Source organism: Lissotriton vulgaris, chromosome 2_1, assembly GCF_964263255.1.
Source record: "Lissotriton vulgaris chromosome 2_1, aLisVul1.2, whole genome shotgun sequence".
NCBI classification, from domain to species: domain Eukaryota; kingdom Metazoa; phylum Chordata; class Amphibia; order Caudata; family Salamandridae; genus Lissotriton; species Lissotriton vulgaris.
Genome location: NC_141687.1, coordinates 1,342,404,028 through 1,342,476,116, shown reverse-complemented (window position 1 = coordinate 1,342,476,116; position 72,089 = coordinate 1,342,404,028).

Below are 72,089 nucleotides of genomic sequence, written 5' to 3'. Positions count from 1 at the left end.
AGTGCTGTCCTTGCCGAGCTGTAAAATCACAAAAGCCATTTATCACTCCAGGCACAATATTACGGCTTTGAATTGTTAAAATACCAACTCAAGCCAACCTGAAATGAGTAAAAGCAACCCCTGACACAGTGTTTCGCTCTAATTAGAGCTCTTCAGAGAGGTATAGCTTTGTCCAGACACAAGGGAGCACCCAGTATTAAGTCAAAACAAAACCCTTTCAGGCATAGAGTGACGCGTAAATTATGCAAAAAAGAAGGCGAGAACTCTGGGTAGTTCTCCAGTTTAGGTGGAAAGCAGCTCCTGTTAGAGCACTCTTGAGAGTGCTCTAACAGGAGCTGCTTTCCACCTAAACTGGAGAACTACCCAGAGTTCTCTCCTTCTTTTTTGCATATATATTTATATATATATATATATATATATATATATATATATGCACGCTCCTTCGTTCAATGAACGCACCACACTCACGGGGATGACAAGGTAAGCGCTTTATTTAGGCAGCACGCCAGATGGCTTCAGGGCTGGGGAGAAAAGTCTCTGAATGTTCAGAAAGGTTCGTCTGGGTTAAATCCGACGCGTTTCGAAGGCAAAATCCTTCTTCTTCAGGGAAAGACGAATACTGCGGAGACATGCTCCCAAGTCCATATATACATGACACGCCCCGTCGGGAGCTAGGCATATGCCGTGGTGTCTTCTGGTACTTGATGTACAGCAGTGAATCTGCATGCCGTTTTCTCCCTCTGGTGCCCCAAGCTGCCGACTCCAAGCGCTCACAGGGTCACCCTCTTTCGCCAGCCATGTTGGATCCTGACAGTCGGAGTGAGCGGCGGAGTATTCTCGCTGTCCCAACAGCCTGGATGGCCGCCGTTTCACGGCTCCGTTGCAGGACTCCTCAATGGCGGTGCTAGGCGTATGCAGCACGACTGCCACGCTCCAAGGTCCACCAAACGCCCATGCACTCTTCCAGGCGGGTGCGGTGTAAACGGCGGTGGGTCCGTTGTAATGTGCACGCTCCTTCGTTCAATGAACGCACCACACTCACGGGGATGACAAGGTAAGCGCTTTATTTAGGCAGCACGCCAGATGGCTTCAGGGCTGGGGAGAAAAGTCTCTGAATGATCAGAAAGGTTCGTCTGGGTTAAATCCGACGCGTTTTGAAGGCAAAATCCTTCTTCTTCAGGGAAAGACGAATACTGCGGAGACATGCTCCCAAGTCCATATATACATGACACGCCCCGTCGGGAGCTAGGCATATGCCGTGGTGTCTTCTGGTACTTGATGTACAGCAGTGAATCTGCATGCCGTTTTCTCCCTCTGGTGCCCCAAGCTGCCGACTCCAAGCGCTCACAGGGTCACCCTCTTTCGCCAGCCATGTTGGATCCTGACAGTCGGAGTGAGCGGCGGAGTATTCTCGCTGTCCCAACAGCCTGGATGGCCGCCGTTTCACGGCTCCGTTGCAGGACTCCTCAATGGCGGTGCTAGGCGTATGCAGCACGACTGCCACGCTCCAAGGTCCACCAAACGCCCATGCACTCTTCCAGGCGGGTGCGGTGTAAACGGCGGTGGGTCTGTTGTAATGTGCACGCTCCTTCGTTCAATGAACGCACCACACTCACGGGGATGACAAGGCAAGCGCTTTATTTAGGCAGCACGCCAGATGGCTTCAGGGCTGGGGAGAAAAGTCTCTGAATGTTCAGAAAGGTTCGTCTGGGTTAAATCCAACGCGTTTCGAAGGCAAAATCCTTCTTCTTCAGGGAAAGACGAATACTGCGGAGACATGCTCCCAAGTCCATATATACATGACACGCCCCGTCGGGAGCTAGGCATATGCCGTGGTGTCTTCTGGTACTTGATGTACAGCAGTGAATCTGAATGCCGTTTTCTCCCTCTGGTGCCCCAAGCTGCCGACTCCAAGCGCTCACAGGGTCACCCTCTTTCGCCAGCCATGTTGGATCCTGACAGTCGGAGTGAGCGGCGGAGTATTCTCGCTGTCCCAACAGCCTGGATGGCCGCCGTTTCACGGCTCCGTTGCAGGACTCCTCAATGGCGGTGCTAGGCGTATGCAGCACGACTGCCACGCTCCAAGGTCCACCAAACGCCCATGCACTCTTCCAGGCGGGTGCGGTGTAAACGGCAGTGGGTCCGTTGTAATGTGCACGCTCCTTCGTTCAATGAACGCACCACACTCACGGGGATGACAAGGTAAGCGCTTTATTTAGGCAGCACGCCAGATGGCTTCAGGCCTGGGGAGAAAAGTCTCTGAATGTTCAGAAAGGTTCGTCTGGGTTAAATCCGACGCGTTTCGAAGGCAAAATCCTTCTTCTTCAGGGAAAGACGAATACTGCGGAGACATGCTCCCAAGTCCATATATACATGACACGCCCCGTCGGGAGCTAGGCATATGCCGTGGTGTCTTCTGGTACTTGATGTACAGCAGTGAATCTGCATGCCGTTTTCTCCCTCTGGTGCCCCAAGCTGCCGACTCCAAGCGCTCACAGGGTCACCCTCTTTCGCCAGCCATGTTGGATCCTGACAGTCGGAGTGAGCGGCGGAGTATTCTCGCTGTCCCAACAGCCTGGATGGCCGCCGTTTCACGGCTCCGTTGCAGGACTCCTCAATGGCGGTGCTAGGCGTATGCAGCACGACTGCCACGCTCCAAGGTCCACCAAACGCCCATGCACTCTTCCAGGCGGGTGCGGTGTAAACGGCGGTGGGTTCGTTGTAATGTGCACGCTCCTTCGTTCAATGAACGCACCACACTCACGGGGATGACAAGGTAAGCGCTTTATTTAGGCAGCACGCCAGATGGCTTCAGGGCTGGGGAGAAAAGTCTCTGAATGTTCAGAAAGGTTCGTCTGGGTTAAATCCGACGCGTTTCGAAGGCAAAATCCTTCTTCTTCAGGGAAAGACGAATACTGCGGAGACATGCTCCCAAGTCCATATATACATGACACGCCCCGTCGTGAGCTAGGCATATGCCGTGGTGTCTTCTGGTACTTGATGTACAGCAGTGAATCTGCATGCCGTTTTCTCCCTCTGGTGCCCCAAGCTGCCGACTCCAAGCGCTCACAGGGTCACCCTCTTTCGCCAGCCATGTTGGATCCTGACAGTCGGAGTGAGCGGCGGAGTATTCTCGCTGTCCCAACAGCCTGGATGGCCGCCGTTTCACGGCTCCGTTGCAGGACTCCTCAATGGCGGTGCTAGGCGTATGCAGCACGACTGCCACGCTCCAAGGTCCACCAAACGCCCATGCACTCTTCCAGGCGGGTGCGGTGTAAACGGCGGTGGGTCCGTTGTAATGTGCACGCTCCTTCGTTCAATGAACGCACCACACTCACGGGGATGACAAGGTAAGCGCTTTATTTAGGCAGCACGCCAGATGGCTTCAGGCCTGGGGAGAAAAGTCTCTGAATGTTCAGAAAGGTTCGTCTGGGTTAAATCCGACGCGTTTCGAAGGCAAAATCCTTCTTCTTCAGGGAAAGACGAATACTGCGGAGACATGCTCCCAAGTCCATATATACATGACACGCCCCGTCGGGAGCTAGGCATATGCCGTGGTGTCTTCTGGTACTTGATGTACAGCAGTGAATCTGCATGCCGTTTTCTCCCTCTGGTGCCCCAAGCTGCCGACTCCAAGCGCTCACAGGGTCACCCTCTTTCGCCAGCCATGTTGGATCCTGACAGTCGGAGTGAGCGGTGGAGTATTCTCGCTGTCCCAACAGCCTGGATGGCCGCCGTTTCACGGCTCCGTTGCAGGACTCCTCAATGGCGGTGCTAGGCGTATGCAGCACGACTGCCACGCTCCAAGGTCCACCAAACGCCCATGCACTCTTCCAGGCGGGTGCGGTGTAAACGGCGGTGGGTTCGTTGTAATGTGCACGCTCCTTCGTTCAATGAACGCACCACACTCACGGGGATGACAAGGTAAGCGCTTTATTTAGGCAGCACGCCAGATGGCTTCAGGGCTGGGGAGAAAAGTCTCTGAATATTCAGAAAGGTTCGTCTGGGTTAAATCCGACGCGTTTCGAAGGCAAAATCCTTCTTCTTCAGGGAAAGACGAATACTGCGGAGACATGCTCCCAAGTCCATATATACATGACACGCCCCGTCGTGAGCTAGGCATATGCCGTGGTGTCTTCTGGTACTTGATGTACAGCAGTGAATCTGCATGCCGTTTTCTCCCTCTGGTGCCCCAAGCTGCCGACTCCAAGCGCTCACAGGGTCACCCTCTTTCGCCAGCCATGTTGGATCCTGACAGTCGGAGTGAGCGGCGGAGTATTCTCGCTGTCCCAACAGCCTGGATGGCCGCCGTTTCACGGCTCCGTTGCAGGACTCCTCAATGGCGGTGCTAGGCGTATGCAGCACGACTGCCACGCTCCAAGGTCCACCAAACGCCCATGCACTCTTCCAGGCGGGTGCGGTGTAAACGGCGGTGGGTCCGTTGTAATGTGCACGCTCCTTCGTTCAATGAACGCACCACACTCACGGGGATGACAAGGTAAGCGCTTTATTTAGGCAGCACGCCAGATGGCTTCAGGGCTGGGGAGAAAAGTCTCTGAATGTTCAGAAAGGTTCGTCTGGGTTAAATCCGACGCGTTTCGAAGGCAAAATCCTTCTTCTTCAGGGAAAGACGAATACTGCGGAGACATGCTCCCAAGTCCATATATACATGACACGCCCCGTCGGGAGCTAGGCATATGCCGTGGTGTCTTCTGGTACTTGATGTACAGCAGTGAATCTGCATGCCGTTTTCTCCCTCTGGTGCCCCAAGCTGCCGACTCCAAGCGCTCACAGGGTCACCCTCTTTCGCCAGCCATGTTGGATCCTGACAGTCGGAGTGAGCGGCGGAGTATTCTCACTGTCCCAACAGCCTGGATGGCCGCCGTTTCACGGCTCCGTTGCAGGACTCCTCAATGGCGGTGCTAGGCGTATGCAGCACGACTGCCACGCTCCAAGGTCCACCAAACGCCCATGCACTCTTCCAGGCGGGTGCGGTGTAAACGGCGGTGGGTCCGTTGTAATGTGCACGCTCCTTCGTTCAATGAACGCACCACACTCACGGGGATGACAAGGTAAGCGCTTTATTTAGGCAGCACGCCAGATGGCTTCAGGGCTGGGGGTTGTTGTAACTGGTATGGGTATCTCTATTTTTTTGAAAATTTTAGTTTCTATTGTTGAATATGTGTTTCAAGGGTTACATTACACTGAAAGGAGGTCTGTCACTCTGTCACAAGGATGGTGTCATCAGTGATGTCATGAGTGATGTCACTGACCATGTCATGAGTGATGTAATATGTGACGTCATCAGCAGTGCATTGCAGGCGCGCAAGTTATAGTGAGTCCAACTTACTATAACGTGGGAATTTCAATGGTTTTATGTCAGTAAAATTTCAAGCTAACTATAACTGGTGTGAAACCTATGGTTTTTTCAGTGAATTTAATAGGTTTTTTAAATGCTAATTCCTAACTATAACTGGTGTGAAACCTATGGTTTTTTCAGTGAATTTCATAGGTTTTTTAAATGCTAATTCCTTTCTATATCGAGTTTGCAACCTACGATTTTTTTTTAGTTTGCTGTTTTGTGTGAGTATTAATTAGTATTATTTTTTTTTATATTAATATTTTTTAATTTTTTTTAAATCATTTTTTCCTGGGGCGCTCTGGGTGCGCGCACCGGTAAGCTCTCCGGAAAGCGTACCCAGAGCGCTACTTGCGTTTGTGTAAAAAAATATGAATAAAAAGTAAATAATAACGCAAGACATTTAGTACCATACATATAAAAGCAGTTTTTTTGAATAAGGAAATGAAAATAATTTTGCATTTCCGTGAAACTATCAAAACGTCACTTAGGCGCGCCGCGTAAGTGCCCCCGGAAGCGCCTACGTTCGCGCCGCGTATGCGCCCCCGGAAGCGCCTACGTTCGTGCCGCGTAAGCGCCCCCGGAAGCGCTCCGGTGCGCGCAGCATCAGCGCGTCAAGTCATGTGACCTTAAAGTAACACTTTTTATTGGTTGCTAACAGTTTTTTTACAAAGAATGAAATCCCCACCCATTTCCTTCACTTCTTCTTTCACTTTTGTGACTGAAAGACCTGCCTTAGGATATCTTGGATAATCATGGCTGCCAGACCATCCAGCAGTGAAGATGACTCCAATGATTTCATTGATGAAGAGCCTCCTCAGCCGAAGGTCAAAGAGCATTTCATCTGGAATTTTTTTTCCATACCTGATGACCAAAAGAAGGTCAATGCTCCAAAAGTGGAGTGCAGGATCTGTCATACAGTCCTGTCACGGGGCGACCCCACTAAGAAATATTCTTTTGGGAACTCCACAATGCTTCGCCATGTGGAGAGGAGGCACCCCCAGAATTTTGCCCAGGAAAGTGTCAGGGCTCTGGCACAAGAGGTTCCCAGTGATGGGGCCTCTACATCAACCGGAGGACCAACAACATCGGTGAGGGGGAGATCACAAGAGCTGGTTCCGAACATTCAGCCTGCATTTAATAAAGGCGTCCTGAAATGCAGATACTGTGATCAGCTACTTACCTTTGGGGAGCAAAGTGTTCTGCTCATGGTTAGAGCATTGGAGAACCATCGCTGCCGTTCCCAGCCCTAATTTTTTTTGTTTTTTTTGCTCCTGTTAAGCAGTTTCCATTCCCTGTTTTTGTTTTTGTTCTGAAAAAAGAAAAAAGAAGAAAAAAAAGTTCTTTTCAGAACTACCTCCAATTCTCATCAAAGAGCTATATTCTTAAAAAAATGAAAAAGAGTAAGTGAAGTGGAGTGCATTGATAATGGAAAGGAAAATGAGTAAGAAAGAACAGAAAGGTATGAGAGGAGAAAGGAAGTGAAGTAGGGGGACTGAAAGAAGGTGAGTGTTGGGAAGGAAAGTAAGGAGAAGGAGAGAAAACATGGGGAATGTGGATATTCAAAGAAAATGTTGAAAAGGAACAGGGGTGTGGAAGGGTAAGAAAAGATGCATTGGTGGAGTTGCATCATTTTTGTGACACACTCCAGCAATGCATCACTTTTGCGCTTACAGATACGTCTGAAATACTGACGTATCTGTAAGTACTTCCGACATAATACGTCATATATTTAATATGACGCAAGCCTAGAAGACTGAAGGCCTCATTTATTTGGCCATGCGTCACTTTAACGCCACCGGTGCGTCACTTTTTGTGACGCACCAGTGCTGTAAAAAATGTACCTTATTCAGTCATATATACAAAGTGATGCATCTAGGTAGATGCGTCACTTTGTAAACCCCTGCGCCACATTATACCTACGTCAGGTGTAATGTATGCAAAAGGGACGTATTTACGCAAGAAAGGGTCGTAGAGGTGACGCAGTGAAATATATGAGATATCACTGCGTCACTTTTATGACGCTGTTGCGTCCAAATCTTACGCCTGTTTCACAGCAGGCGTAAGACTGAGGCAGGCCCTTTCACATGGGGCCTGGCCCCATGTGAAAGGATGCATTGCTGGAGTTGCATCATTTTTGTGACACACTCCAGCAATGCATCACTTTTGCGCTTACAGATACGTCTGAAATACTGACGTATCTGTAAGTACTTGCGACATAATACGTCATATATTTAATATGACGCATGACTAGAAGACTGAAGGCCTCATTTATGAGTCCATGTGTCACTTTTACGCCACCGGTACGTCACTTTTTGTGACGCATCGGCAACGTAAAACATGCACCTTATTCAGTCATATTTACAAAGTGACGCATCTAGGTAGATGTGTCACTTTGTAAGCCCCTGCGCCACATTATACCTACGTCAGGTGTAATGTATGCAAAAGGGACGTATTGACGCAAGAAAGGGTCGTAGAGGTGACACAGTGAAATCTATGAGATATCACTGCGTCACTTTTATGACGCTGTTGCGTCCAAATCTTACGCCTGTTTCACAGCAGTCGTTAGAATGATGCAGGCCCTTTCACATGGGGCCTGGCCCCATGTAAAAGGATGCATTGCTGGAGTTGCATAATTTTTGTGACACACTCCAGCAATGCATCACTTCTGCGCTTACAGATACGTCTGAAATACTGACGTATCTGTAAGTACTTGCAACATAATACGTCATATATTTAATATGACGCATGACTAGAAGACGTCAGGTGTAATGTATGCAAAAGGGACGTATTGAAGCAAGAAAGGGCCGTAGAGGTGACACAGTGAAATCTATGAGATATCACTGCGTCACTTTTATGACGCTGTTGCGTCCAAATCTTACGCCTGTTTCACAGCAGTCGTTAGACTGATGCAGGCCCTTTCACATGGGGCCTGGCCCCATGTAAAAGGATGCATTGCTGGAGTTGCATCATTTTTGTGACACACACCAGCAATGCATCACTTCTGCGCTTACAGATACGTCTGAAATACTGACGTATCTGTAAGTACTTGCGACATAATACGTGTTGGACTTGGCCCTTAAGGCAGGTTCACCCCTAATCTTTCTGCTTTAGATCTGTGATCTGTATGGATGATTTTCTGGTCTGTGCGCACTTTTTTCCTGTGTCCCAGAGTAAAGTGCGTGCATGTAGTTAGGCTGGCCTGCCCTCCCATAGGGATGCATGGGGAATGTCTGTGTCCCTAGTAGTTCCTGATGCGTGGGGAGTGCATGCTCGAATTTGGTATGTGCGAGCTCGTGGGAATGAATGCTTCGCAACGGTGTATGTGTCATGTGTGTGTCATGTGTAGAAATGCCACTTCTAGGACTTGGCATATTAATGTAAAATATGCCTGCCGTGTGATTGGCTGGAGCTGGCTGGTGAGCCTGGCTCCAGGAAGGCTGGATGGGTCTGCCTGGTGGTGAGTGTGAGATTAGCAGGTTGATGGCTTGGGAGGAGTGCACCTGGTCCCTGATGGGCCTGGACTTTCCCCACACAATGCTGGCTCCACCCCCTGTAGTGCGACTGATGTCCCTAGCCCTGCCAGTGAATGAAATGGGTGGTTGAGCTATCAAGGGTACTTCAAAACCAGCTGCGACTGGTTTTCCCCCACCCTGCACCTACAGACAAAGGGTTTTACAGTATAAGAAGGGGGCGTGTCCCCATACAATTTGGTTTTTCTTTTGGATCCTTGCCAGAGGGGGCTGCTGCTGCTGCTGGGGCCAAGAGGACCGCCACTTGGCTGTCTCCCTGCCTGGAGACCCAGTGAGCTGGCTCTGGCCCTGCCTTGCCCCCCCCCTGCCTGCCTCCAGTCCCTGCTGGAGCTTGACTTTTGCCAGAGCGCCTGGAAGCGCTTTCATTTGACTTCTAGCGCTAGGGGCGCTTTATTTTCCTTATAGCGCTGGGGAGCGCTTTACTTTTGCTCTTGGCGCTTGAGAGCGCTTTACTTTGTCCCTGAGCGCTTGGGAGGGCTTTCTGTGCAGCCGGTGCCCACCCGGCATCTGCCCGTCTGGTTTTGCCGATTTTCGGCATAGCGAGTGCCTACCTCGCTTTATATTTATTTAAGGCCCATGTCTACCCGGCATTGCCCCATTTTTATTTACTACTTGGAGGCAGGTGCCCACCCGGCATTGCCCCGTGATCACCGCCACAGCCCGGGACCGAGAGAGTGCAGCCGCTGACGTCACCCGGAGAGCCGCGTGGTGATTGGTTACAGCTGCCGGAGGCTCGCCGGGCGACTCGCGCTGCGATTGGCTGCGAGGACCGGAGAAGCAGGAAACAGCCTGCCGCGTCCTCGGAGGCTCCCGTGTGAGGAGAGGAGCCCCGCGCTGCTGCTGCCAGGAGGATCCGGTGAGTGGGGCTCAGTGAAGGATCGGGGAGGAGGGCTTCGGGGCACATTGCCAGTGCCCGTCCCTCCCCGTCAAAGTCAAGAGCCCCGTGAGGCTCGTGGGGCATTTTCTTTTGTCTTGAGTCCCCCGTGTGGGACTCCACCGATCCCGGGGGCAGTTTGAGTCCTTCCAGAGCCCCGAGAGGCTCCACCCGCCATATTTGATTTGAGCCAGTAGAGGCTCGAGGGGGCAGTTGTTCTTAGAGCCTGAGAGAAGGCTCCCGCCCCAGCCCACATTGTCTTTGAGCCCACGGGGCTCCAACGTTTGCCCAGCTGTGATTCACAACTGTCCAGCACTTAGTGGACAGTTGCTACGTTTAGGCTTGTGGTTTATGCTGCCTGCGCAGACCCCCTGACATTGAGACTCAGGGCATTCAGCCACTTGCGAGGCCAGTTGGCCTGAGGGACAATTCTAGTGTTGTGCTATGTGCACCCTGCGCATTGTAATTTACTGATGATGTGATTCTTGCGCAAATGTTCTAACCTGCACCTCTGAATGTGTTTAATGCCTCATGTGCAATTGTTTATGTCCCATTACCTTTGCTAAAAGTAACCTGCTAAGGTATTTTATGTTTATCTCCTTTGCTAAATGTGACCTGCTTAGGTGATTGTTTAGGTTTCCTTCCCTTTGCTAAAAGTGACCTGCTTAGGTGATGGTATTCCTTCCTTAGGTCCTGATGATAAGGTCCTAGTTCCCTGCGTGATTGTCCTACAGTGTTTAGGGTTGCGTAGGTGATATTTACTCTTTACCAGTGATTACTGGTTGTGTGCTACATTTACTATTTTGGTGCTAATCATTATATGTTTATGTGCTAAGTGTATACCTACAAGTATTATTTCTAACAAGTGCCTACCCCTGACAGTGGTCCATGTGACCCTGTCCTGTACATAATCCCTTGTAAATTCTGCCCATGCCTGTTGGCACATTGTAAAGTTTGTGTGTTATCTAATGTGTTTTTTATTATATTACAAAGGCTATTTTTTATATATCCTTGTGTGGAGTCTTTCTTTGTGGTGGGCCTTGGGTGTTGTTGCTGGGGTGCGTGCGCAAATACTTAACTCATACCGCCTCCAAGTTTAGCCTAGACTGCTCGCGCCACGCTACCTAGAGGGCGAGTGGGGGTTGCCTTGGTGTGTGACTCCCCTGCCCTGACTTTAGAAATGGCGATCCCTGACTGACCTCGACGCGAGCCTTGGCCGGCCGGGGATCCCATTTCTAACATTGGCGGCAAGCGGTGAGGATAAGGATTTGTGTTTGCGCTGTACCACAGTGGCGACAGGCCACACTTCAAAGCTCTACATTTTTAGATAACCACATTTTGGGGATTATTGTTTTTTAGGTGAAGATCAGTATTGCTTCTCCTGAAAGGTGTCATTTTGTATTTTGTCCAGTACCTTGTTCCCCGCCCTGCTCCTAGAGTTTGGTACCTGTGTCGCTAGTGGTCAGGTTGAGAAAATCAGGGGTGGTAGACACTGCCTTACCAGTCCGAGGGGAGGGTTGTGTGTGAATGAGTGTGTGTTACGCTGGACAGAGGAGTGCAAGTTCTCTGAGATAGGAATCTTGCTGAATTTTGTTAATTGTATTCTCCTGTTTAGCTCAGACCCCCAGGTTCCCTGTGTCAAAATTTTCTTGAGAACGTCCGCCAAAATGGAGCCAGTTTTTGATCTCTGTGGTCTTTTTAGGTACAGTAGATTAGAGCTGGTCAGATTCTGTGAAAAGGAAGGCATAGAGGTGAGTGAGTTGGATACTCAGTCCCAGCTTAGGGACAGCCTGATCCTGTGGCAAAAGGATCAGTGGGATCTTGAGCACAGTGAGAGAGATAGGGCCCGGGCCGCACGCCATGAGGGTGGTGAGTCTTTGGGGAGCCCTGAAGATTCTGATGAAGAATGTGAGTTCTATGAGGATGACAGTGGATGGATGTCAGCAGATAGTGAGGACCCCATAGATAGGGAGTCCCTTGCTGGGTCCAGTGTCAGTACCAGCGCCCCATCCCTTTCCCTGTCCCCAGAGGAGTGGTTGGATAGGAAGGAAGAGAGGGAGCATCAGCTAGCGATGGAACAGCTCAGGTTGGAGCATGCCAAGCTAGAGGCTGAAAGGGCCTTGTTCAGGGAAAAGGTAGCCCTAGAGAGTAGGTTATCCCCTGAGCACCGTTGTAATTGTCTGGATTCCCCAGGGAGGGTGGAGTCCAGTGGTGGCAGCTTTTTAAATGTCAGTGTAGACAGTCCCACTCCCAGTTCCCCGAGTATGGTTCCTGTTTCCCCAGAGGAGGAGAATAGGTTGAGGTTTAGGAACCTTAGGAAACCGTCTCACCAGTCTTGGGAAGATTTTGAAGATGACTGTTGTGAGGCACTGTCTGATTGGGTACTGGGTCCCCTGAAATGTGATTGGGACGAATTGTTCAGCATGTTTGTCAAAGAGCACCTGCTCAATTGTTGTTCAGCAGAGTTGCGCCAACACCTGTTGGGGTGTGGATTGTTTTTACCATGTGAACTTGCAGAGGAAGCAGACTGATGGGAAGGTGCAAGAGGTTCTTTAGCGTCACTAGTGAGTGATTCCAACAATAGTGGGTTAGGTTTTCTCCAACCCAGCGTGGTGGAGGAGGGTGAAAGTAGCCCAGCTAGGTCCCAGTATAGTGAGGAGGGTGTAGGGGCTTACTGCCTGTCTCAGTGGAGCGGGAGTGAGTGTGAGACCGAGAGTCCCCAGATGCCCGAAGCCCTGCCTCAGAGCCTGGATGGTTTATTTAGGGAACACCAGGGTGGGGACCTAAGCTTACCTGTTAGTTCACTTGAGGGAGATCTCCTGGTATGTGGAGGACCTGGAGCATCTGTAAGCGGAGCTTCTATGGTTGTAGGGTCTGGCAGTACTGCTCCAGTAGGGAGAGTACAGAAGTCCGGTGAAAGGAGTGATTGGGGGATAGGATGTGAGTCCCCAGAAGTCCTGGAGTGCCAGGCAGTGATTCCACCAAAGGTTCTAGACCGGAGGTTGGAGGTCCAGGTTCAGGGTTTGCCTGACCTGAAGGGTGGGAATACTGTAATCAGTGTCCTGACCAGTTCTTTCTCCAGAGGTACCGTCCCGGTTGGGAGGGAGCAGGACTCTGGAAGGGGGTGCAGAGGGTGGGAGAGCCCACCTCTGACCCCGGTACCACCTGAGGGGTTAAACCCTAGGTTGGGAGAATGGTGTTTAGAGGGTACCCCTCGCAGGAGGAGGAGGAACCCTAGGAGAAGAGGTAAGGGGAGGAGAGCCTTCCCTGAGACTCCTGGTCCACCTAAGGTTGTAGACCCTAGGCTGGAGAACCAGTGGCAGTCTAGCCCTGTCTTGCAGACAGGAAGAGTGGAAAATGGCTGTTATGTGCCAGGGGTTACTACCCCCCACTTTGTAAGTAGGCAGGAACCAGTGGCACCGGGGTGGCCTAGGGCCTGGTCCTGGCCAAGGGCAGCAGGAGAGTACCAGTGGGGTAGCCCAGTTAGTACCTACCATAGTTTTAGAAAGAACCCCAGGGGTTCACCGTGGCGTAAAACAGGAGGGTGTCCCTGCAGTTGCGGGCCCGCGTCCGTGTTTTATCGCCCCAAGCAGGGAAGCCCATCACGGTGGTGATTAGGCTGCCCTGCGTTTTTGCTGGAAGGGGGTTGTGTTGGACTTGGCCCTTAAGGCAGGTTCACCCCTAATCTTTTTGCTTTAGATCGGTGATCTGTATGGATGATTTTCTGGTCTGTGCGCACTTTTTTCCTGTGTCCCAGAGTAAAGAGCGTGCATGTAGTTAGGCTGGCCTGCCCTCCCATAGGGATGCATGGGGAATGTCTGTGTCCCTAGTAGTTCCTGATGCGTGGGGAGTGCATGCTCGAATTTGGTATGTGCGAGCTCGTGGGAATGAATGCTTCACAACGGTGTATGTGTCATGTGTGTGTCATGTGTAGAAATGCCACTTCTAGGACTTGGCATATTAATGTAAAATATGCCTGCCGTGTGATTGGCTGGAGCTGGCTGGTGAGCCTGGCTCCAGGAAGGCTGGATGGGTCTGCCTGGTGGTGAGTGTGAGATTAGCAGGTTGATGGCTTGGGAGGAGTGTACCTGGTCCCTGATGGGCCTGGACTTTCCCCACACAATGCTGGCTCCACCCCCTGTAGTGCGACTGATGTCCCTAGCCCTGCCAGTGAATGAAATGGGTGGTTGAGCTATCAAGGGTACTTCAAAACCAGCTGCGACTGGTTTTCCCCCACCCTGCACCTACAGACAAAGGGTTTTACAGTATAAGAAGGGGCCGTGTCCCCATACAATTTGGTTTTTCTTTTGGATCCTTGCCAGAGGGGGCTGCTGCTGCTGCTGGGGCCAAGAGGACCGCCACTTGGCTGTCTCCCTGCCTGGAGACCCAGTGAGCTGGCTCTGGCCCTGCCTTGCCCCCCCCCTGCCTGCCTCCAGTCCCTGCTGGAGCTTGACTTTTGCCAGAGCGCCTGGAAGCGCTTTCATTTGACTTCTAGCGCTAGGGGCGCTTTATTTTCCTTATAGCGCTGGGGAGCGCTTTACTTTTGCTCTTGGCGCTTGAGAGCGCTTTACTTTGTCCCTGAGCGCTTGGGAGCGCTTTCTCTGCAGCCGGTGCCCACCCGGCATCTGCCCGTCTGGTTTTGCCGATTTTCGGCATAGCGAGTGCCTACCTCGCTTTATATTTATTTAAGGCCCGTGCCTACCCGGCATTGCCCCGTTTTTATTTACTACTTGGAGGCAGGTGCCCACCCGGCATTGCCCCGTGATCACCGCCACAGCCCGGGACTGAGAGAGTGCAGCCGCTGACGTCACCCGGAGAGCCGCGCGGTGATTGGTTACAGCTGTCGGAGGCTCGCCGGGCGACTCGCGCTGCGATTGGCTGCGAGGACCGGAGAAGCAGGAAGCAGCCTGCCGCGTCCTCGGAGGCTCCCGTGTGAGGAGAGGAGCCCCGCGCTGCTGCTGCCAGGAGGATCCGGTGAGTGGGGCTCAGTGAAGGATCGGGGAGGAGGGATTCGGGGCACATTGCCGGTGCCCGCCCCTTCCCGTCAAAGTCAAGAGCCCCGTGAGGCTCGTGGGGCATTTTCTTTTGTCTTGAGTCCCCGGTGAGGGACTCCACCGATCCCGGGGGCAGTTTGAGTCCTTCCAGAGCCCCGAGAGGCTCCACCCGCCATATTTGATTAGAGCCAGTAGAGGCTCGAGGGGGCAGTTGTTCTTAGAGCCTGAGAGAAGGCTCCCGCCCCAGCCCACATTGTCTTTGAGCCCACGGGGCTCCAACGTTTGCCCAGCTGTGATTCACAACTGTCCAGCACTTAGTGGACAGTTGCTACGTTTAGGCTTGTGGTTTATGCTGCCTGCGCAGACCCCCTGACATTGAGACTCAGGGCATTCAGCCCCTTGCGAGGCCAGTTGGCCTGAGGGACAATTCTAGTGTTGTGCTATGTGCACCCTGCGCATTGTAATTTACTGATGATGTGATTCTTGCGCAAATGTTCTAACCTGCACCTCTGAATGTGTTTAATGCCTCATGTGCAATTGTTTATGTCCCATTACCTTTGCTAAAAGTAACCTGCTAAGGTATTTTATGTTTATCCCCTTTGCTAAATGTGACCTGCTTAGAGGATTGTTGATGTCCCATTACCTTTGCTAAAAGTGACCTGCTTAGGTATTTTATGTTTATCCCCTTTGCTAAATGTGACCTGCTTAGGTGATTGTTTAGGTTTCCTTCCCTTTGCTAAAAGTGACCTGCTTAGGTGATGGTATTCCTTCCTTAGGTCCTGATGATAAGGTCCTAGTTCCCTGCGTGATTGTCCTACAGTGTTTAGGGTTGCGTAGGTGGTATTAACTCTTTACCAGTGATTACTGGTTGTGTGCTACATGTACTATTTTGGTGCTAATCATTATATGTTTATGTGCTAAGTGTATACCTACAAGTATTATTTCTAACAAGTGCCTACCCCTGACAGTGGTCCATGTGGCCCTGTCCTGTACATAATCCCTTGTAAATTCTGCCCATGCCTGTTGGCACATTGTAAAGTTTGTGTGTTATCTAATGTGTTTTTTATTATAATACAAAGGCTATTTTTTATATATCCTTGTGTGGAGTCTTTCTTTGTGGTGGGCCTTGGGTGTTGTTGCTGGGGTGCGTGCGCAAATACTTAACTCATACCGCCTCCAAGTTTAGCCTAGACTGCTCGCGCCACGATACCTAGAGGGCGAGTGGGGGTTGCCTTGGTTTGTGACTCCCCTGCCCTGACTTTAGAAATGGCGATCCCTGACTGACCTCGACGCGAGTCTTGGCCGGCCAGGGTCCCGTTTCTAACAATACGTCATATATTTAATATGACGCATGACTAGAAGACAGAAGACCTCATTTATGAGGCCATGCGTCACTTTTACGCCACCGGTACGTCACTTTTTGTGACGCAGCGGCAGCGTAAAACATGCACCTTGTTGAGTCATATTTACAAAGTGACGCATCTAGGTAGATGCGTCACTTTGTAAGCCCCTGCGCCACATTATACCTACGTCAGGTGTAATGTATGCAAAAGGGACGTGTTGACGCAAGAAAGGGTCCTAGAGGTGACACAGTGAAATCTATGAGATATCACTGCGTCACTTTTATGACGCTGTTGCGTCCAAATCTTACGCCTGTTTCACAGCAGGAGTTAGGCTGATGCAGGCCCTTTCACATGGGGCCTGGCCCCATGTAAAAGGATGCATTGCTGGAGTTGCATCATTTTTGTGACACACTACAGCAATGCATCCCTTCTGCGCTTACAGATACGTCTGAAATACTGACGTATCTGTAAGTACTTGCGACATAATACGTCATATATTTAATATGACGCATGACTAGAAGACAGAAGGCCTCATTTATGAGGCCATGCGTCACTTTTACGCCACCGCTACGTCACTTTTTGTGACGCAGCGGCAGCGTAAAACATGCACCTTATTGAGTCATATTTACAAAGTGACGCATCTAGGTAGATGCGTCACTTTGTAAACCCCTGCGCCACATTATACCTACGTCAGGTGTAATGTATGCAAAAGGGACGTGTTGACGCAAGAAAGGGTCGTAGAGGTGACACAGTGAAATCTATGAGATATCACTGCGTCACTTTTATGACGCTGTTGCGTCCAAATCTTACGCCTGTTTCACAGCAGGCGTTAGACTGATGCAGGCCCTTTCACATGGGGCCTGGCCCCATGTAAAAGGATGCATTGCTGGAGTTGCATCATTTTTTTGACACACTCCAGCAATGCATCACTTTTGTGCTTACAGATACGTCTGAAATACTGACGTATCTGTAAGTACTTGCGACATAATACGTCATATATTTAATATAAAGCATGACTAGAAGACAGAAGGCCTCATTTATGAGGCCATGCGTCACTTTTACGCCACGGGTACGTCACTTTTTGTGACGCAGCGGCAGCGTAAAACATGCACCTTATTGAGTCATATTTACAAAGTGACGCATCTAGGTAGATGCGTCACTTTGTAAACCCCTGCGCCACATTATACCTACGTCAGGTGTAATGTATTCGTAGAGGTGACGCAGTGAATGAACTGGGTTTTCCCCATGCTACGCTCCCCGGTACGCTCTCCGGTGCGCGTACCGGGCGCCCCCCCCCGTGAAAATGGTCAAAAAAATTAAAAAAAATTGCCCCACAGGGCCCTTTTATGGCCCTCACATCAAACCTAGGGGGTCAGGGGGGGTCTACCCTGCCCCCTTTTGGTAATTTCCCCCTTTGTTTTTGCCACCTCTTGCTTCTCGATCCTACCGAGACACAAGATGGCAGCCACTCCGGACTGTTTGGAATGTTTACAGACACCCGAGAGCCAATCAGCTTTCCGCGCGCAAGTCACGTAGCGCGCCAGGAGCGCTCCCCGGTGCGCGTACCGGGGCGCTGCCATAGATATATATATATATTTTTGAGCCTAAATTACTCAAAAACCACTGGAGCACATATCTTGAGACATAGCAAAGGCACATCGGGCTACCAGTCCCTACAATTTTGCCAAGTTTGGTGAAAATCCATTCAGCCGTTCGGGCTAAAAGTGAGTTCTACCGCCCTATGGAAATTAACATGGGGAAAACACGTTTTGGGACCCCCCTTTTATCTCGGCCCCTGCTTAACGAATCCCCCCCAAACTTTTAAGGAAGGACCGGAGCTCGGCGAGGCAAATTTGAGGAAATTTTCAGGCAAATTCGTCAACCGGCGCCAAAGTTATTCACAATAGAATTTTGAGATTTTGCATTGAAAAAAATCCTAACTATAACTACCTACTGGCGACCGCCAGTAGGTAATATATATATATATATATATATATATATATATATATATATATATATATATATATATATATATATATATATCCACTCGACAGTCTTTCTTCTACCTTCCGCACAAGAATGAAATCCAGGCCACAGCTCTTTTCAATAAGTGTTTAATTCACAAACGCACTCGACGCGTTTCGGGAAACAAGTTCCCTTGTTCACGAGTGTTCGTGCAAAGTGACAGTGTAGTTTATATGTAAATCATGTGACCTGTAAATTACATAAACATGAACAACAGACTACTCCGTCTCGAAGTATCTGGAGCTGTGGACACATACTAGTATTGCAGCAAGCTATACCAATTTATTTAAATAAAAATAAAATTCATTTCACTTTAAACATTTTTAAACATTTTAAATAAAAACAGTATTTAGGGTTATTGTAAAAAAACAATAGTTCGAACGGATATGGGATTCGAATCCCGTGTTCTGGGTCAGGCAAAAGTATGGTGCACTAACAGACTGTGCCACTTTCTATGTTCTTGGTACACGGGTTTGCCGGCTTGTCCATTATGACATATTTCAATTCACGTTCGTTCTCTAGCCCAAGTGGGCGTGCATTTATCCTTGAACCAAACATTTCAGTCAATTAAAGTGCTCAACTTCATTCCACAGCCATGGTGTTTTCGTCATTGTACCGATTTGTTTCTTTCAGTTAGGCATAACCCTTGAGTCATTCGTTCATACCGTGATACTGTTATTCGGTGAAAAGTTTCAGCCTTTCTGCCTTTCATGTGTAGTGTCACACACTCTCCCAAATTAAGTTGACAGGTACCTGTAGTGAAAGTAAACGGGAAAAACGTGAATGTAGTTTCAGTATTCAACCGTGTATAAGTGCACATATATACATTTAAAACCGGGTTAGATGTTACGCTGCTGTGAATAAAAGGCAACAAAATACATTTGGTCTCAAAATCATCCTAGGTGAACCCCAAGTGCCTCATCACAATTGTGCCCAAGGGGTTGCATGGTTTGGTACTTGATGATAAGCCTAGATTCAAGGCGTCTCAGCTCCTGTAGTCTGTTACCTCCCCTTTCTCTCACCGGGATGTAATCCAGGAGGGTAAAGGATAACAGACTATTGTTGCTCTGGTGGTGTGTTGCAAAGTGCCTGGCAACTGGGTACTGTTTATCTAGGTTCTTTATGGCTCTGAGGTGTTGTAACACTCTCTCTTTGGCAGGTTTAATCGTGCTACCCACGTAAAATGTATTACATGGGCATCTCAATGCATAAACAGCAAACTCTGTATGGCATGTAACATGTTTCAGAATCTTGTGCGGCGCACAGTGTTCAGACAGTTTAACTTCTTTCATGTTGTGACTGTATTTACAAGCCTTACATCGACAGCAAACATAAAAACCCTGCACTGGATTGTTTTTCTTTCTGGAAAGAAGACGAGCGGCCGCATTTTGTACAAGCTGCAGACTTTTTGTGACTGCTTTATTTGCACCTAGATACAGGATGTTCCCGTAGTCAAGCCGAGATGTAATTAAGGCGTTGACCACCGTTTTCTGCATAGGGCTAGGCAGCATCCACAGGATCTTTCTGAGCCATCTCAAGATGGTAAAGCAGATGCTCACTACTTTGTTGACTTGCTGTTTCATGGACAGGGAATTGTCCAGGATTATCCCCAGATTTCTAGCCTGCGGCACTGGTGTCGGGAGAATTCCCATCAGGGCAGGCCAATGTAATGAGCTCCAAAGCTCTGGTTGCCTGCCCAGAAGGATAATCTCCGTCTTATCTCCATTTAATTTCAACTGGTTAGTTGACATCCAGTTGAAAATGGATAGCAGGCCAGCTTTAAGGAGAGATGGAGAAGAAGTTTGGGGTTCAGATAGTGAGAACACAATCTGAGAATCGTCGGCGTACGACATGAAGGTTAGACCCGCTTTTTCCACAGACTACAGGAGCTGAGACGCCTTGAATCTAGGCTTGTCATCAAGTACCAAACCATGCAACCCCTTGGGCACAATTGTGATGACGCACTTGGGGTTCACCTAGGATGATTTTTGAGACAGAATGTATTTTGTTGCCTTTTATTCACAGCAGCGTAACATCTAACCCGGTTTTAAATGTATATATGTGCACTTATACACGGTTGAATACTGAAACTACATTCACATTTTTCCCGTTTACTTTCACTACAGGTACCTGTCAACTTAATTTGGGAGAGTGTGTGACACTACACATGAAAGGCAGAAAGGCTGAAACTTTTCACCGAATAACAGTATCACAGTATGAACGAATGACTCAAGGGTTATGCCTAACTGAAAGAAACAAATCGGTACAATGACGAAAACACCATGGCTGTGGTATGAAGTTGAGCACTTTAATTGACTGAAATGTTTGGTTCAAGGATAAATGCACGCCCACTTGGGCTAGAGAACGAACGTGAATTGAAATATGTCATAATGGACAAGCCGGCAAACCCGTGCGCCAAGAACAAAGAAAGTGGCACAGTCTGTTAGTGCACCATACTTTTGCCTGACCCAGAACACGGGGTTCGAATCCCATATCCGTTCGAACTATTGTTTTTTTACAATAACCCTAAATACTGTTTTTGTTTAAAATGTTTAAAAATGTTTAAAGTGAAATGAATTTTATTTTATTTAAAGAAATTGGTATAGCTTGCTGCAAAACTAGTATGTGTCCACAGCTCCAGATACTTCGAGACGGAGTAGTCTGTTGTTCATGTTTATGTAATTTACAGGTCACATGATTTACATATAAACTACACTGTCACTTTGCACGAACACTCGTGAACAAGGGAACTTGTTTCCCGAAACGCGTCGAGTGCGTTTGTGAATTAAACACTTATTGAAAAGAGCTGTGGCCTGGATTTCGTTCTTGTGTGGAAGGTAGAAGAACGACTGTCGAGTGGATTTGGGGGAGTGGCGATCCCGTCTCGGCCCGCCGCTGTTAGCGGCCATCAGTGCTTTTTCGCCATAAACCGGAGGATATATATATATATATATATATATATATATATATATATATATATATACTGAATAAAACTAAAGGTTATAGCGAGCTTACAGTTAGGTGAAAATGTCAGTTAAAACCTGCAGTTTTAAACATACAAATCCAATGATATTAACCAGTTGTAGTTATCTCAAGTAACTATGATTTGAGCCTCAAGGTAACTATAACTCGCGCCCTTTCCATGCAGTGTGTGTTGTTATAAATGATCAACTATTTCAAATTTTGCAGTGATGTTATCAATTATGTCATAAAACATGTCATGAGTGATTCAATATGTGAGGCAGTTAGCAGTGCTTGGCAAGAGCGCAAGTCAATCCACTGCTGCATATGGCCTTTGGCACAGTGCAGCAGAGGGATGGCCACATCCAGGCACTGTGACTAAACCTGCTCAGGCAACCAACCCCACATGGTGCATGGCTTTCAGCAGTATGCAGCATGTGGCCTGGCCTACTGTCACGTCTTTCAAACAAAGCCAGTCAAACTCTTCACCATGAACAACCTTTTGAAGGAGCACAGGCAGGGAAAGAAATGTCTGCTCTCAACTGGTGAGAGAATGTTTAAAGCTCCTGCAAAGTCAGGGCAGACAAGCGTTCCCTGCCTGCTTTCCTGCAGGCAGGCAATATTTGTCTGCTCCTACATAGCCTGAGCTTTAAACATGCGCCTGCCATGTGGGAGCAGACATATGTTTTCCTGCCTGCATTCATGCGGACAGGGAAATGACCATCACAGAGGTGGTACACTGTCTGTGAGCCAGCCCCGGGCAATGGGGTTGATGGGACCTTAAGAGGCTCAGGGAGGGGAGGAAAAGCGCTCAACACACGCTCTTTCAAATTCAGTTCAGCCACAGAGATGCAGTCCCCTTGGCCTTTTAAGGCCCATGTGCCCCCTCCCTCACTTCTATCCTTTACACCTGGGGGATGGGGTTCCCTGGGCCATATTTAAGATTGGGAAATAAGGGGCACGGCCACTCGCCCGATATTTGACATTTTTGCCCAGGGGATGGGGGCCCCTCGGGCCTCCTCAAGGCTCGCAGAGGGGAGTGCATTTCCCATCCACAAAAGCAACATTTTGCGGCCTTGACCAAGGCCTAATCAGATTTAAGCATGCGATCTGTTGGGTCCACGGCCTGATTTATAAAATGTTTTTGAGCAAAAATTGCTAAAAACCTACCAAATGGATTCACACCAAATAACAAGAAGCACTCTTTCTGGGCCAAGATCTAGATTTCAGCCAAATTTGGTGTACCCTCCTTCAGTAGTTTGGGCTGTAGCTGTATATAAAGTTCCTATGGTAAAATGAATGGAGGAAGCACGTTTTGGGAGTTTCCCTCTTTTATTCAGCCACCGCTTGGCAGATCACCCCAAAACTTTCCAGGAGGAGCTGAGGAGATTTTTCTTTTGGGAAAATTTCTTGAAGATTCATCAAACTGTGCCAATTTCTGCAGGAAACTCATCTAGTGGCTGGAGAATTGCTGAAACTAGCTAAGAGATTGGAGGAAACACATATGGCACCACATACTGCGAGTTTTGTGAGAGAGATACTGAAATAGAGAGGCACCTGGAGTACCATTTGCCAAAAGATACACCAGAGTGGATCCAGATGGGCGGTATTTGAGGGTAGAAAATGAAGGAGGGGCCTTGTTCGCCCCAGTGGTGATGTACTCACTGAATGCCAGCCAAGCTCCTTTCTATTTGTCCCTCACTCCTGCCCTCCTCAACAAGGTGCCAACTCCCACCTTCTGGGGCGGGCATTTCAGTTGTGTCTATGATTTGAATCTGGACAAGTCTACCCCTCCCATGCTGGCGGCACTGGTGTTTACCAATTATTAACTACTGCACCAATGGGCCACTCATGCTCAAGTAACAGAGCTGTGGAGGGCGCTCCACAGCTCTCTACAGTATACTCCCTTTACTTAGGGGTGCGCGCAGTCCACAGGAGTATAGACATGGTCTACGGCACAGCATAGGCGCAGGCTAGGGTGACTGTTGCAGAGTATTTAGGCCCGACATGTTATGTTATGGGTTTTGAACTTATAAGGCACACAGCTACCCCTCAGGGTTTCCAGGCACCAGCCTGGAAGGAAAGAGAAGAGGAGCAAAAAAGTTACAGGTTGAGCAGCCAAGTTTTCAGACACTTGCAAAAATTCCCATAAACAGTTTCCTTTTGTAATGAAAAGGGATGAGAGTTCCACAGGGAGGGTCCTAGGTAAGCAAAGGATCGACCGCGACATTGTCTGATCATAATCCCTTACAGATCACTATTCAATGGGGGGCAATCTCGCCATAAAATACTCCTGTAGTGACTATCATTAGAGGCACTGCATGACCAAATATTCAGTGACCGTATAGGAACTGCGATAGAACAGTACTTAGAAGAAAACACAGGAATGACCACAGACAATGTTGTAGATTATGATACATTAAAAGTTGTTCTCAAGGAAATTGCTTGTCAGAGGCTGTGAGAGGAAGGAGGGTTCTGCACAGGGAACTTACAGGCATAAAGGTGTACATTAGGGACCTAGAGAACAGGAGTATGTCCGAGGTAAGAGCATAGACTGTCCTAAGGGACCTGCAGAAGGAATATGAAGAGGCCCTAACCCTAATATGTTGACTAAATTATAAGGAGCGCATTGCGAGTCAGCATGTGTCAGCGGATAGAGCCAGGGTCATGCTGGCATGGTTGTTAAAGGCAGAAGCACTGAGAACTCTGATAAGCCCTATATGGGCCCATGATGGAAGATTAGTGAACAAACAACAGACAATTAATGCTATATTACACAAGTATTACAAAAACATATATGAGGTTTCCCGGGATCTACGCAGGGTACATTGTCAAATTACCTCAATAGCATTGCTCCTCCAACCATTACTGAAATGCAGCTTCAAGACTTGGATGCCCCAATTACATTCCAGGAGATCATATGGGGCATCAAACAAATGGCAAGGAGTAAGACCCCTGAAACAGTGGCCCCCAGGTAGAATTTTATGAGACATACACCGCAGGGTTGGCACAGTGCTTACTGCGAGTGTACACTTAGACCAGGGCCAAAGGTACTCTGCCAACCTCCGTAAAAGAGTGATTCTCCCTTGTAATATTTACCCTAGCAATGGAACCTCTGGCAGGGTAAGGGTCCTGACTGGGGAATCACAGTTGGCCATCAGACGCATAACATATGCTGATCACACCCTAATCTATTTGTGACCTAATGACTTACATATCCCATTGTTAATTGATTTCTCAGGCTTCAAGATCAACCTGGATAAGTCTTATATGTTCCCCTCGATACAAATTCCCAAGAGGTTGAAGCAGGCATTACCTAGCACTTCCCTTCCATGACAGATGAACTTGATCAAGTAACTTGGGGTCACAGTGTATCTTGATGAACAAGACCTTATTGACGGAAACCTGGGATGGGTCCTTGCGGCGAAGTGGCAGCCCCTGCCACTTTGGATCCAGCTGCGTTTATCATCCATGCGCAGGATCGCAATTTCTAAAACCTTAGTCCTACCCGATTTTGGTACCTTTTTGCAGCCACACATGGCCACCCTCTTTCTTTCACGAATTACATGGGATACATGGGGAGCACCATTTCGGCAGTGTCCAGCGGAGCACGTACGAGAGCAGACACCTACCTTGCAGAGGAGAACTGCAGCAGGAGAGGCTCGCAGCGGGAGCAAACCACCGCGTACACCAGGCACGCCACCGCCGCTCCGGGACTACAGATCCCGGCAGCCTTTGCGGCGGAGGCGCGTTCCCTGACGCGTCACCAACGCGCCAGGAGGGGCTGGTAAAAGCAGGAAGCCCTCGGTGAAGCGGGGGGAGCACCATTTCGGCAGTGTCCAGCGGAGCACGTACGAGAGCAGACACCTACCTTGCAGAGGAGAACTGCAGCAGGAGAGGCTCGCAGCGGGAGCAAACCACCGCGTACACCAGGCACGCCACCGCCGCTCCGGGACTACAGATCCCGGCAGCCTTTGCGGCGGAGGCGCGTTCCCTGACGCGTCACCAACGCGCCAGGAGGGGCTGGTAAAAGCAGGAAGCCCTCGGTGAAGCGGGGGGAGCACCATTTCGGCAGTGTCCAGCGGAGCACGTACGAGAGCAGACACCTACCTTGCAGAGGAGAACTGCAGCAGGAGAGGCTCGCAGCGGGAGCAAACCACCGCGTACACCAGGCACGCCACCGCCGCTCCGGGACTACAGATCCCGGCAGCCTTTGCGGCGGAGGCGCGTTCCCTGACGCGTCTCCAACGCGCCAGGAGGGGCTGGTAAAAGCAGGAAGCCCTCGGTGAAGCGGGGGGAGCACCATTTCGGCAGTGTCCAGCGGAGCACGTACGAGAGCAGACACCTACCTTGCAGAGGAGAACTGCAGCAGGAGAGGCTCGCAGCGGGAGCAAACCACCGCGTACACCAGGCACGCCACCGCCGCTCCGGGACTACAGATCCCGGCAGCCTTTGCGGCGGAGGCGCGTTCCCTGACGCGTCACCAACGCGCCAGGAGGGGCTGGTAAAAGCAGGAAGCCCTCGGTGAAGCAGGGGGAGCACCATTTCGGCAGTGTCCTGCGGAGCACGTACGAGAGCAGACACCTACCTTGCAGAGGAGAACTGCAGCAGGAGAGGCTCGCAGCGGGAGCAAACCACCGCGTACACCAGGCACGCCACCGCCGCTCCGGGACTACAGATCCCGGCAGCCTTTGCGGCGGAGGCGCGTTCCCTGACGCGTCACCAACGCGCCAGGAGGGGCTGGTAAAAGCAGGAAGCCCTCGGTGAAGCGGGGGGAGCACCATTTCGGCAGTGTACAGCGGAGCACGTACGAGAGCAGACACCTACCTTGCAGAGGAGAACTGCAGCAGGAGAGGCTCGCAGCGGGAGCAAACCACCGCGTACACCAGGCACGCCACCGCCGCTCCGGGACTACAGATCCCGGCAGCCTTTGCGGCGGAGGAGCGTTCCCTGACGCGTCACCAACGCGCCAGGAGGGGCTGGTAAAAGCAGGAAGCCCTCGGTGAAGCGGGGGGAGCACCATTTCGGCAGTGTCCAGCGGAGCACGTACGAGAGCAGACACCTACCTTGCAGAGGAGAACTGCAGCAGGAGAGGCTCGCAGCGGGAGCAAACCACCGCGTACACCAGGCACGCCACCGCCGCTCCGGGACTACAGATCCCGGCAGCCTTTGCGGCGGAGGCGCGTTCCCTGACGCGTCACCAACGCGCCAGGAGGGGCTGGTAAAAGCAGGAAGCCCTCGGTGAAGCGGGGGGAGCACCATTTCGGCAGTGTCCAGCGGAGCACGTACGAGAGCAGACACCTACCTTGCAGAGGAGAACTGCAGCAGGAGAGGCTCGCAGCGGGAGCAAACCACCGCGTACACCAGGCACGCCACCGCCGCTCCGGGACTACAGATCCCGGCAGCCTTTGCGGCGGAGGCGCGTTCCCTGACGCGTCACCAACACGCCAGGAGGGGCTGGTAAAAGCAGGAAGCCCTCAGCTACGCGGGACGCGAGCGGGACGCCCGGGGCTAAGCCCGGGCAAAGGGCGGGCCCTCTGAGGCCCTCCGAGGCACGGAAAGGCCAGGCAAGGCTACCCCCCTGAAAACAACTGCGTGGATTCGAGGTACTTTTTCCGGTTTCTCATTTTTTGAGTTAACATCAGCCATTAAGACAGTCAGCAGCTATTACCATTGAGCCGGCCTAATCCTATAGTATTACTTGCCACGACCAGCTATTTACCCGGCCTAAGACTAGCTGGGAGCGCGTGATTTGTGACTTTGTTAAACAAGAACTCAAAGTATGGGGAAAAAACTGGTTCCCCCCCCTACAGAGGCTGTGAATACTCTTGATTCATACCTTGTTCAAGTGGTAACCAGCATTAACAGCAAGCGAAGGCAATCCTTGGGCCTAAGCCAATCACCTGTGTTGCTTGCAGATAGTCCATCTACAAGCACTGTAAGCACAGCTATGTCCGATTCCCTGACAGGAAACGCACAGCCTAATCCTGCAGACTCTGGCTCTAACTCTTTAGCCAATTACATTGAAGCCACCGAAGACTCTGATCCTGTTAAGGACAGAGCAGATCTCATCGATTTAGCTGACGATGCCTTTACCGAGACAAGCATCCAGACAGAAGCTATAGACGAGGGCCCTCAGCTCCAGTCTCCACCTAACCGTGCTGTTAGAGCATGTAGGAAAACAGCTGCAAAACGAGGGGGGAAACAACTGGGAAGGAAGAAGCCTGCCACCACTCCCTCTAGACGGCTGGGCAAACTCACAGATCACGAGGTCGACCTTGAGTCTAAGCGCATTATCGACGATGATCTCTTTAACAGGATCCAAGACATGATGGACATTAAAATCAAGACTATCATTAAGCCCCTGATCGGGAAAGTGGACAAACTAACTGCTGAAGTTAGGAAGTTGGGAGGGGTTCATAGTAACCTGACCAAGGAGCTAGAGAATTTATCTTCCCTCGTCGCAGACTTAATATCTACGGACGAGGAGGCCCCTTCTACTGACAGTAATGCGCAGTCCACTCAACCAGGGTTGTTACACCCACCCTTATCTTTAACATTAACTGTCCCGGATCAGAACGTCGTAACTGGGGTCCCTCATACCATCCCCACTGATGCAACAGTGGTAAGTCATCAAGAGGTCAGCCCAGTTCAATTCATAGCGGAAGCCTCACCGGTAGTCTTGGTACTGGCTAATGTTCCAGTTCTGCCACAAGACAAATCAGAGTCCAACCAGGATCTCAAAGACAAAGCCTTACATTGGCTTTCAAACAATATGTACATGGCGCAAGAAGGGTTTGATAAACTGGCAGGAGACATAGTTTCGACTAGGAGGGTACCCTGGATTGGCAGCAAGCCGAAAAAGTTCCAAGGTGATTGTGTCATTATAAATTTTACTAATGCCGAGGTCCTTCCTGAAATCCTGAACAACGTCTTCCCACCTCAGAAGCGTAACGGCTCTATAGTTTCACTAACTCTCAGATTTTTCAATAACGAGTCTCAATCCGCTACTTTACCTAACACCAATAGGCATAATAAGTATAGGAATAATAGTAGCTGGGGAGGGACCACGGGCTCGCGATACGTAAATGACCGGTTCCTGCCTGTAGCACAGCAAGTGTCAGGAAGACCCATTTACTCGTACGAGCGAAACATTCAGCCGGCTCACCCGCATGTGTTGGGAACAAACGGGTGGGGGAACGGAGTATCAGGGTACGATCATAGTGTACGAGGCTTTAGGCCAACACGGTGGCAGAGAATGGACCCGTCTTTGGTCCACCCAATCACCCCACATCCCCTGTGGAACATAGCTCACGCTGGTCAGGCTCATTTAGCCACCCCATCTGCTTGGGGCTTCACTACAGGTAACAGGTTTGGTCCCTTATCTGACCTCAATACCTGTGATTGACTTGAACCAAGAACTGACCAAAATAATGCTGGTTTGATCAACTTAATTGTGTGTAGCAAGGGCTTTAGCACCGATGATCCCCATAGTTTTCATATGTTTAACGTAGTCACTGAGCCCCAACTACCCACTATCCCAGGTCAGCAAACTATCTCATTTGGGACTGAGGCTGGCCCTAACATAGGTACGTCTAGAGAGACGACACAGCGCTGCTGTCACGCGAATATAACCGGGGCCCCTTTAGCACAAGTAACAGCGGAAGGAGACTCAGTGAGTGGCAGCAAGCCTATGTCCATTAGGGAGCCATGTAAGATTATAAGCTGGAATGTGGCAGGCCTAAATACCAAACGCCAGGACCCAGTATGGTGTAGCTTTATTTCAAAGTTCCACATCATTGCGCTGCAAGAAACTTGGGACACATCGAATAATATCTGGTGAGACGGGTATACTAGCTTCATAAGACCTGCTGTCTCTAGTAGAATGGGTAGGGCCAAAGGCGGTCTGGCGCTCTTATTCGCCTTGGACTTAAAAGGAAGTTACAGGCAGATTAGGTCCGAATCTGATAATATACTGATTGTCGAAAGAATCATCAATAAAACTAGTAGGACCTTATACGTTAACTTTTATAATTCTGGTAATTGCGTCTATGACGGTCGTAATATTGCCAATTTAGATTGTATTTTAAATTCAGTCTTACAGAATATCTCATTTGCATCCGAGTCAATTTTACTAGGTGATTTTAACATACATTTATGTAATTTAGCCTGTAAGGGAAGAGGAGCATGTGAAGATGATGATGCCGCTTCAGTAGTGCCTCACTTTGAACATTCGGCAGAGGGCCAGGAGCTTGAAGACCTACTTGCTAATTATAATCTTTATGAACCCAACTTCGGTCCGAGAACGCCAACTTTCACCGGCGGTCAGCATGGGTCTGTGATAGATTACATCTTTGTTTCTCTTGGCATTTTAACTCTTACCACCGCATATAGTACGGTAGCAACCCACTTCAGTGACCACAACCCAGTACTACTTGAAGTGGTGTGGGGCAGTCAGATGGGTGCAGCACCATCAACTGTAAAACCAGCCCATTCCTTGAGGACCACAGATCAAGACAGAAGAGTAAAATGGGCGAAGGTGATCCCAGAAAACTTCTACAAAAAATGCTTCCCTAAGATTAAAACCCAGGTCGAGCTGTGTCAGAACCCTGACACTCAAGGGAGCCTCATGGTATCAGCTTACGAGGAATTATGTGCACAGGTCTCCAACGATCTTTTAGCTAAACCTTTTCAGGGAACTCATGGTCACAAGCGTTGGTTTGATTCTGCATGTTCGAAGGCTCACAGAGATTTGCTGGTGGCTCTAAAAATTGTTCCTAGAGTAAAAGAGGAAATCGTGAGGTTAAGGAAAATTTACAAGACTGCCGTAAAGAGCCGCAAAGAATTCATTAAACGTGAAACTTGGGATGACCTTCTCTCAGCGGCGGTGCTGAAGGACAGCAGAAGATTCTGGGAAATTATTAAGCAGCCCCTTTTTTCGGAGGATAATAATTTACCAATGGACTGTGTGATTACCGAGGAAAAATGGTTGTCTTTTTTCAAAAATGTATATGGGGGTGACGTAGTCGATGAGGACATTAACAGGCGTTCACTGCCTAGCGGGACTGTAAACCCTATTGTCTTTAATCCCCAGGAAGTAGAAAAGGCGCTCATGGAAACCACCAAACACAAGGCACCTGGTCCGGACGGAGTTCCGGCCGACTTTTTTATGTTTTCTCCTAAAATGTGGTCGAGGGTGTTGTCCAATGTGTTTAACGCAGTTAACTTCAATTCAGCGCCAGCTTCATGGGCCAAATCCACCATCGTCCCCATTTATAAAAACAAAGGTCAGCGGGACGACCCAGCATTCTACAGGCCTATATCCCTTCTGGACTCAACCGTAAAAATTCTGGGGAGAGTCCTTTTATCTAGGTTGAGGGAGAATGTTGAGGGATGTGGTGGGCTGTGCGAACTGCAATATGGCTTTAGAGAGAGTAAAGGCACGATCGAGCAATGTATCAATCTGTATCTACTCATCTCTAAATACACAGTGGCTAAGGAGGGTTCAGTGTTTTTGGCCTTTATGGACCTTTCGTCAGCCTTCGACCTCGTTAATAGGTCCAAATTATGGCCGATTCTGTTGGATCTGGGAATCGATGAAGCCCTGGTTATGTTCATGGCCTCACTGCACCAGGAGCTTTTTGCAGCCGTCCGTGTGTCCAAAAATGGTAGGTGTACCCCTTTATTTAAATCCCTGAAAGGGGTACGGCAAGGTTGCATTCTGGCCCCCACGCTTTTTACCATCTACATTAATGGCCTGGGGGCGCACCTGCGGGGCATGGGCACGGACGTTCCACGTGCAGGGGATACCCATATTCCGGCATTCCTGTACGCGGATGACGCCGTGCTGATCGCCCGCACGGGTGTTGGCCTGCAGGTTCTTCTTAATTCCTTTGGTTCCTTTATGGAAAACCTGGACCTAAAGGTCAACGCGTCCAAATCCCACACAATGGTTATGGGCCGAGAGTGCGTGAAGAGAAGACATAAATCATTCTTTTGTAGTGGGATCCCTGTGTCCGAGGTAACCACATTTCCCTATCTGGGAGTGTTGTTTGATCAAAAAGGCACCTGGGGTCCACAGATAAGTGCAAAGAGGCTGGCAGTTACTAGATCTGCCTCCGCACTCTTGGGTTTTGCCGGCAAGCTTGGCGCCAGGCCCATGGAAGCGATGTTGAAGATATATAAGAGTAAACCTGTTGCCATCGCCTCATATGGATCTCCTCTGTGGGGTTATGTAAACCTTGACCCCATTCAGAGAGTAGAAAATAGATTTATAAGATCTCTCCTCTCTGTCCCCCAATCAACCCCAACCTATTCCATCCATAAGGAGGTTGGGTTGCCATATCTGTCGGATTCACTAAGCGTTGCACCCTTGATCTTGTGGTTGAAAATGTGGCTAAACGCTGATCTACCATTGAACCACAAAATTTTGAGGGATGTCCTATCTCTGGATTACCATAGTAAAATCCCTTGGCTGGCCTATCTAAGTAAATCCTTTATAGAACTGGGTCGCCCAGAACTTTTCCGCTACCCAGAGAAAATTATGGCTCAGGACATAGCTTATACAAAAAAAGCCTTCAAAGAAAGGAAGGAAGCATGCCGCGAGGTAGTTGAGCTGCAGAAACCTGCAGTAAGGTCTCACTATCTACTGGTTAGCGATCCTTATTTGGCTCCTTACCTCCGTTTTGTAACAATCCCTTACCATAGGTTTTTATTAACTAAACTTAGGTTTAATCTGATTCACTTTCACCTAGGCTCTTTTAAGGGTTGGCAGAAGCCAGAATTAGCCGCCCCTTGCAGTTGCGATCACTTCTCTGTGCAGGACACAATGCATTTCGTCATGTTTTGTAGTCTATATCATGAGCAGAGGAAAAAATATTTGCTCCCCATACTTAAAGATGCAGGGTTCACACAGGTGCGCCCCGCGCTGCTCTTTTTACAGCTTATGACAAACCCACGTACAGCATTTAGTCTTGCAAATTTTTTAGTCGCCGCAGCAAGGGCGAAAGCTGCTGGCCAATCTCCGCCCTAAGAGATTATTAACCGTAATGAGATTATATGTATTGTCTTATATATAAATGCATCTTTTTAAATTGTGTAAATAGTATTTATAATGTGCATTGAGCTCGATGCTTTTTAGATGCTAGGAATTCTAATTATACTTTTTATGTCATGTTTTATTGCTTTTGTTTCTTTGTATGACTTTGATTAAGTCGAATAAAGATATTCTGACTGACTGACTGACTACTCGCCTCCTTGATATAGGGGACAAAGTTGCATTAGTAAGCCTTTGTGCACCTCTAGAGGAGGAAGAATTGGGAGCACACAATAATCAGTTGTACTATGCTGTGGCCCAGGTATAGTGGGCTATGTGTTGGCTAGCAGATATTATCACCACAAAAGGACATGAGGGACAATATCCTAGCAAACAATATGGATGCCACAGCAGGGATCAAATAGGATAACATGTTGTTATAAGTAGAAAGAGTTTGCCGGAGAAAATGTGTCTTAACTAGGTAAGGGCAGATACCGTTTTCAGCAAACCTGCTTCTTTGGTGTACACCCCTGACCAGATCACTGAAAGACCAATATCCGACAAACAGCTGGACAGACACAGGAATGATGAAGTGGGGAGATGTGATTGAGAATAGGGAATGACACACATTCACAGATGTCAGGGAAACATACCAACTGGGCCCAGGGCAGTTTCTGCTGCATGGGGCTCTGACCACAGTGCCGCATCAGAGCTGGGATGGGGGCATTAGCAATACCTGAGCAGGCCCCCAGATTATCAGTGTTACTGGGACATTCCCACCAGCATAAAGTAGTTACAAATATATACGGGGCGTTAACACGTCAAATGATAAAGCCAAGGGGTCAACTAAAGGTGAGGGTGGGAAACGAAATTGGCACGGAAACTTACACCTATTATGTGGAAACTGTGCCTGGAGTCTGTTAAAGGGAACAATACATGCAAGGCTGCGTTATACCCAATTTAACACACTTTACCATACTTACCGTACACAACAAAGGATAGGACGCTTCCACAGCGTGCCAGCGTTGTGCAGAGATGGACACAAACCTTCTTCATATGATGTGGAAATGCCTGGTGCTAACCTGATAGTAGGAGGAAGTGCTCCAGTTCATAGCGGACCGGACTACTGCATTTCTTCCTCTTGACCCCATGCAGAACCTACTGAATATGTTTGCCATGTTTAAGAAAAACGGTGGGGCGCATTTACAATAAACTAACGCAGAGCGGTGCACCAAGTCATTTTGCTGTGCCATGCTACGTTAGTTTTAAAGCACAGGTATGCAACATATTTACAACAATATGTTGCATATCTGTGCTCCCCCCTGCGCTGGCGCACAAACTGCTGCCATGCACCGATGCAGGCACCCTTGTACCCTAGTGAAAATATGCCTGCGGCACAGGGATGATTGTTTATGTGCAGGAAGGGTTCCCTTCTTGCACATAAACAATTAAAAATGGTGTTTTACAACTTCTATGTGTGCTGCATTACCAAACATAGAACTTGCAAATTAAATCGATTTAAAGGATTGTTTGAATACAGGAAGGGACACCTTCCTGTATGCATAAGGAGACGTAACATTCAGACGCATTTCCAGCTTTACGATTTCTTGTAAATTTGAAAATGTGGCTGGTTCCATGGGTGTTGCATGGGAACACCCAAAGTAACACCCATGGAACACCCCTTTCACGCAAAGTGCTGCGTGTAAAGGGGCCGTATTCACAAGGACAGGAATAGCCACGCAGGGTGGCTTTTCCTGTCCTTGTATATATGGGGCAGGAAAATGCGCTGACGGTGTGTCAAATAAAATTATGCATTGGCTGTGCAAGGGACTTGTAAATCTGCCCGGCATATTTATAGATTTGGTAGTCTAGTCCTGGTGCTGTCCAATTGTAGGATAGCCACCCCTCCTGTTATATAAAACTGCAAAATAGTGACCCCCATGAAAGGACTTAGTGTGTGTGATAGGTAGCTGGAGTGGATATTGGGCGGAGATGAAAGGGTGGCCCCCAAACATAGGACACTAATGCTGTTAAGTGTATATTGCTTTTGAACAACCACAGTTAAAATATCTCCTACTTCCCCATCCCTAACATATCACATATAGTAAGTAGTATGGGGGTTCTGCGCGTACGCACATCTCATCCAACACATTGTTATCTGTACTGGGCATATCATATATACCTAGCTCAATAACTTTGAGTTTAATGCATTAAGGCTCCTCTGTGAAGGAAGTAACCAAGAAAGTAGATTTTACCTGAAGGCACTGACCTCTCTGAATGACACAGCAAGACACGCACAATGGTTATGATAACTTCACTGTGCATAGACGATCCAAGCATTATTTATCTGCATTAGATGTTGATAGAACCTGCCAGTATGGAAGAAAAAAGTGGTATACCTGTCTAAAGCTGCCTGTTTTGTAAAAGGTTTGAAGCCAATGTCCAAGGTTTAATTAATGTTTCGTACTTTGGAAAATCAATAAAGACATTGTAAAAAACGATATTTCTGTATCCCATGCAACAATTGTCATGAAGAGAATCGTCTCTGTACTAAACATGTATTCCACCTAATATATGAACAATTACTAGGGATCCAGTAGAGAGCCTTCAAGGTCCCTTGGCCTCTATGGATCATCCAGTCTTGGCAATTCCACAGTAAAACAGGTCCAGTTCTCCTAACTGGTAGATAACATATTGAAGCAAAAGCACAGCAAGGATGTCCCCTAGAGAGTATTACCCCAAGCGAAACTTTGAGGTGGCATCCTTAGAAATTGTCACTACCATGTGCAGAGTAGAAGAGGCTGCAGAACCGATATTGCATCTATCCTCAGTGCCAATATGACCACCAGGAGAGCTGTCCATGCCTCAAATATAGCATTGGTCTCACAAACATAATTTTGGTACTTACCATAATGTATATGGTCCCACAATTCAGCCCTGTAAGAACCAGCTGCTATAGACTTGGCTTATACACTGTGAACTGGAAGCAAAATGGCCCCCCAAAGCAGTGGTTGTTAGACTTAGCATCTTTTGGCATGTTTCTTCTGAGTTTCTGACCTCCCGGTATTGACTCTGTTTTTGCTGGTGTAGTGTTTCTGCGCACTTTTCTCACTGCTGATCAGTGGTAAAGTGCAAATGCTCCTGTGATAAATTGTGTTATGGATTGGTGTTTTCATGATTGGATATTTGATTTAGTTGTTAGTCCCTAGTAAAGTGCACTGAGTGTTCCAGGGCCTGTGAATCAAAAGCTACTAGTGGGCCTTCATCACTGATTGTGCCACCTATGTGAGTGCCCTGAAAAGGTAACTCAGACCCTCCATTGCAGAGTCCGCGCACAGTTTGTAACTGCCATGTCGACTTGACCAGTGCGCACACTTGCCAGTCCCTCACTTTCCCTTTTCTTACATGTCAGCCACCCCTAAGGTAGGCCCAAGGTTCCCCTGTGGTCCGTGTGCAGTATATGTGAAAGGTAGAAATGCCCTGGTGTGTGTGGCATTTCCTGATAGCGAATTACGGCCAATTTTGTTTTTCGCTATTGTCAGGCTACCTGTTCCTCATAGGACAGAATGGGGGGTATGTTTATAACATCTTATGAACATAAATGGCCTGGGGAATTAGCTAGGAAAATAAAGGTTAGTATGCCTGAACTCAGAATTAAAACATGCTTCTTTTAGTGAAGGTGATTTTTACATTCTGTGTTTGAAAATACCACTTTCAGAAATTAGGTATTTTCTTGCTCAGTCATCCCGTGTGCCTCTTATGGAATGTATATTGCCTTTCTGGGTTTTAGATGCGAGAAGGCTGGGGAGCAGGAGTGGCTCGAGATAGACTAGGTGGGTCAGGAAAGGGCTAAATAGACCTCAACTGCAATTGGAGAAGGGGGAGGAGATTTATTTGCACCTCAAAGGGCTTGGTCTGCCTCTGACCATGCCGTCTCCACCTCCTGCCAGGAAATCACACCAGAGAAGGCAAAACTGGTTCTGGCTGAGCACAGACACTCTCTGCCAAAGAGATCAAAGGATTTTGGGATCTAAATATTGGGGCCCAGACCCCTGAATTTTAGAACTCTTTTGGAACAAGAAGACTGCCAAGAAGAAGAGCTGGAGAAGCTGTGAGGAGGAATTACCACTTTGCTGTGTGCTTTGCTGTGTTGGCCTGCAGTGGCTGCTTCTGTCTTGGGCAGTGAAAGGACTGGACTGAACTTTCTGCAATCTACTTTGTGAGTTTCTCCAAGGACTTGAGGTAGAGCATGCCCCCTGTTCAAGAAGTCTCAGGAACAACAAAGACTTCAAGCTCTTCTGCTCTCAGCACCCAACGACATCTACGACTCCGCAGTCGACTCCGTGTCCTGAAGGCACCACAGAGGGCACCTCCACAACGCCGCACCGCGACCCTGGTCTCACCGTCCACGCCTGCTGATGCCGCCACCAAGCCGCTGCTTGCACCGTGACCTGTGGGCACCGCTATGCTTCACAACAACACCTTGGTATCCCTGATGACACTGCTTCATGGTGAAATCAACACAGCTGCTTGCCCTGCGATTCGAGGGCAGTGCTCATAAAGTCACGCGATGCATCGCTCTCATCCCACAACACAGCTTTGGGCTACCAACGCCAGGGCCATCAACTCCAGTTCATCAGCCGACTACAGCGATTCAGCCACGACGCCGCCACTGTTTGCAACGTGACCGGCCAGCACCGCAACAAGCACTGTGCCTTCACCTTGCATTGCGACCCTGGTCTCACCGACAACGCCATCTGACGCCGCCACCGAGCCGCTGCTCATACTTAGACCTGAGAGCACCACACGCCACACCCCTGTCCTTCGCACCGCAGCACCTGACGTCTGCCGATGCCAGTGCTCCTGACTCCAACAGAGAGGAGATCCATCTGCAACATGTGTGACTTCCAGGGTCCCAATGACTCCTGCTCTGACCTCCAGAACCGATGCCTGTGGACGCTGTGCTTTCGGAAGCTCAATGAGAGGTCGCCAAGGCTCTGCATTTATGTTTGCGGGCCTTCCCAACACCGTAGCTGGCCAGCGACACCACGGTCCCTCAGAACTGTTTGGATCTGTTTGCTCACAACGCCGTGATATCCCTGGACGGAGCTATCGACATCAAGGAACTGTTTTTCAGGCATATTTTGATAACCGAAGATTTTTAAGTACTGTATTGTGGATTTTTGTTGATGGTTTTCGGTTGTGTCTCAAGTATACAAATATTGGATATTTTTCTAAACTGGTGTGGTGTCCTTTTGTAGTGCTTACACTGTATTACTGTTGGTTATGTGCAAAAGCTTTACACACGGTCTCTAAGATAAGCCTGACTACTCTTGCCAAGCTACTAAGGAGGTGAACAAGGGTTATTTTAGGAGTGTAACTCCCTTATCCTGACTAGAGTGCTGGTTTCTGCCTGGCTTTGGAACATGACCTAGCCTACCAAAAATCCAATTTCTAACAGTGGTCAAATTTTATTATAGTGTCTAGTAGCAATAAATATTCAGCACAGTACTGGTGCCTATATATGAGTAAGGAAAGGCTTCAATCTATTAGGATAGATTAGTGCCTCAGTTTATGTGTTTAACAAACAGAATAAAGACACAGAAGAATGATTTCCCAAATATGTAATAGAGCTATAATTCATTAATTCTACTTCCGGGATCAATATGACTCTCTTACAAATTACCTTCTTATGCTCCAGACAACCAACATCTTAAAATATCTAGAGTTTTCTGCCTCCTTGAAATCTTCCAATGCCCACTCCCTTGCATATTTCTCACTGACTACATTAGTTAAAAATAAATATATATTAAGATCATAGTCTCGGAGACTCATGCAAAATCACCTGGTAAAATATAAAGCCAACTATGTTGTGTTTCACATTAATGTACCTGGAATGATGTGCCATAGCTCGATTGTTGCCTTTAGCATGTGCAAAACATTAAACTGATGTAATACTCAGGGTCGCTTTTTTTCTGTAAAGTAAATTATTTCCTACTTTATGTTGGCCTTTCCACCTCAGTTTCTGTCCCCCACCGTCTTTCTGTGTCCTGGACCTCTGGCTTCATTCCACTTTAAAACAGTTGGGGCTTGGGAGCTTGCTGTAGGTTGTTTTAAATCGTATAATAATATTGCACACTATTCTCCTGATAAACATTCAGATAACAAGCACCCTGGATAATTCTCTGCAAACGTCTCTCAGTTTAGTAATGCATTTTTTTAAACTGAAACTGAGAGGAGTGGCAGAGCTAAGATTCAAAGGTATGTGCTCTATCAAAAGATTTTTCCACGCAGATCAGTATTCTTTGATCCTGTTGTTGCACAGAGACAACAGGTAGCTGCTGATATTCCACACAAAGAATATAATGATGTGGAACTAAATGTACCATGCAGGTATTGAAATGCTTGGTTACATTTTTTGCAGTTTTTCCGTGGCTGGGATTCTTCTTCATTATAAAACACCAATGGAAAAAAAACATTGGTGGGTATAATAGACAGATGATTTTGCTTCAGAATTGTTAGCAAAAAATAGAATATACTAATACACACATTTTTATAATGCATTTCATCTCGCCCACTCCCATCTTTATGAATACACAAATAATACACATCCTAAACCATCTTTACTCCCAATTTTTCTATCTTCACCTACCACAAATACCCCAACACAAAAACTCTCATTCACATGCCTCTCACCCATTTCACAGTTTAGAGGGTTTAAACAGGGCCCTCATTCTCCACAACCACCCCTAACCTATACACTTTCCACCCTAAAGTGACACAAACAAAATAAACAACATGCCACTCTTCACAGCTTCACATCTCTGTGTCTGTTACACTAGAAGACTTCTCTACAAAAACAACAAAGCTCACCAACTCACTCTCAACCACCATATCCACCATATCCACCACCTACAGTCAGGTCCAACAAAATGCCTTCTAAGCCTGCTGAATGAGTATTATGGTATAGACAAATAACACTATTGCTATCCTCATACAGTTAATACCAACGCTGATAACCCCCCCCCCCCCCCGCGCGGCAATCTTAAAGAATAGTACTCACTCTTCTAGAAAAAGTCATACCACCATCAAAACACAATCTCTAGACTGCCTATTAATAAATGCTCAATCACTCTATAAAAACAAGCACCACATCCATGACCTACTCACTGACACACATCCTGACTTACTTGTCATATCTGAATCATGGTTGGAAGATAACATGGCTCCAGTCTTGCATGAAGCAGTTCCCCCAGGCTATCAAACTGTCACACAAAATTGCATAGGCAAAACAGGAGGTGGACTAGGTATTATATTCAAGGAAACAATAAATCTCACCAAAGCTGACAACATTACCATACAAGGTGGTGAGGCCTTCACCAGCAGATGCGACCCTACACCAGCTTCCTCCTGTAATGTCCTTATTCTTTACAGACCACCTTCTAGCGATGCAACATTTGGAGATTAGTTTCTGGACAAACCTTATGACACTGCGCTTCAGCCTATGCATCCTTGGTGACTAAAACATATGGTTTGACAAACTTAGTATGTCCCATCTAAGAACCATGCTCTCTGGCCTAGACACACTGAATCTGCATCAGACCATCAACAAACCCACACACATTGCTGGACACATCCTAGATGTCAGTTTTGAAAATCTAGAACTAGTTACCTTTAAAAGGATTACTCCAGTCATGTGGTCAGACCACCATCTGGTAGCTTTCCCACACAAAACACCACAAATCAACTCAGCTATGACCACCTTACATGCATCCACCTATCGATTATGGAAAAACAACATTTTGAATTCCTAGAAGCACAACTAACATTCAAGACAGATCTAGACACAAATTCCATTCAAAAACTTTATGAGTGACTCTAGGAAGCTTTGATATCCTTACACCACTAAGAACAACAAAGCAGAACAAAACAAGCACCATGGAGGAATTCAGAACTAAAAAAAATAAAACCACAAATGGCATAACTGCAATGCACTTGGCTCAAAATAAACTGCAATCAAGACCAACTTAACCTACACAAACTTAACAAAATATACAAGTCAACAATCCAAAAAGCTAAAAAAAGATACTATTCAAAATGCTAAATGTAAAATGAATAATTTTATAAAATTATCACAGAATTTTGTAACTTAATAGCACAGAAGGAACTCATCCCATTAATTTAGAAATGTTTAAATTACAGAGCATTCAACTTGGTAGCCACAATACATTAACTATAACTCACTACTCTACCATGCCCTCTGTTGTCACAAATAATTAGGCCTGGGTGGAGAAATTGACTCCGCTAATGGAGTTTGCGAAAAATCAGGAACTCCCCACTCCTCGTGCAATTCTGCCTTCCCCGCAGAACAGAGTGTTTCTACATCGTCATGGAGTGCATACATATATGCTTCTTGGAGGCAGCCATGTCAGAGTCAGGAGGGCCCTGTGCAATTGTCAAGTCAACCTGGTTCAATCACTGTGCAGCGTGTCATTAGAATGGCTACCCATTGTGACGCAGTTACGCCCCTGACGCACGCACAGAATGGATGTATCCACACCGGAGTTTGATGACGTGTGCAAGCTCCCAAAGTGGGTGGCACTGGTTCGGCATATGCTGCTCCAAGTCCTCCTCTCCTGGTGCATTGGCCCGCTGTGCAGTGTACCACACTGGTACTACTGGTGCCCCCCCTGGCTTGATGATGCCCCAGACTGACCCAAGGGCTGTGGTATCTTCTTAATTAGGAGCTAGATGACTCAGTCTTCGGGAACCCATTTGCCGGTAGCCGGATAGGTTTCTGTGCATTCGTGGCCTGGGCTGCCTCTTCCCCAAAGGTGCAGGAGCTGCGGAGCGCTACCAAGGTGGAGCAAAAGAGCTGCATGTGATCAACAGTGACATTGCCCAGACCAAGCAGCTCATGCAGAGAGAGCCACCTGTGAGCGCCCAAGAAAGTTGAGTGCATGACATGTGCCGCCCTTGTAGGTGGCACTATAATTGGCCTGCCCGGGGAATGGGGGCTGTATGGAATACTCCAGAGGGTACTTGTTTGCAATTTGCAGTGCTGTAGTATACCTGCAAAGGGTGTTATAGCCTATTGTTTGTTGTTCAGTGGATTAGAGTAGAGTGGAGTCCAATGGAATGTTGTTGCATACAGTAGAGTTTTGTGTGTAAAGTAGAGTAGAGTGAAGTGGAGTTAACTAGTGTAGCATACAGTGGAGTACAGTTTTGTAGAGTGGTGTAGTGTGTGGTACATTAAAGTAAACTGGCATGCTGTAGAGTGTCAAAAAGTGTTGTAGAGTCAATTAGAGTAGAGTGTCACAGAGTGGATTACAGCATTGTACATTGGAGTGGCATGGAGTACAATAGAGTGCAGTACAGTATGGTAGAGTGGAGTGGATTTGCATAGACTGTTATAGAGTTAAGTGGTACAGAGTAGTGTACAGTATAGCGGTGTAGAGTGCAGTAGTGGCGTGCATTGGAGCACAGTGGGGTAGTGTTTCATAGAGTACAGAATGACAAAGTGCGGCGGAGGAGCATAGAGGGAGTTACGTAGAGTGGAGGAGAGTGTTGCAAAGTGGTATAGAGTAAAGTAGAGTGCTGTAGGCTGGCATTGACAGGAGTACATTGTTGTACAGAGGACTGTGCTATAGAGTGGAGTATAGTGTGGTACAGTGGAGGGGTGTAGTCTGTCATTCAGTTAAGGACATTTTTCTTTAGCCAAGTACAGTGGAGTGGCACAGAGTGGAGTGGCGTAGAGTAGAGTAGCCGACAGCAAGGTGATGTTGAATGGAGTGGCATAAAATGAAATAGTGTACAGTGGAATGGCACTGAGTGGAGTTGCATACAATAGGATAGTGTATATTGGAGTGGGGTAGAGTGGATTTACATGCAGTGGAGTGACTACAATGAAGTAGTGATGACAGGAGTGGTATACAGTGGAATAACATGGAGTGGTGTAGAGTGGAGTGGAGTAGAGCGGTGTGGGGCAGAGTGAAGTGGTGTACAGTGGAATAGCGTACAATGGAGTGGTTTACAGGGAAGTGGTGTAGAGTGAAGTGACATAGAGTGAAACAGTGTACAGTAGAGTAGAGGAAACTGAAATACCATACAGTGGAATAGCATAGAGTGGAGTGGCATACAGCAGAGTGACATAGATCAGAGTGGCATAGAGTGGACTGGTGTAGACTGGATTAGGGTATAGTGGAGTAATGTCGATTTGAGTGGCATACAGTGGCGCAGCGTAAACTGGACTTGCATACTGTGGAGTAGCATACCGTGGAACAGCATACAGTGGGGTGGCATACAGTGGAGTGGGGTAGAGTGGAGTGGGGTAGGGAACAATAGCATAGAGTGGAGTGGCATAGAGTGTAGTTGTGTACAGTGTAATAGCATGTAGTGGAACGGGGTAGAGTGGAGTGGCGTACAGTGAATATTGTAGAGTGGAGTGTTGTAGAGTTGAGTGGCGTAGAGTGTAATAGCATAAAAAAGAGTGGCGAAGAGTGGCAAATAAGGAAGCTGTAGAAATCGCAATAAATATTGCGATTTCTACATGAATCCCATTTTGCGAGCCATCATCGGCATGTTTTGCGAGTCTGTTATAGCGATTATTAAGGAATCGCTATTACAGACTCGCAAAATGGGATTCATGTAGAAATCGCAATATTTTTGGCGATTTCTACAGCTTCCTTATTTGCGGTTAGCTAATTGCTAATCGCAAATAAGGAATAACTCCCCATTCATTTCTATGGGCCATGGGAAGACATACCAATGTGCGAATCGCTATTAGCGATTCGCATGTTGAGTTTGCGATTTCAAGGGTGCAGGGGTGTCCAAAGGACACCCTGTTGCACCCCTGAAATGATATTGGATGCTGGTGTTATGCACAGACATGTCCCAAGGACATGTGTGTGTGTAACATACAACTTAGAAAAATGCACTTAAGTGCATTTTTCTAAGTTTCCGCTATTTACCACGAGGTTTGACTTTGTGGTAAATAGCGGCCCAAAATTGCGAATGCGCAATTTTTAAAAGCTTCATGAATTGCATTTAATGAATCTCAAATAGATATTCCTTAAATGCAATTCCTCGCAAATTTGCGAATTCTATAATAGCGAATTTTGCATTTGGGATGATGTATCCCAAATGCAAAAATTGCGCTCGCAAAGGGCCAGATTCTCAGAATCTGTCCCTTTGCGAGCCAATTTTTCGTTGATGAATCTGGCCGTATGTGTACGTTTCTATATGTATTTTTGAGAATTACCCACTACCGCACCTATAGCCTATAACCCCCTTCTACTCCCACACTGCTAATCAATAGCCTGTGATTTTATCAATACACTAATCCTCTGTATTCCCCAAATCGGTAACCTTATCATTGTCTGCCCTATCTATTCACCCTACCAATCACTCGCATGAAGTGACACACCCCTTCACCTCACTTACACCCCCCATCCCTCCTTCCCTCACCCCCAGGAAGAAATCCCATTTAATGTGGCTTTGATTTCCACCATAAACACACTGGGGTAAAGCATGGAAGAGTTTCTTCGGAGAACACAAGCCTAAAGCACTAACAAAAAATACACTAAATTAGTCACCAAACTTGTATTGGGAGTAGCATAATATAAGCAGTAAACAGCTTGAATGCCTTGTCAGGTGTAGTAAGCGCTATATAAATAGAATTGCATTACAAGGTTTTAACAAAAGAAAGACATAGGGTTTGCCGTACCCGCCAGTGTACCCACTACGAACCATAAAGCACCTTTTGAAATAGGTCTCCTGGAATCCGGGCATAGCTTAGAGCACGCGCTCAACGTGCACGAACTGACGCAGCATTGACTTCACACTGTTAGGGAGAGAGATGGCACCCCGCCCCGAGGGGGAAAAGACGTTAGTATTTCATCAGCTGAACGCGTTACATTTTTCTTGAATATGTGGCCTTTGATGTGAATGATAATCGTTTGACTTTCCGCGGCATGCCATTTTTCATTGTGTTGATTGCTCTGCTTTATCACAAACGTTCTGTTAAGTGATTTAAAGCCTGCGTGTTGTTTGGTCATACCGACTTCACCTTAAAACACATTTTTTTATTTGCTGTTATTTGAAGTGTGATAAGCAATTATGTGTACGCCTGTGTGGAAATCATTGGAGTCCCAGAAGCCGGCATGCTTTCACATGTTGAATTTAAAACCGTGCAGACCTCACAGGGAGTGCTATGAAAAAGAATCGAAGCAACCTTTACTTCTTCATCAGGTAAGAATCTCTGAACTTAGAAGACCTGCTTGGACCGAAGGCCTGGATCTAGACGTCTGGCACTATTATAAACACGAAGATTGTTGGTTTTAATAGTTACTAAGAAGCTGCAATCATTCCATCGGCTCCTTAATTTGAAATGTCGCCGCTGATATGTACTGGGACCCGTATGTCATTATTTTGAATCCTGACAAGGCCAAGCCAGTTTTCCATCCTTCCAACGTTGGTAAATAAAATGCCATAATATTGAGTAATATTAGCACCTTCTTCTTACAGCACTTAAAAACAGCGAAAGGGTATTATGAAGCGCCATAGTAGAAACAAGTTGTTCCCACAGACATTTTAATTACAGTAAAAGACAATGCCTAATACGTTTAATTTGCATATTATGCTAAAGATACGAAGAGGTGGTGGTACTTTCTAGCTTCTAAGCAAGTTAAAAGCAACACCCATTCAGTAAACTGAACTGAATCCATCACCTCACCTGCCTTGCTGAAGAAGCTCTTCTCAACTGCATAAGAAACAAATGGTTTAAGTGGATTCCAAGGTGAGCTCAGAGTTAAGTTGGGGTTCGAGTTTGGGAGGTGACTGCATTGGAAGAGCAGCGTTGGGGCAATATTTGCCAGCCCCTTTACTATATGTGTCTTGGTTTGCCTGATATATCTGACTGTTGAGTCTGGGTCTACTGAGATTGACACTTTTATTTGTCCTTGAGGTATTGATCATTTTTAAAGTGTAATTTTCCCCTAGATGCATCATTGTAACATTTTGCGATTTCTTAATTGCGAAAATTAAGGAATCGCAATTAAGAAATCGCAAAATGCTATGCATCAAAAAATCGCTAATTATTTTGCGATTCAGTAATTTTCCTTAATTGCGATTCACAATTTGCGAATCGCAATTAAGGAAAACCCTTCCCATTGATTCCTATGGGCCAAAAGGCCCATAGGAATCAATGGGAAGGCATTCACATTTTGCGAATTTCAAATTGCGATTCGCAAAATGTGAATGCAATTTCAAGGGTGCAGGGGGGGTTCAAAGAGCCCCTCCCTGCACCCCTGAAATTGAACTGTAAGTGCAATTTACACACACACATGACCCAAGGTCATGTGTGTGTGTAAATTAAGACCTTCAAATATGCAACTAGTGCATGTTTGAAAGTGTTCTATAAATTAGCATGAAGGTCAACTTCATGCTAATTTACCACTTCCAAATTGCGAATTCGCAATTCTAAAGTAATCATGCATTGCATTTAAGAAATCGCAAAATTGCGATTTCTTAAATGCAATCGCAATTTTAGAAATCGCAACAAAATTGCGATTTCTAAAATTGCGAAAATACCAAAATGCTTGATGCATCCCAAAAACGGGATTTGCATTCGCAAACGGCCGAATTTTGCGATTCGCACCGTTTGCGAATGCAAAAACCCTTGATGCATCTAGGCATTTATCTCCTTCAATGTCAGGTGTGACTTTTTTTTATCTATACGGGGTCAAAACATACTTGATACAATATCCTGAACATTTTGGGTCTTTAAGGTAATGTAATGTTCCTTTTTGTGATGCTGTTTGGGTCTGTGCCCCTGTTCATGTATTGTGACACTGGGACCAATGTTTGTATGGTGGCTTCAATGGGTCAAGGGTGCGTAAAGGCAGGTAGGGGAGTGATGCTTAGATGGCATGATAGGTAAATGGGAGCTCCGATTTACAGCCTCCCTCGTTGAGGCAACCTCCTGTGTCTGGGGACAGTGGCTTGCTGAACCTTGGAAATGGTAATGATCTTAGTGGTGCCTCCAAGAAGTTTTAGAGACTACCCACTCTCATATACTGCTTGTGCTTCAGAGACCAAAGGCTGAGGTACCTAGAACATCACACACTGGACAGATTATATCAGCCCATCCCTATTACCTTTTCAAGTTGGAGGAATGGCACACTGACCCTATGTACCTTATATCAATCAAAACGCAATTTATATTTACGACCTGAAAGAAAAACATCCAGTAGGGCAAGCAACTGAAGTCAACATGCTGACTACATACAGTGGCATTTCTCAGAGCAGTGGTCTTCAAACCTTATAACTCCAAGACCCCTGAGCATACTGTTTTGACATCGCTCCCCAAAGCCGACGTGCATGGAGTGATTACATATTTGGGAGCAAACAAGATCTGCTAAGGGGAAGGCTTATTCATGTGCACAGTGGGGATTGCACTAGGGCAAGAGGGATAAAGGAGTGGGCCTTTTCTCTTTCCACCTCACTCCAGGCTTCTGCAGCCCTTTCTCACTGCTGACCTCTGTATTGTTTCTGTCAGGCCCACACAACCTCCTGCCTACACCCCTAACTTCTGCAACTCTCCCTACCTCCCTCTTGCTTCGGACCCTTGCTGCACACCCTCCCTCCATGTCATACCACTCAACTCGGCCTGTTATTGAGAGTGTCACTTTGCAAGGGTTCATTTTCCCTCTTCAATCAAGCAAAATCTCTCCCATTAAAGTGAACGGGATCACACACCCTGAAAAGCTTCCTCAGCTCAAAAAAATGTTTTGTCACCATTGATTTAAAGGGGAGCACCCTTCAAAACCTCTTAATTTCGCCAGATTGTAGACTTAAAGACCAAGTATCCTGCAGCACTCACCCCTCTACTCTCCTGAAGCTTTCGGTGCCCCATGCTCTTCACACTCCCCCAGTGCTCCCTCATTTCATTTTCCTGCATAACCCCTTTCCTCCCAAAATTGAGAAACTCTCCTTTGCTTCTGACTGAACCCCTTCTCAGCCCCTCCATGTACTCTCCATTGAATTTATCACCCCATCTCCACAGGTACCTGCAGAGACCCGCAACTTTTCTTAAGACTCCTGCAGTGCGCCATCTCTTACGGCTCCTGCAGCTCTCCCTGTCCGCCCTATCTCGTCCCTCTGGGATTCACTTCTCTTGTTCTTTGCAGCACTCGCACTGCTCCTTTGCCCCAGAACACTGCTCAACTCTTGCCATAGATGTTTCCCCCACTACAACCACAAATGCATGTCAAAAGAAGTACAAACAGCACTCCCCATACAATGAAACTGATACACCTAACCATAATTACTGTGTGGCTTAAGCTTGTTTTAGTCACAGTTGTGCTTGTTTTCAGGCCCACACTCATTTTGCGACAAGGACAATTACTATTCAATTTCTTTGATATGGAAGTGTGTCCCCCTTCAGATGAGGATACATCCCTGTCAGGGGAGCGTGCCCCTCTGTTTAGACCTCCGACTTAAAGTTGACTTCCTCCCTAGGAGGGCACTTCATGTAAGACTGCTAGGTGCACTGTTGATCACAGAAGTTAGGATCCTCGTAGGCTGAGTAAGAGAAATAAGGATCCCAATTTGCTTCCTTGAGCCTCATGTATTAAGCAAGAGTAACGAAGGGGGACAAATACTGATTAACAATTCTTGAGTAAGCTGAGCTGAAATCTGTCAGTTCATACTGGCAGCCTACACGCATGGCTATAACATAGGTTTAGTAGCTTCCCTGCTGGCCCTTCCCAGACAATACCTTGATACCCCCAATCATATTTGTCAATTTGGTGTTCATTTTTGTGACTGTCACAACTCATTTTTCATAGTTTTTCAAAATGAAGGGTACTTGTATCAAATGGGAACCTACAGAGAAATAGAATCCATATGCAGAGGAAGCAGGAACAGTTTGCCCACGACCTTAAGAAGCTGCTAATTCCAGGGACACCATTCTCATTATACTTTGTGAGAGAAAGCAGGGATTTTGACAAACCTAGCACAGTAAACCAGAACCCACTCTCTCTACTCTGACACCATCCACAAAAGTCCTGCTGGTCCTTCTGGATTGCCACCTCCTTCTGCAAGACCACCAACACCAGTCAGACCATCATCATACATTCCCTGCATTCCCAGTGAGTGCCAACCATGCTGACAAAGCACATATGAAATGGGCACATTTCTCCTACATCACATCAACTGCATCAGTTGGTTCTCTCCTCCCTATGACTGTTTTATCACAACTGCAATTAGAATGGTCTTATTTCAGGCAATCAACTAAATACTGGCTCAATGGTTGTCTGCTAATGAGCCCTTTTTTGCTTTCCCCACTCAAATCCGGATCAGGAAATAGCACTTCTTGTGTCCTCCTTGAGACCAATCCTTCATCCCGAATCTTTGGGCCTGACTGGGGAGTCACCACACATCTTGCATGTTCATAATCTGGCATAGGTCACAAATTACTGGAAATCAAGAACCAGTCTCTGGCATCCAGCAGTCCTCTGAGTATTTTTTGCCTTGTTTCAGTCCTGTAGAGAAAAGAGTCCATTGAACACCAGTCCACTACAAACCTCTGACCAGAGATGGCTTTCAGAGCTAATTAGCCAAAGGACAAGGCAGCAACTCAACACCTCAATAACAGCATACCCAATGATGGAGTCTAAAACACAGTTTTATAGTGAGAGGCTCTCAAATTGGATGAAAGGAGAACCTTCATTCCTATCCCAATCGATGTATGTAGGTCCACGTCACCCACCCCTCCCTCCCTTGCCCAGTTTGACTAAATCTTCTCCAGGCCATCCAAAGCCATATTGTGTTGTGTATTTCCTATAAACCTATATAGGAACTACACGTTTAGACATCATAGACTGTGGGATTGGTGCCCAGACTCATTCCAGACACCCCCACCAAGTATGTTTTGCCTGTATACCAGCTAGCTCACCGTGCCCTAGAAACCCCTCTTACCAAGGAGAGAGTAGTTCTTGGCAACTATCGAACATAACAACTGTGTCCCATCAGGGATCGTCGAAACAGTACAGTACTTTTCACTCAGTCACTCGTGCTTACTTTGTCACTGAGAGATATACAGAATAAAATGGTGGGGACATTTTCAATAAGCATTTATTGAACCAGTGTCATTCTAGTGTAAAATAAGAGTGCTGAAACAACCATAAGACAGAAACAGATATAAATGATTATGAGCACCAACAGAGTAAAAGGATGGTAGATTCCTACCATAGTGCTAAAACAATGAATACAGGCAGGTATAAAAATACATGACAGTAATTATGCGACCCTAACTAGATGTACCTAAGTATAACTAGCATGTATGTAGGTGTAAAGCCAAGAATCCCTATAGGATAAAGTCAACTCCATTACCTAAAGTAAGAGACTGTGGGACCCTGTCTTGGTCTCGATCCCGCAAAGGATGTCAGACCACTGTGAGCTAGAGTGTCTGCATGCAGTAGCCTCAGCATCTTGTGCCAATGTGTCAGCATGGAAGTCATTTTTCTCCTCTCCCTGCCTCAGCAAAGACATGTGTTTATATACCCAAAGTGGTGCCCTCAGGCAATCTACCTTGCTGTGTCATGTCGGATTAGGATGACGGAAGGAATGACCCTTATACATAGTTATTATGCAGGAGGTAGTAGTCCTGCTGAGATTCCAAGAATCCTCATGCATAATGAATGAGGCTACTTTTTGGAGAAAACCCCACGCCCTGTAAGCAGTACCATAACTAGGTAACAGGTCAGTACTAATAACCGTTATGTAAATGTAAATGTATTGCGATTTATATAGCGCTCGTATCACCCGAAGGCATCAAGGCGCTTGCCTTGGGAACCCGTCCTGGTATTCCCCTGTGAGATAACCCCAGCAGGGTATCCACAAGGTGAAAGCCAGGCATCCCGCCGCGAGGGTCCATAGTGGAGATTAAGCAAGCTATTGCCCAGAGTGTGAACCCATGAGTCGAGTAGGCACCGGAACGAGAATTATCGAGTCCGTGGAATTTTTGAGCCCAAGACCCGCCGAGGCGGGGAATTGAACCCTGGTTCAGGACCGATCTCAACTTCCAGGTCTGCCGCCTCTAACCCCTGAGCCACACTTCTCCACTATGTAGTTATGTAGTTATGTAGTGTAGTTATGTAGTTATGTACTGTAATGGCAGGGGAAATATAGGTGAAAGGTTTGGTTACTACCTAAGCCTATATCGGGGTACCTGTATGAAACATAACACCCCCTTCTCATCCGACTGGGCGACATACTAAAAGTCTAAATGAACTTCTAGTAAAGCATAAAAAATGCTAAATTAGTAGCATACGCAGTAGAAGTCTATTAAAATATGCTCGTACATATGGATCGAACAACTATGAGTGTCTGAAAGCCACGCTGTTCAGCAAAAAGAAAAAGTGTTTTTTGTTTAAAAATTCCAAATTTGGTTGTTTTGAAAAAGGCCAAATTTTTCACAGCACACGATGAGCCAAAGGTTTATGTGTCCTGGCTGGGAGACACAACATCACTGTTGCTTGCAATTGCAGATGACTGTCCCTGCAACACCTCACAGATTAGGTCAATCGAGAACAGATGATCTTCTGTATTGCCCACAGCTGATGTCGGGGTAGCATGTATGACATACAAGGCCTGAATGTTTGTAGAAGAGCCGGTCTCCATTCCAACAGGAGCTGAAGAGTCCCATGGTGGCTCTAAGAACACAGACATTCATCATGGGAATACTCTGACGACACAGCAGTATATGGGCCACTATCGGTTCTAGTAAAGCTCCCACTTCCTGTGGCACAACCGATAGAAGTGTTAGAGATCCCACAGGCATTCTTGTCTGCAGAACAGGCATCGGAGGACAGGAAAACACAGTCAATGCAGACTGGATGAAACAATAGGAACCAAGAAGCGATTAGTTCTCGAAGGCGAGGTTTGCCCAGATGGAGTACCATGTGATCACGGTATCAGCGCTTCCCATCTCCTTGGTGATTAGGACGTCCATTGCATAGCAGAAAAATTGCAATCAGGATTCCTGCTATTAGGATTATTGGAAGTCCTCCAAAATGCTTCAGAATATGGAGTGTAAGAAGGCTGGAATTACTCTGAAGACTGTCTGAAAGGTGCTTAACAGTCCAGAATCTATGTTCTTAAATAGGTGTATTATGCCCGTCGTATTAGGCATGCGAAAGATACGTAGTATCATTTCTGTGAAATGGAAAGGGCAGTTTGTGCATACGCTGTCCTGAATCTCAGCTGAGGACCTTGGAAACTGAAGATCAAAAATCTCTTGTGAAGAGGTGAAGGGCACTGTCTTCGGTAAAAGCATGGCTTTCATTCGGCTCGGAGTATCAAACCATGTAAAGAAAAAATTTAACGAAGACCATAACGACACCTCCCTGACAGTGTGGGTCGGTGGAAACAATACTTGCATACAACAAGTAACCCTGGACTTTATAGTGACAAGATATGCAATGCCTGAAGCATCCCACAACAACCTTGATTATTAAGCACCAAGTAACCCCCATTCAAGAGCAACTTGAACACCGGATTAATCACGGCAGCTGGGGACCCTTTCAAATGACAGGACAAGTTTGCAACTAAACCATTAAATGCCCCGTGAAGCATGATATCCTGGCATATGATAGATCTACTTAAAGAGTTCTCGCAGTCTGTACCACTTAGAAACACTTCCATGTCTCCACTCCTGCATCAAAATCTATATGACAATTCCCAAGATTCCTTGATGAATTCCTTACCCAATTCTTCATATCTGCCTGCCTGTTGTTGTTCTAGGCAATACTGGAACTGGAAAGTTATGACTGGTAATGTTATGTTATATGTCCATGAATTAACCATTCTGTGGACGGTTACTTTACCACCATGAAAGGTTATTGGTCCAGTTTTTCAATATGTAGCATTGTATATTTTGCTCCTCGTTGTGCCATCTTTATCTGCTTCTTAGTTAAATTGTATGTGGAGAACAAGTATGTACTGTTGATAAATCACCAAGGCACATAACCAGAATGCAATGATTGTAGCGTCCAGCTTAACAATATAATAGAAAGTAATTGAGACTGTCTGTGCTGTAGTATGGACAAACCCTGTTCCAGTATATCTATAGCAGAAGATACAATGTTGCCCAGTGAATACATCCTGGATGTTAATGTGGTCATATCATTGTCACCTACTACTAAGGCCTTTTCTAGGTTAATTCTATCCATTTCTATCCATTTCAGCGAATAAGAAACATTTCTGACGGGGCTTTCGGGGACCCAATAAAACAATTTCTTAGATCCAGCTCATCTGATAGTAAGGATAAGTGTTGTTTCACCTGGGACAGTGTTGAGGTTTTTAGCCAATAGAGGCATAACTTCCCAACACTATATGACGTCATCATCCCTGGATGTTCTCATTGTACATAGCATTGATCCGGCCTATGGATACTAAACCCTTCGGTGGTACCTCTGAATCTTGTTTGACATCTATTTGTGTCTGCAGGCCAAACTAACCATCCCTTCCAATTGGGGTCTGATGAATTGTGTAAAACTATATGTATGATGTCATCCTCACCATATGTTGTAAAGTTTACAACCCCTCAAAGTGTGATGGTGAGGGAATCTGAGGCTAGTCCAAAACATGAGGTCTGTTGCACAGTGGCGTTCAGAAATATTATTTGCTGTGGAAGGAGGCACACTAAAAATATTGCTTCTGCTCCATGAACTTACCAGTCATTTGAACCTCAGGCTGATTTTATGACTATAGTGTCTTTCCCTAAATCAAAACCCTGTTCAGACAGTTGGGAAATAAAGGATGCAGAATAAATTTGTTTGGTGTTTGTTTGCATATTTTTCTGTGCTGTTGTAGGTGCACCCTTATAGTAAAACAAGGTCGGGTCAGAAGTGTTAAACCCCGAAAAAATAAGAATATTTCTGTGAACTACCCTTTGGTGCTGTAGGGCAATGTTCCCATTGGTGGTATGTATCTATGTAAATAGTGATGACCATAGTGTTGGTAAAAGTACATTGTGTCATAATCAGTTTTGTCCTCTAACATTTCAATGCTTGAAAATGGAGTGGGTTGTGAATCAGACAGCATATTATTCACAGTTTTAAAATCCCAATCGTCAGAAAATGTACTGGAGGTAATGGTATCATTTGAAGATATTTTAAATACATAAGGTATTTTTAAAAGTTCAGTGGGGCCAAACAGATCATATGAAACTCTGTCCCAAACAGTACCATCAGGAATTGGAACAGCTGTAATGTTCACGAAGGACAGATCTCTTTGTTCACAATGAGATGATGTATGAGGTTTCAGGACCAAGTTCACATTTGATACTTCAGAGCATTCTGAGAGATAGTTTCAATTCATGAGTAAGCAAAAGACAGTCTCAAGGCAAATCCAGAATAGAAAAAACAATATTCCAGTTATTATCCAGAGCTGTAGCCAAGGTTATACTAGGGAATTCTTTTTCAGTAAAATATAGAATTCATAAAGTTGCTGTTTATGGGAAGCTTGAGCTGGCGTTGTTTTAGGTTCACTGGTATCCATAGAGAAGGTATCAAAATCAATGAAGTAGCCAGATGCAGTTCGATCTATTTTTGGTAGCTCAGCAGGTTTTGTTGAACTGGCAGACGTCTCTTGCATATTTATGTAGATGTCGATGTTAGGCCGAATCGATATTTGTCTTTCATTTGTGTTTTGATTTTCTGTTTCAACAGGAACGAGTTCCATTTTATTGTTGGAAAGTCCATTATTTTGTACTGGTGACTCTTCAAATGTTATGTTCTTTCTGTCTGAATTTCCTGTATGGTAGCAAGAGTAAAGCATTGGCTCCCCAGGAGGCCACAAGGTCTACCATTCATTATCGGCCACATAATGTGGTTTGATCAGCTTGATGGAGACAATCTCTTTTCTTTTTTACCAGCAGGAGGCGGAGGAAGTACAGTTCTTGTTCCGTCAACAGCCAGGACAGGCGCAAGCTTTCTGTATGATGGTCCAAATTCTTTCTTGTCCACAATCTTTTCTCTGACCATATCCCTGACTTTTGGTATCCAGGCAGGTGTTGCCATGACTGATTTGACTTCCCCAGTGGCGGTGCGTTTTGCGTGCACATTGCTATGCAGGGCCCGAAATTCATTGAGCTCCTGTAAAACAGCCAGACGTTTATTGATGTCAAATGGTTTTTCATCCACCACTGTGCTTTCATTGTCGAGATCAGGTACCCACATTATTGTCTCAATTAATAATTTGTAAGGAGTGACACCTCCTAGGGAACTTCTTGGCATATTGTTGACAGCCCTCTGGACCCCAAATAAGTGATTGACCCAACTACGACCCAAACCTGATATTCTTGCTGTTAACGATTGCTTTAAGTCTCGATTTTCCCTCTTCATGACTGAATTTCCATTGTGATGGTACGGAGAGGAGTACCGCAGTGCAACACCCTAGCTTCCTATGGCTTCCTTGTAAGCCCGAGAGCTAAACGCGGGGTCACGGTCAGCATGTAATGTACCAACTGTGTATGTCCCTATAAAGACTTGCAAATCTTTTATAACAGTTTGAGTATTAGCTCAGCGCTGAGGCCAAACCCACAGGAATCTAGAACATGAATTTACTGCCACCAAGATATACTTTAAGCCCCATCTGATTGTAAGGGGCCGCAGTGGTCCAAATAAACCCAAGCGAATGGTCTGCCTGATATCAATAGTGGTGTCTACGCTGGACATGCTACGGTGGAGCCCTTCATTTGCTGACAGATGTCCCACTTTAAGACAAATTTTTTGTCTGTTTAGTTAAACTGGGACACCAATATCGTTGCTTCAGCAAAGAAACTGTCTAGGTAATCCCTGTGTGTGCAGAGCCTAGACCCTCGTGTGCAGCTAGTATTAAGCCTAATCTGCGATCCATGTTTGGTATTACTCTATCACCCACTCCTGGAATTTCAGAATATGGAATGTTAATTACGTCTAACTTGTAGGAGTACTTAAGTAGAAAACCTTTCAGCAAAGTGGTTCTGTTTTTGTGTGCAGCAATGACAGCTATCATTGTGCTTCCATCTATTCTCGTTCTAGAGCAAGTGATTGCAGTTACGGCAGCAGTTCATACTGCTCCTTTTGCAGCTTCATCAGCCAATGAATTTCCTTCAACGTGAACGCCATCACGTTGATGACCCAGCGTGTGAATCACATGAGCTCTTGGCAGTTCATTTTTCAACTCAGCTACCTCTTCCCATAGCGATTTATGCTTGATTGTGCAACCTTTGAGTCTTTAAACCCATTTGACCCTAGTAGTGAAGAAATTCATTGTATGACTGGACTGAGTAAAATGAATCGCACAAGATCAGTGTGGGGAATTCTCGATCCGTATTTTTTAGAGTCAGTAATAGGGCTTTTAATTCTGTCCAGTGTGCCGTGCAGTCTCCTAGAGACTGTGTGTACTGCTAAGATGGAACTTGCCATCCTGCATACGACCCTTCACAATCACACATGCGTTGCTGTATTGTTGTTTACTTCCTATTGCCGGCTGAGCAGACCCATTAGTGTAAATAATATATTCATATTGATCTAGAGACATTATTTCATTCTGGAGAGGATATTCTTGTTCGTATTGCAGGGATGCTTGCGTTTTAAGTGTAGAGTCAAATTTGTAATCTACATCTGTTGTAGTGAGTGAATTAGCCCATTGTATCCATCTTGGATATAAAGCTTTAGCATTTGGAAAGCTTGCTTTTGTGACAGCCTCTACGACAAATATTTGTTTCCCCTTAGCCAGTGCTCTTTCCTTCACTACAGCGGTCTGTACTGCTGTCAGAATATTTTCTATAGAAGCCAAACACATTTCAGAGTTTGTGTACAAGTGTGATTTGTATGCTGTGGGTACTGTTTCACCTTAATTGAAGGTTAGATAAGTATACCCAGATTGACCCGCTATAACACGGATCACTAAAATTGTGATGTTTACACGTGTGTGTAGGTGTTTTGAAGCCATAATGTCAGCTTGTAAGGAACAAAGGAAGTCTATGTGTTCCTGTGTCCAATACCTACCTGAATAATCAGGTCTTATTAGTTCTTAGAAAGGTTTTACTTTTTCTGCAAAATCTAAAATGTATGTTCTGTCAATAATTAGGAATCCCAATATTGATTGTAAGTTTTTCGATGATTTAGGAGGATGTAGCAGCGCACATTTTTCTAAAAAGTTAGCTGCCAAGCTTTTCCCTTCACCTGAAAGCTCATTTCCCAAAAATAGGACAATCATTAAGGTGAGATATTTTCGATTTTTTGAAATTGCATTTGTAACCCTCAGAAGCGAACCCCAAAATTATGTTGCTCACCCTGGTCAAGTGATTCATTAAATCATCATCCGTCGGGTAAATATCATCTACGTAGGACAATGCCTCTTTGTCCAATTTCTTAAGTAACTCTTTTACCCTAGCTGAGCACAACCTAGGTCTATTCCTGTACCCTTGGGGGAGTTGATAAAATTGACTCTGCCAATGCTGTCAAATATCAGCTTTCAGGTACTATATTTTGGCAGAAAAATCCATTTCAGCTAGCTAATGTTGTTTTGTATTTTTTACGCATAATATTATTCATTAATGTGGCACTGTGTGAATTCTGTACTGCTAATGTTTTAGTGCACATGTTCAGATGTCTGTAGTCTAAAAGTAGATGGTATGAATTATCGGGCTTCATTACAGGAAGCAAATTATTATTAATTGAAGAGGTGCAAGTTTCAATTACACCCTGGTATTCAAGTTGATCTAAGATCTCCCTGACCTGTTTTTTCGCTTCTTGTTTTATTGGGTACTGTCTCTGTGGAGTTGGAGTAGTTTTAGTGGGATTACATGGGGGGGGTGACTCAGCATCCCGCCCAACATGGTTGCGATATAATGCTGGAGCATGTACTACTGCTTACTCCTGCACGTATGAATGTTTTAAGTATATTGGAACGAGGTCAGAGAAAGCCAGTAAAATTACCATCTCTCCCTTCGGGCACTCCATAACAATTTCAGGCGGTCAATCATTTTGAGCCAAAAAGATGTCATATCCATAAGTCAGGTTCTTCCAAAGTAGACCTTCAATGTTTCTGGGTTTGACCCCCTGCATTTGGAGTGTTATTTCATGTAACCTATGTGGGACACTTACCTTCATATTCATGTAACCTATATGGGACACTTACCCTCATATCAGGTGTCTTCACCATGAAATGTTCATTCAACTCCCCTGTCACCAGAAATTCCATCAGGTTTTGGTGAGCTATTGTTACTTCTTCTGCACTGTCTAGCATCCTCAGAGCCCATTCCCCGTTTAGAAGTAGAGTCCTCAGAATTCTGGGCATGCCTAACTTTTGTTCAGATAAACAAACAACTCCACTACCCGTTTCCTCATGCACTCATCGTATTGGGTATTTAAAAGCACAGCTTTTTTCTTGCTTGCTTTTGGGATTTTTGAATGCCACCCCCTTACCATGAGACCTTCACCACACACCCCCATCAACCTACCCCACATGGTGCCACCCGCCCTGCGCACCATGTCTACCCCTCTCCCCCCACGAGAAGTAAACTGACCACACATGGGCCTGTTGAGATGTGAGCAACCTGTCTGCCCAGTCCCCGGAACCTGCACTCCCATACTTTGTGCATATACCTCCAAATAACTACTCAATCAGAGAACATCAATCCTGTATCATTGTGAAGACAAAAACCCAGAGCTGCACTTTGCCCTTACTGCTCCCTTCTTAACCATATAATATACATGTCAGTAGTGCATGCTATTAGGGCCTTAAATCCAGGCCAGATACTGTGTCCGAATGTGGGAAAAAATATATATATTCATATATCTTCATATGTATGCACTACAAAGATATCATGATTAGATATATTACACAGTAACAAGCTGCCCGGAGCTGCAAAAACTTCCAAATCTGACCTTGCCTGGACAAGCTTCAACAGCTATTCAGAACCACCTTAGCGATCACTTTGCTACTCCTGACTCCATGTTAGTTTGATTATCTGGTTGCTCATTTAACTTACACAGTATGTCTGTAGTATAATTGGCACAGTATATACTTGGCTCATGCCAATCTTGCATTTCTCTTCAGCCCATATTTAGCATCTTCTAGGTCTGCAGTGCAATTGGCATGGTGCTGATATTGCATTTCTCTGTTGATCATATTTGGAACAATGTCCATGTTAGTTCTACTTGGGTGGCATAACTAATTGTATATAGAACCTAGAAACTAGTCACTCATGGAAGGAGCAGACTGAGAGCACCATTGTATGCTGTACTGACTCCATCCTTGCTGGCCAGCAAGGTATGCATATATTCAAATATATTTATTTTGTACCTGAGCAAACAACAGTGTTGTGTGTGTTTCTTTCATTGCTCCTGGGAGGGTGAAAAGGTATTTATTTCTCTAACACCCGGAACCCCTGTCCATCAGTGTTCTTTGTCCGTGTCGCCAAAATATTCCTTTGACCTCAGACGTGAACAGCCTTGTGGAGTTGTTGCAGACCTCCTTTAGTCTTGCGGAGTTCAATAAAAACTTTCTTTTGCCCCTTTATCTTGAAATGGCTTGATTAGTTGATGAAGGTGCCACCATTGTTCCACTGTAAAATGGCAGAAATCAGGTTTGACAAAAAAGGAACAGTCCCCCACCATTCTCTTGGCATCCAGTCTTGTTTACTCATATACAGATTGTCTTAGATTGGATTTTCTATGTTTGTTTTAAGATGCTTCTGGACCGGAGGAACTCTGTGAGCCCATTGAATCTCTTGAGTCCAAATCCAGTCCACCAATTCAGGAAAATCTTTAAGAAATAGGTCCACAATAAACAGTCTTTTATCAGATCTTTTTTTCCCTTCTGCCACTCCTAGTACTCACAAATTGTTCCATCTCTGACCATTTTCCTGATCTTCCAGTTTCCATTCGACATCATGAACTGGGCCTCATGTGCTTCAACCTAACCTTGAGCCACTGCAACTTCAGACTCCAGAGCTGAGGCCCTAGTCTCCAAATCTGACAGTTGTTCACCTATTTCAGGGCATGACTTTTGTTACTTTGTGGAAAATTCTCTGCAGTTTACGAGTTGCAGCTTGAGCTTTATGACTGTCCGGCCTAGTCTCCTTCCTTTAGAACATGATGCATTGGTATGTTCATTGTAGGATTGGAGGGATCAAGTTATATGGCTCGTGGAAGCCTTCTGACACAGTACCCATTAGCTGCTCTGTTGGGGAGTAATACCATCTCAAGCTTTTCCCAGATACTGCCTGTCATGCGTTTGTTTTTGCAGTGGTATGGGCTGAGAGTGTTGTGCCTTCCTCTCCTGCATGACTTATTGTGCTTTCTCTAAGTTCAGAGGTCAGTTCAGATTTCCCCACCGAATACTCTGTACCGTCTGACAGGGGGAAAAATAACAATTGCCTTCCAAATCTGAGCGAATCTTTTTCCCATTATTATGAGGGCTCTTTAGCAGACTAGCAGACTAGCAGACTAGCAACCTTGCATTGGCCATGGGGAGAATAAGGATTATTTTTTGTCCTCATTTATGCAATGAACAGGGTTTAAGGAGATTTCAAGGGTCTTGCTTCTCAACTGACCCCTGGCGTCCTATCCTGTTAGTTCCAACAGAAGAGTGGGCAGTTTCTCTGGGACCAGCAGTCAACAGCCTTATCTGTGGATTATTGCTGTCTAGCATAATCATTGGACCTTGTTCTTGTTTCTTGTCCAGCTAATTATTTTATATTATATTTCTTCTCCCAAATATCCCAGAAACCTGCCCTTTTACTTTGTGTTCCATCTCTGTCCATCTTGTTTACTCTTTGGACTGAGGATACCCACTCCTTTTGTGTGGGCGAGATCTTAAGAACCCACTTAATGCAGATCTCCCTCCTAGCTAGTAAAATCAATATAAAAAGTAAATTCCTATATTTATTGCTCAGTTTTGCTCTCTCCTTTTTTCTGCCGAATACCCCAAATACTATTAATTCTGTGCTAACCTTTATTTTCTGGCCCATTACCTCTGTAAGTGTCTTACCCACGTCTTCCCAAAATCCTTGGAGCTGGGGGCACTGTCAGAACATGTGTAGGTCATTCGCCCTTCCTTCTCTACATTTGCGACATCACTTAATCACTTGCTTATTCATCGTTGATAGTTTTTGGGGCATCCAATATGCTGTGTGTGCTGTGAATAAATGATTATTTCTGAGGGGTGCAGATTTAATAACATACCAACAGATAGACATTGTTACTTACCATAGGTCTGGTATCTCCATCTTCTGCAGGTCTTTCTCCCCCAATCTCCGTTGACAAGGTAAAGTCCCCATCCTCTGCAGATATTAAGCTCCAGTACCATCATGAAACTTCCTTTTTTTGCCTCAAACTATCCCCTCATCTCTTAATAAGTCTGCCCAACTCTTCAACTGATAATATTTAAATTTTGATATATTGCCGTTGGTGTTTATTGAGAGCTACTCCCATCCTATCAAATGATTTCCCTCTAACAGTTGCCTCCAGATTAATATGCCTTCTCTCTTTAGAGGTATTGCCAGTGTATATTTCAGGCGGGCTGGCGTCCCTGGAGAGTCCCAGATCGTGGCATAGTTACTTGAGTACAGTATCTTCGTCTTTTTCCTAAACTGGTACCATAATCTGCAAGCGGCCCACAGCATCTTCAATTTCATTTTTTTGAAGCACTTAGGATGACTAAACTTATACAGAAAAAAACTACCTTCCGGCTGCGTCATGGCCAGTAAATATGGGGGATACATGTTCCTGTAGAAGTATTCTTACGTTCTTGAAATTAAAGGCTCTATAGTATTGATAAAGGTCTGGTGCAGCTCTCCTTCCGTGTTCTTTTTTCCTTGTAAGCTTTTTCCAGGCTATTCTGACTCCCTTGTCTGCCCATATAAAGCTGCTCAGTTTCCCTGATAGTTTTTTAAACCAGTCTCTCTCAAACTCTAGTGGTATGGTGTTAAAAATATAAGTACATTTTGGGAGGATTGAAAATTTTAAGATGTTAGATCCACCAATAAAAGTTAAAGGGAGCGCCCTCCAACTTTTTAAAAGCTTCTTGGTTTCCGAGATGAGGTTGTTAAAATTTAAACATGCTATTTTATCGATATCTTGTACTAAGAGAATGCCAAGGTATTTTATTCTAGCTTTTAACAGGGGTTTGTTACTTTGGGAGTTCCACTCCATGATTTATGTTTTTTGTTTGTTAATTTGATAGCCAGAGACTTTCCCTAAGTTCTCCAGGACCCTTAGTATAATTGGAAATGTGGTTGGGAGGTTGTTTGTGAAGACCATTAAGTTGTCGGCGTATAGAGCGACTTTCTTTTTCCATCCTTGATGGCAAAAGGCGGTGATTTCATGGTTTTGTCTGAGATCATAGGCTAGGGGTTCTATATATCAATTAAAAAGGAATGGGGACAGAGGGCAGCCCTGCCTGGTGCCCCTTCATATGCTTAACTTCTATATAAGGTTCCCATTAACTAGGATTTTCGCAGTAGGATTTCTATACAGAGCTCTTATCGCCCTTGAGAATGATCCTCCTAGATTATTTGTATTTATTACTATAAACAGGTATGGCCAACTGACCCTCTCAAAAGCTTTTGTGGCATCAAAGTTAAGAACTGACCGGGGGATCTTCTTCTGGGAGGCCATATCTATTGCTCCAAATAGTTTGTGAGTCAAATCTTGGATTTGTCTTCCTTTGACAAAACCCTTCTGGTCTTGGTGTATCAATTGTGCAGCAGTCTCCCCTTTCCTTGCAGCCAATATAGGTGTATATATTTTGTAGTCACAGACTAGTAAGTATATGGGCCTATTCGACTCACATCTTTAGGGTCTTTTACTGGTTTGAGTATTAGGGATATGATTGCCTTCTCTCATGATTTTTAGATGCCTTGACCCTTTAGAAAAATAGTAGTAAATAACTCTGCCAAAAAAGGGGTCAGCTCCTCTATTAAAGTGTCTTAAATTTCATTTGGCAGGGCATCTGGGCCGGTGTATTCCCCCCTTTTAATTTAGATATTGCGTTAGTCACCTCCTCTGTAGTTATCTCTACATTAAGTTCATCTCTTCATTCTTGTGACAGTATTGGAGATGTTACTTTTACTACATAGTCATCAATTTGTTCTTCTGAGGCTACAGAGTCCTCTGAGTATAAATCCAGAAAAAATTCATAAAAGCTTTCTCGATCTCTAAATCTTCAGTGCTGGGGATTGTCTGGTCTTCTGGTTGTATTGCCATGAGTCTATTACGGGTTTGATCTTTTTTTAGTTTCCAGGCTAGCAGTTTATCACAGCCTTCCCCGTACTCATAGTGTGAAAGCTTGCTTGCCTCCCACTTATTCCTGACTATGAGCTCAAGAATGTTAGCTAATTCCTCTTTTTTCTTTTCTATCTCTTCTTCTATTTTTTCTATTTCCTGAGGATGATTAGTTTGTTCTAATATTCCACCCAGCCGTTGTAACTCAGTTTCTATCTGTATGAGATCTTCCTTAATGTTTCTGTGCTTCTGGGCTGCTAAACTAATCAGATTTCACCTTATGATGACCTTATATTCATTCCAGGTAGTCTGAATGGAAGATCCCATTTGGTTTATTGCAAAATATTCTTTAGTGTCTAACCTCAGTTTCTCCTTAATCTCGTGGACTAGAAGCAAAGTTCTATCTAGAGACCATCTTGGAGAAGATGTTGACTCGCCTCAGGAAGAATGGACTTTTTTTGTTTTTAACCCCTTGCATGCTGCCCCGATTCTGCGCCTGTGTGGCACATTCCAATCGCTGGTGCGGTCTTGACGGCCGGGAGCCGTCGTCAACACACGAGCCCTGTGTGCCATGACGGCTCCCGGCCGTCATCAGCATGCAAGGGGTTAAAGGTGAATTTACGTTTTTTTACCCCTTTAGTTCTCCCGGTATCCTCTAAGTCAAGGTCTTCCATGTAATGCTTCAATCAATCTCTCATTTTCGGCAAATTGGATATCTTCCCTTTAGGTAGCCTTTCTTCATTTGGATTAATTATTAAGTTGAAGTCTCCACCTAGAATTATCAGAGCCGAAGAGTCTAGGAGATGGCTATAAAGGGATTGCAAGGGTGTGGGATCATCCATGTTTGGCCCGTAGTATCCTGCCAGAACATTGTTCTGCAAAACACACAAGATGATGGACGGAATGTTGCACAATGGCAAAACATTCACCCCCAGTCACAGATCTGGGTTTAATCTATCATTATTTTTCTCACCAAGCCACCCCCTTTCAGACATGGCCATATGCAAATCAGTCTTGACCCTGTGCCTCATGGGGAAAGTCCAGACCGAACTGCCTTCCCTGGACCGGAATCAAGCATCCTAGGACCGGTTTCTGGCTATCAGCCATCTTCAGCCAGGATAGCTTGACTCCAGTGGCGTAGTGAGCACGGGACCCATGTCTGGGCATACCCTTCCCACACAGGGTGAACAGCAAAACACACAAGACTCCAGTGGCATAGTGAGCACAGGATCAAGACTGATTTGCATATGGCCATGTCTGAACTGGGGTGGCTTGGTGAGCAAAATAACGATGGATTAAACCCAGATCTGTGACTGGGGGTGAATGTGTTGCCATTGTGCAACATTCCGTCCATCATCTTATGTGTTTTGCAGAACATATGTTCGACCAGACGCTCTGATTTTAACCGCGACCCATCTCCCCTTAGTGTCGGTCCTTGTTTCTACCAGTGTTACTTTGGCCGACTTCTTAAACAATTTTGCTACCCCCTTGACATTACAGTTTTGATTAGTACAAACATATATATCGATCCATTTTTGTTTTTTCACTATCTCTCCCCATTCTTCTTTCCGTAAATGTTTTTTTTTGTAAAATCATGATTTAACTGTTTGCTGATTTCAAATATTCCAACATTTTTTGTCTTCTGCTCCTAACTCTAAGGTGATTTACGGTCCATGTTAGTATGTTAATTTACATCTAAGTTGCTGCAGATGCTTCTGTAAGCCCTTACGTCTCCCTGTTTACATATGGTGGACAAGTTATGTTTTTCTTTTTTCCCTCTTGCTTCCACACCCAGTGTAAATATATATACCCATTTTCCTTGTGCGTTCTCTTTCATCCCACTCTGTCCGTGGATAACCCTCACATCTTCTTTTGGGCAAAATACTTTTTCGCCCCTTTCCTTTTTCCTTTTTCATCCTCTTGTGTGTGACTTGATCTGGTCAATAAGTGCCTCCACCTTTTTAGGATCCCTTTTATTATGCATTTGGTTTCTCCACATTACTCTTAGCGCGGATGGGAAGTGCTTTTGTGCTGATGCCCCCAGGGACATTAGTTCTTGTACGTGTGGCCCTAGCTCTCACTGTTTTTCCGGCGTGGCTTTGGAGATGTCAGATTGGATTCTAAAGGTCCAATCACCTTTGGTATAAGAACCAGTTTTGAGGGCTTTGTTTAGTATTTTCTCCTTCAGAAAGTAGGATTTGAAATTGATTAATATTTTCCTTGGGTTTTTCCTGTGTTTCTTTCCTAAAGGGGTTTCGTGAACCCTCTGAATATCCTTGGCCAGAAGTGTTGACTCCATCCGGAGGGCGAATTCCTTCAATAGGACTATGATAAAACACCTGACATTCTCTCCCTCGACCTCTTCTGGTACGTTCAGGATCCACAGGTTATTTCTTCTTGCTTGGTTTTCCATCGCTTCAATTTTTCCCCCGAGGTCCTTCTCACTGGATTTCAGAATTTGTATCTCCTCCTTATTCGCCTCCACCTCTCTGCCCATTTCCTCCAAGGAGGCTTTTGCCTTGGCTACTCGTTTCATTAAGGTGTAAATGTTGGCCTTGAGGACTTCACGTGTCCCTTGTATTTTCTCTTGGTTATTTTTAGATATGGTGAAGTTAGTCCTCATCTCCGTTATTAAGGTCTCAATCATCTTCTCCACACCTGTATGCCCACTTGGTTCCTGGGGCCGCCGTCCCTCATCTTGTCTCTCAGGTTCAGCTTGCTCCTGGTGGTCCAAATATTGGGATTGAGGCACTTCTTGACTCACAGGTTCCTCTGTGATTAGAGGTTGGTACCTATTGCTGCATGATATTTTCTCTCTTACTGGGACTTCTCTGGTTATATCAGAACCCTCTTTTCTCTCCATAAGTATTCCTGCAGGAATCTCAGTCAACATGACGGGGGGTCTGTTTAGCTTACACTTTAACAAGGGAGCGTAGGGAGGGGGTAATCTTGATTTTGGTACCCGCCGGTCTGGCCTTTCCCCGGATGGTAGTGGGTTTCTTAGATTGGTCTGAGATCCCTTTTGACTGTTCATTTTTTTTGATTGGGGATATTAGAACCAGGCTTTTATTTGAGGCCCCAGTCGTGGTATCTATGATTAAGCCCTGTTTCTCAGGCAGTAGCTTATTCCTCGTTTCTGGTTAATGCTCTGGGTAAGTTTAAGGCTTTGGTCTTGTCCTGGTTTCTTATGTTAAAGGATTTTTTACAGCTTGTTTTCTCTATGTTTGGAATAGTGTGCATTTCCAACTCCTTCATCTCCTCATTCCCCCCCACCTTGCACACTTACCATGCTCATGCGTGTCCGAGCGGTTTGGACCTCAACTTGCGAGCCATAAAATTGATGAGCCACTGCTCCACTGCATTGGGAACTTCCCAGCCCACCCCAGAAGGAGATTTGAGCAGCGGTGCTCCTCCTGACATGTAGGACTGAAGCCACGTCTGCCCTGAAATTGCTTCCTGGGCTGTGTTGAGTCGGCGATTTCTCCTGCTGTTCCCCGCTTTGCTTTGTTGCCTTCCGTGGGACCTGCACAGGATCAAGCACCATGCACCATGCTTTTTTACTGAGGTGAGAGGGATGGTATCCCGCGTTTATGGTCCGTGTAATCAAATTTGTGTTGTTTACGCCTGGAGAGCTCAGGAGCTCCCGACCGGGCTGTTCAGCCGGCCGCCATGTTCTCCCACCATGAAAGTGTCTGGACCATGATAAGGTTCATTGCTGCCACTCCCAACCAGGTTTACCCCATCTGGATCTCCCTCAGTGACCACTAGTTTCCCTTTCTCATTGGGACCCTCAGGATCTTCTGATGGCTGCAATATTGTTGAAGAGGAAAGGTGGCTTACTTCTGACCCCATCGGTTGCTAACTTAGTTGTCTAAGTGGACAAACAAACAGTTGCTTTCTTGACTCTTGTTTGGTGTTTGTCTGGGCTGGGTAGTCATCTGCCCATGCTAACTAATCTCACCCTACATGGTCAATGATATATTTGCTTAGTTGTGTTCTTGAGTTTTTTTTGCAATGGGTCCCAGATCTCGTCACATTTTTTGGTCAACCTTTTGCTCAGTACACCTCATCCACGGTCAGCATGCACCAGTTCATATTAATTGACCTTAGGCTGAATGTAACTGGGCTAAAAGGTTGGGTGGCCCTTGAAGCATTGGCAGTCCTCTTCCACCACATGGGCAACAAGGTTCTGTGTTATGCCCCTGCTGTGACACAAAAAACATTGAAGTGCAACTTTTTTAACTGTCCATTTGTAATATGCAAGAGTCTAATGTCCTAAATGACCCTTAATAGTACCAACATATTCCATCCACACAATTTCAAATTTTGCTGTTAGCAAATGTTGTACCACTAAATGCCACTAAACAGGATTGAAATTATGTAATTTATTGCCGTAGTAAATTATTGGGCTTCCAACCATTTGGCAATTCTGTTTAAATGGACTCAGAGGTTGTGGGACTGAGCAAAGCTCCTGGAATTATGCATCCAAGGTGGAGCAAATTTTGTGGAGGAAGTGCGCTTAATTGTGCAGCATGAAAAGTCAAATTGTGTGGCATATCCATGGCAGTATTATTTTTCTATTTACTCATTTGATCACACAGTTAGACTGGCTGACCAAAAGCCTCACCACATTAGTACCAGTTAAACACCTATTATTCAGCAACCAGCAAAGGAAACCTGGCCAGTTACACTTTGCAGAGGTTCTACTTTTTGCTGTGCTCTTTACAAACTTTTTATCTGTTTGAAAATAAAATGATTTCACCGATATCTGAAAATTATGCAGCAGATATTGGAATTTATAGAAAATATGGTAAATCTATAATTACATAGAAAACACCCCAGCAGCAGAACCATGTAATTCTAGTGGCCCAGGTAATGACCTTCTCCCAGCATTTATCTCAGATTCATTCTTTAAATCTTGATTACTGTTACATGAATTCTGTCAGTTTTACCAGTAGTGAAAGACTGTATCACAATCAGTTACTACTTTACAGTGCCGTTGGTGTTGCTTTTTTCTACAGTACTGCCAGCAGTGGCATTGTTCCTCAAACAAAAAGGTTTAATATGAATACTGCAGCATACAACATTTTGCTGATTAGTTTAAAGGAAGTGACCCGCTTGGAGCCACCCGGGTCCCTGATGACCACCTCAGCCTTCTGTACCAAATGAAGAGTAAGTCAGACAGTGGAGAATATGAATCAATAACTGTTTATTCATATACACTCAGAGTGGAGCCCTATCTGGACAGTCCTACAGAGGAAACTAAAGAACAGCAACTATAGGGATACATTATGTATATTTGATAGCTGGGCAAAGACATGCCCACAGTGGAATTTTCCAGGGAGACACAGCTGGACAGTGAAATACAAAAAATAGGTTTCGGGTCTTGTATCTCACACTACATAGCACAATGCAAGGTTGTTTCACCCTGGCCCTGCCACCAGACAATAGGGAGAGGGCATTTAGTGAGAAAGGTATGCATTAATATGAACAGTCTATTCATTACCAAAACAAAAGCTAACAATTCAGAAACGAAACTTAGCAAAGATCATTTCTCAGAAATAGACGAGATTTGTTTCGAACAGCCTAAAATGGCGCCTGAAAAGAAAATGGTATAGCGAATGCTAACTAAGAATTGACATTGCGTGAACATTAACAAACCTAATCTACAAGTTCACCACCAACGCTCTAGCCCTTATTTTTGATCTCATTATACTTATTTCAGTACTTCATCATAGCAGTTACTCTTATGTGACACTTCCTCTCCATCACTGTAAAAATGAAAACTAAACTCTTTAATGCTGCACTGTATGAGGCTGCTCAGCAATGCAGTCCGCCAGGGAGGATTGCAACAGCCAGGCCCCTGGAGTAGATTGAGAAGAATTATATGACTCCTCACCAGAACCACAAAAGTGAACTGGCTTCTCTGAGGCACCTAACATACCTTTAGTAACATACATGAGCGGTAAGGTTGAATTCTCACAGAAAATGTATGTGGTGCATATTTTAATCAACCTACTGTACAGAACAGTTAAAAATTAAGAACTTAGTTGTCCAAACAAGTTGTATATATAACAGAAAGCAAAATGTATTAACAAAAATGCAAACATTATTTATGAAAAGTGTACTTTAAGGTAAAAAAAATCTTAAAAGCTTATGTTCTGATTCAATAAAATAAAGGAACAAGCAGAATTGTGGTTCCTGTGAACCCTATAAAAATAAAGCCCTAACAATATACCAAAAGGTGGTGTGCAGTACACAGAGGCCTTGGAAGGGCCCACAGGGAAACAGTACATAATATTACACCAAGCAGAAACCCAGGAACCAGTGTCTTCACACAGGCTGGTAGGGCTCAGATACAGTCAGTTACTTGGGTGCCGCTACCTGCCTTCAAATGGGGAGTGTTGCTGCCTTTATTTGTCCTATACGTTTATTTCTCATTTCCAAACAGTGCAGTTGGTTTAATTGGATAAACTGTATCTTTCTTTGACATTTCCACCTGAGTGCATACTTTTGCTTATGAGCTGGCTGCATGGTGTAGAAATGTGGAGCCGCTAGCTATCTACCTGTAGCTTTCTATCTTCTTTATATGTCAAACTATTCTCATAGGTTCTGACTAATCACTCTGAACAGAAGCACTGGCTGTAGGTAAGTCCTCAAAGTCTGACATATTTACTGAGGGTAACTGTATCAAAATCTATCTTATATGCAATTTGTAATGCTTGACTATTTTCACACAAGAGCCTGAAAAGTGAATCCTTGCTAGAATGCTATTTAATAGTGTTCATTTGTTGGTGTCAAAAGACTTGAAAAGACTTGTTGAATTAGGTTTGAGTGCTCACATCTTGATTACATTTTTCCGGTTGTAACAAGAACCCTGCCCACCTTCACAGGAGGCAACAGTGGAAGATAAATCCCAATGTTCTTCACTATGGTGGTGCCCAAAGAGCAACCCAAGTGTGACCTAACTGGAAAAAGGCAACAATTGGTGTTGTAACACTGATTACAATAAGACCTCTTTTATGCTCAACCTTTTCATGAATGAGGACAGAGCCTGTTTTTGGATTGCCATGGGAGGTCTTGTAGCCACCCAAACTAGCCAACTATAAAACACTAAACTCCATGGCCTTTAAAATTTCATGAGGTTGCGTGCCTTTTTAGAGACTCTTCACCAATTTTCTATGGGGTCGATAATTTTCCAGAATGCCACTATTACAATAAAAGATAATCCCACTTTCTCCTCTTTACATTTTACCTGCTCTTACCTCCTCAAAGATCCCATGAGGGATTGCGTCTCTATATTTATGGTGGCAAATTGTCATCTCGGGTGAGTCGGAGGAGGTGGTCGAAATGGGCATCCCATGCAGGAGAGATAGGGTGCCTACTGATACACCAGACCTCCTCAAGGCGCAAGACCTCATCCACCCTCATTTCTGTATTGCTCCATACCAGGATTCCTACTTGGGGGTTTGCAGGGATTGCCAATGGAGCATGACAAGTGTCAATGTCCGGAAGCTACGTCACTTCATGAAGCGAATCGTGAACTGGCTGCCAATACGTGGCGGGGACAGGATAAAACCATTTCATGTGCTGGAGGTCAGCTGAAAACTTAAGGGAACGCGGGAAGATGAGACAGTCCGTAGGAAAAAAGCAGTTGAGCTGATGTGGCATGAGGTAGGCCCTGCGAAGTATGGCATACTGAATACTTTTAAATCAGGCATTGTGAGAGGCTCAGTGTGGGAATTTGAGGGGCTTGTCTTATTCACTGTCATGGAGTGCCCATCCAGAATATGCATTTCATTTTTTCCTAAGTGATGTTAGTGGGGTCCCTTTATGTTCCCTCATTGCCCTACAAAAGCAATGTTATGAGATGGCGTCCTGTTCCCATGGTTAGCAGGGACTGTATGACTGAGTGAGTGAGAGGCTTGGTATCCACTATGGCCCATTGGGCATGGAGCATGTAACACATCTGGTGAAACTCTTTGTTAATAACCCCTGGGGAAGGCAAAGTTGTCAACTAAGTGTTTCGTGGTGAGGAGTAGGCCATCTTGAAATAAGTTGCCTTCGATGCTAAGAGAATAGTCATGCCAAGGTGTAAGGCCTCTCGATGAGTGGCAGTTGGGAGGGTGTGGGAGACCCCGCAGGGAGAAAGCAGGAGCATACTGGACAACATTGTGTGTAAGGCTTAGCCACTAACTGTGCTAATTGCTGGAGAAGGGGGGATAATTTGGGTAAGAGGAAGCCCTCGAGGTCTGTAGGGTGAGGGAGTCTGTGTCTGAATGTGTTTCAGCCAGATTTCACTGTGCCAGCCAACGCAAGATCTATTGAAGCTGGGCTGCCAGAAGTAAGCTTCAACTGAGGGCATGGCCCGGCCACACTTCTCCATGGGTAAATGTAGTTTTTGCATTGCTATGCGATGGCGCTTGCTGCCCTAGATAAGCTCTCTGAGCAGCGTGTCCAGGTCCTGAAATAAACTGTGAGGAGAGACAAGGGGAAGGTTGGTGAAATAACAGAGAGGCTGGGAAGCATAATGATTTTTGAGATAGATATTCTGCCCATTGTGACCAGCGGGAGTGTTATCTAAAATTGGACTAGGGATTTCAGGGCCGTGAACTTCCTCTAGAAGTTGCCCTCAAAGAGGTCTGCAGAGGAATGGTGCAAATGTATCTCTAGTTACCAAACGGTGTCTCCCCTCCACTCTAGCACCTGCCCTCCCAGCGAGCCTAAACAGGGGCAGGAAGCCGCTCAAGGGGAACATGCAGGACTTTTCCCTGTTGACCCATAGCCTGACAATTCGAGCGAAGGAGTGGAAAGTGGGTTGGATGGGGAGAGGTCCACAAGAATATCCGAGATGTAAGGATTAGGTCGTCCTGTAGAGGTAGACTGCATGGATTGTACATCCAGGTGTATCCCTCAGGCCTCTTCCTCCAACTGGAGTCTAGTGTCTAGTGGCCAGAGGTTCCATTGAGAGGGCAAATAATAGGGGGTAGCCCTGTCTATTGTCCCTCTCAACTGGAAATGCTAAGGAAACTAACCAGCCTAGCTCATCCCTGGATTTGGGGATGGTATACAGTAGTTGCGTATAAGAGTGGAGGCGTTTGCCAACACCCAGGGAGGACATTACTTAAAATAGATAGTCTCACCTGAGGTTATTGAAAGCCTTTTCTAAGTCTAGAATAAAGCAAGCTCTGTAATGGAAGCAAGAGAGCCTGGTCAATCAGATGTAAGAGGGGGTGTATATTCTGTGAAGTATGCCGCCCAGGGATGAAGCCATTTTGATTAGGGTGGACTAGTGTCAGTAAAATCTGGCCAGTATCTTTCCCAGGATTTTGTAATTCATGTATAATATAGCGAAAGGGTGGTAGGAAGTGAGTGGAGTCGAGCTATGATCGGGCCTCAGGAGCGATATCATTACAGATTTGCATAAGGAGGGAGGTAGGTACTTGGTGCGAAAAGCCTCTTTCTATACCTCAGCCAGGCGGGGTGCATGAAGGGAGCGAAGGTGCTTTAGCATTCAATTGGGAGATCATCCAGGCTGGGGTTTTTATTCCTGGCCAAAGTGCATTTGACCAGTTTGATCTCTTGGGTAATCAAGGGATCATCTAGTTCCTCTCTATTGACTGATGTAACTCTCAGAAGGAGGCACCTTCAGACGAAGAAGCTGGTCCCCATTGCAGGTGG